We start from the raw sequence: 53,830 nt of genomic DNA on the forward strand, positions 1-53,830 counted from the left end.
TTGTTGTTTATTTTGTAAAATTACTAAAATATTTTTGCAGCAACGACTTATTTACTTATTTTGGGTTGGGGGAACCCTTGAGCTTGGACCCCAAGGCTTCCCCCCCACCTAACAGTGGGATATACAACAAACTGGTTCTTAAAACATAAACACAGAAACTCAGAAAACATGTTATATGTATTTTTTGTTTCCAAAACTGAAATCAAAACAGCATTTTTTGAATTCCTGGTTCAAACATGTTTTCACCTGGTTAGTAATATCATATTCTATTATTCCAAAAATTATATAATTTATGCACTAGAAAATTTATTTTTGTTTTTAAAATCATTATTTTGATGGTTTAAACAACATGTATTCTTTTTTTTAATCAAAACTGCTTTTGCTTTTCCAGACAATTAAGGTGAATTGACATTAGCTTGCTCCATGATGAGAAATGTGAACACACCAGCCTTTTGAAATAAAAAATCGGTTGATATAATGCCTTCAATTTTTCTTAAAAAAGAAAAGCATTGGATTTATTGCAAACGTTGGTGTGTTTGCATTTCATTGGGGGTCTCAGAATTTTCTGCGACCATGGTCACAGGTAATGCGAACTCCTTCAGAATCAGTGCCACTTCTGGAAGGAACACATAGCATCTTGTATTCCCTAACAGTGAAAACTTCCCGTGGAATCAGTTTTTTTTCAAGTATTCTTCCCATGCCCAAAGGTTGAAAGAAAAAAAGAAAGGCGCCCTCCAAGGGGCATTAAGTATAAAAAAAAAAAGAAAAGAAAAGAAAATGACAAACTTCCAACAATCAACTTAGCTAATCAGGGCAAGAAACAACCCCAAGAACAATGAAAACAAGTGGAAAAGCATTCCAGCCTTAGGAACCACGCTGGCTGATTTGTAAGTCGCATAACTCCCTTCAGGCGTATTGGTGGTCAGAATAACAACAATCCAATCACCTTCGGAACTAATGCCAGCTCCAGTATACTTGCTGTCATTGAGATAGGATGAGTACTGGGAACCAGTAAAGTTGGCGAGCACAAGACTAGGAACCAGGTCTGGAACACAAGCGGGCATGATGACTCCATCCCTGGTGTTGGATACGTTAAGGTGGCAGTGGTTCAGAAGGTCTGGGTAGTTGGCCAATTGCATCTCAGTTCCTGGAACAGTGTTGGCACCGGTACTGTTGGTACAGGGTTGATTCTTAAACTGGTCTGCCATTTCACCTGCAAGACAGTCTGCATTGTCATTCTCTGTTAAGGCTGACAGATTTAAGGTTGCCCTGTAGCTGTTGATATCTTGAAGAAGTCTCTTGTCCTCATCTGCAAGGGAACAGTGGATATAGAACACTTTAGCCTTAAGACTTTCAATTATCAATAGAAGGAAAAAGAAAGAAACCACAGTTAAAGGAACAAGAAAAGGTGTGTATTGAATTTAAATTCTCATGCAGCAAGAATTTTCCACAAGCGATGAATGGTGTTGCTGCTATACCATAATTATAATAAGCATCTTTCCCCTTCCATATTTGAAAAAAAGTTGAATATTTCTATGTCCATAAAAGCACAAAGATGCGGTATCAGCCAGCAGGATATTACACTGGTTTACCTTTTCGCAACAAACTTTCACAAGAACTAAGAAGGCAGTCACTTTACCACTTCATTTTCACTTGAAGGAACTAAATTGCCTAACCGAACTATTGCGCACACAGATACTGAATCCTTGATGCAGAGATATATTCCTCACATAAAGATATATTGAACTAAGGAATGTGGTTTAATAAGTTAGCCGGGATGAATGCATCGATTGAAGAAAAATGAACCATGACTGTCATCATTGTTGCTGTTGGACAAAGGAGAAAAGGAAACTCATAAAAAATGAGCAAAGAAAAATGCTTACAGGCCAGAAACAGTATTAGTTAAAAAAGGAATATTATAGCTATCATTTGCCAACGATTGCTGATTTCTCTAAATGTTAAGAAGAAAATCATTCAATGACCTAAAATGTTCTACTAGTTTTTGCATCATTTTTTATTGGATGGTAAATGACCAGAGTAATTGTTCATCCACTGATTGGTTCTTGGGGAAAACCAAGTTGCATTCTGAAACAGTAAGTCATTAATCTCTGCAGTTCTGCATTTTTTAATCTAATGTAGGTGTGGGTGTATCTTCAGTAAATCTTTCCAAAAGAAAAGGAAAAAGTAAAAGTGGAACAGAAAAGAACAGAAATTATGAATGCATCTTGAGAAAGCTTAGTATTTGCAAAGAATGATTTCATAGAAGCCGTTGACACTTCTATGGAGCTTGACATCATGAACAACTCAATTTCCAGGAGAGATAACTCATACTCCATGATACCCAGTTACCTGTATGTGGCTAAAATTACCTGCATCCACAGAATTGGATGTGAGTATAAGGGATGGGATATAGAACAGATACACCATTGACACATTTTCAGCATATCCTCATTTTATGTAGGAAGGTAAGGGAATAGTGGAAAAGGACATTCAGCCTGATAATCATTATCAATACTGAGTTGTTGATTAACACTATCAAAGATAATGGGACAATCTAATTTTAGGAAATGGATGCAATAATTATACCCACACCCATGGCCTAAATTTTTAAAAAATGTAAATCTGTTTCCCAATTCTTGATATCTGTATCCATGCCAATACACTGACATCACGTAGGGGTGTCAATGGACCAGCTTTGGGTTCGACTTGTCCAAATCAAAACCAATTTGAACGGGTTGGACGGTCCAATGAGACATATTGAATTGGACCAGTCCAGAATTAATGGTCCATCTGTAATAGATTTATATTAGATTGGGTCGGGTGAACCAATATCTGGTCCACTGACAGAATATGAGTAGGGGTGTCAATGGACCAGGTTCAGGTTGGATGCAATCTGAATTAAAACCAATTTGAACAGGTTGGACAGTACAACAAGACATTGAATTGGATCAGTCCTGTCCAAATTATTTATCAGATTGGATTGGACCTGGTCCATCTGTAGTAGATTCATGCTGGATGGGATTGGGTTAGACCAATACCTGGTCCATTGACAGCCCTAGCATCACGGCTTAGGCAGGACTGCAGGGATTCTTCGTGGAGCAAGAACCAAGGTTCACAGTATCAACACGTATCAGCCCGTATCTGCTGATACGTATTGTGTTGATGGCTTCCTAATATGCCCCTACAGGGGTTGTATCGGGTCAGACCATGATTAAGAGAGTAGCCAGGACTTGAGCCAACCCCTCTGAACCGGTTTTGAAAAAAAAAAATAAAATATGAAAAAAGCACCGATACAGGCCAATATGCCCGATACTTTGAACCTTGGCAAGAATAAAAAAGGCAACCAATGCACAAGGCTCCCACCAATGCGGGGTATGGGGATGGGCAGCTGTACGCAGCCTTACCCCAACACATATAGAGAGGCTGTTTCCAAGATTTGAACCCTGGGTCACCCAGGTTGCAATGGAGCAACCCAACCATTGAGCCAAGGCCCACACTTAAATTTTAATAAGGATTTGCACAACATGCATGTTGGTATGACATTGGTCATTGTTTCAGTTGCTCAGGAATCTGGATATAAGGTGACTAATAGCAATTTTCCATCTTAAGGAATACCAGAGCACTACAAACCAAGTCATTAATTTTTTATGCATCCATTTTGAAATCATGGACATGCAAGAAAGATGAACAATTCAAGGTATAGATCGTGGGAATCAGATTCATGACACTTTAAACAATTTGTTATAGACTTACAGACACGAAGGAACCTTCTCCTGTTCTATTTCATGGCAAAACTAGCGTAGTTGAGACAACTAATAAGGTGATGCGAAGCCTTAGATCCTTGAAGGACCCATTAGTTCCCATCTTTTGTTATCTCCTTCCCAACGACATCTAGATCTAAAATACAAGAATTTAGACCTAGACTAGAATCTAGTAATGATCATGCTATTGCAAATACGGATGTATTTCTCCTGTATCCTCTCAGAGCACTTGTCTCACGGACAAGAACCCAGTAAGAAAAAAGAAACAAATCTCAAAACCAGTTCTTTGAATCATTGAACTACCAGGGGGAGAGAGAGAATCAGTGTTACTGATTCTCCTCTATCCAGGTCCCTTTTCAGACACAATGCGTTAAGATCGTCACCTAATGGCGTTTTAGAAGAACCAGGCATCAGGATCTTCCTCCCAACCAAACCAATGTTACTCTATCAGAAAAAAACCCATAAATCGGCAAACTCAGACTTGCAATGCAACCCTATATGCTTGTAACTTGAAATGAAGACCCAAATCACGCAAGAATGAAAGAATGATGAACATATATAAATTGGTACAGAAATAAAACAAACAGGACAAACCGATCAAAGTAAAAGATCTGCAAGACTAAAATTAAGAAAAAGAAAGGAAGAGAGTCAATGCTTACCATCAGATTTGACAGGGTGAGAGAGCAATAGGATCACTTGAAGAAGCAGAAGGGTGACGAGGTGAGACCGAAGAGAAACCATTGTTATCGGCGATGATTCAACAGGGGTGGTGAGCTGAAGATATTGAGAATGACGGTCCGTACTTTTCCGAAAGATGTTATACTAAATTTCTAATCTAAGAAAGGAGGGAGCATCTGGGCATTAACTTATTTAAAGGTTTACACTGCACTTTTCTCTCTTTTTTTTTATTTTTTTGGATTTCTTTTCCTTTTCCTTATATAAAATATTAAATAATGCCGGAATTGCTTGATCCCAAAGCAGCTTCTAGTAAGCACGAACTTTCGTGTTCAGTACTTCAGTTAGTCCATGCTCACACCTCACAGAGGGTAGATGTGTATCCTCTACCGTCCACTGTTAAGTGGTCTCTATCCCTTCCGTTGATACCTTCTTTTCTTGCTTCTCCATCCCTTCCGTTGATACCTTCTTTTCTTGCTTTCATTGTCTCTTGTCCTGTTTTCTTGTTTTCAAAGCTTCGAGGTCCAGTCTGTTAGGTACTAAAGGGACGAAATTTTGAATCGAGGCAGGATTTTTGAAAGCAGAGGTGCAACCAGCTACTAGTCGTAGAAACAGTGCTAATAAGACGTAAAATTTGCGTTAGGGTTTCATTTGGGGGGCTGATCTCCATCTGCTATTTGGGGAGACCTCTTCTGTTAATCGACCGTGGATGACAAGGAATACCTTCTATTCTCCTTTCTTGGTATGACATCAGCTGTTTATCGATAAGGAAGACCGGGGATGATAAAAGTATGTGTTTGGTTTTGTGGGTATATTTATTTATATATTTTTTATTTTAAAAATTTATTTATATTTTTTCATTTTAAAGTTTTTTTGTTTTTGTTGTTTGATTGAGTTTTATTTTAAATGCATTTTTTATTTTTTATCTTAGATTAATACTCATTAAAGTGTGTTACATCAGTATTTGGTTTCAAGAAATATTGGTGAAAATAAGAATTTGACGTTTCCCCAAATTCTCTATATACAAAAATCAATGGGTTTCAATTTTATATTATTTATTTGATAAATAGTAAAACCAAATAATTATTTATTTGATAAATACCTATGTGGCATGACGTTTTTTTTTAAATAAATGCCCACATAACCAATCATAGCCATAAGTTTGTAATCTATTTTGTTTTTTCCCTCTTAAGCAAATTAGCACATTTTGGTTTTCTTGATAGATTCAATGATAGACTCAAGGGTGCAACATGTCAGCAGAATGAAATTTCGTTATCATCAAGGCCCGTTTTTTTTGAGAAATTGTTTAAAACTCATTATGACTCTTCATGATTTTCTTAAAATCACCATAATTTTTCAAAACGTTCAGGGAGTCCTATGTTACTGAGATAACATTAATTTGACTAACGGGCATTGTTAATTTACTATTTTACCCTTTCTTATGTTCGACTCATTTTACAATATCCCAAAATTACCCTGTCATTCTTCATCCCAAAACCCTAATAATTTGAACGAAAAAGAAACCATTGTCACTGCTTATTCCACCATTTGAGAAAGAGAAAACCATTGCCATTTGCCATTGTTTTTTCCACCATTTAAGAAAGAGAAAATCATGGTTGTTGATTCTTCCACCATCTGAAAATGTGAAAACCGTTGTGGCTGATTCTTCTATTGTTTGAGAACGTGAAAACCATTGCCATTGCTTCTTCCAACATCAGAGAATGAGATCAATAGTCACCATTTGAGACCTACGTTAGCGATTGTCTGATCAGTGGCAAAGTATACTAGTCACTTATTTGTTTCTTGTGAAAGAACACATTCAACACAAAAGCTTCTTAAAAAGTAGTAGGCTGCCCTTTACAGATTCTGCTTTACCATAAACAAAAAACTCTGCCCACTCCATTACCACAACTAATTCTGTTCATTTTCTACCCAAGAAGCCTTAGGCTCCTCTTAGGCTCCTCTCCTAATTTAGATTGCAAAGAGCAGTTGCTGCCGCTGTCTAAGACCAGACAACAACAATGACGACAGTGGATGCAAGGTTCAAAGTATCGGTACGTATTGGACCTTCCTGATACATCTCTACAAAGAGTGTATCGAGGTTTCGACCAGTTCAAGAGGTGGACGGACCTTAAACCGACCCCTCTGAACCATATTTAAAAAAAAAAAACTAAAAAATATAAAAAGAAAAACTATCGATACTGCCCTATACGCCTCTACTATCATACATATCAATATTTTGAACCTTAAATGCAAGAGGCAAAACTGTAACAAAATATTGTTTTCACTGTAACAAAATACTTGGTCTGTAGAGAGGCAAAATTGTTTGTGCATTCCATTAACTTGTGGGATAGAGCAATGATGACACTGGAAGAAACCTCCAGTGTATGCGAACTAAAAGAAAAAAAAAGGATCGAAGCTTAATACAAACTGAAAAAAAAATGAAAAAATAGAGTATGCGAATTGGAAGAAAAAAGGAACTAGGCTTAATACAAACTGAAAAGAAAATGAAACAGGTGGAGAAAGAATGAAAAAGGAACGAAGCTTAATACCTGGTTGGGGGTTGGGTTCACTGGATGTTGAGATCAAAAGGACTCGTTGAGAGCAAAAAGACTCAACGAGTTGAACTCTTACATATAAAGAAGTAGGACGCTGTAAGGGCATTTCAGTCAAAAATAAATGTATACTAAGGCTGATTCACCATTCAAAGGCAGTTTGGTCATTAAAATGCATTTGTGATGACGTGGGTAACTTGTGTTAAGGACCTCTAACGGTGCTCTAATGGATGGTGAGTTTTGGAAAATAAAAATCCACTAACATCGGGTTCCCTAGACATTTTGAAAAGTTATGATAAGTTTAAGAGAATTCATGAAAAGCCATGGTGAGTTTTAGACAATAACCCTTGTTTTTGTTTCTTTTTTTATTTCTCAAGTGTATATTTACTCATGTTTTTTTGTTTATAGGTAGTCAAGATAATAATCATTTTACTCATAAAAATCCATTATTAAAAGGGACATTTTTGTTCTATTCAAGTGTTAGCAATTTTTCTCCCAAGGGGAAAGATATTTATCCACTTGAGAGATGGGTATACTCAGGAAATAAACTTTTTCCTGGTCCCCATACAAATCTAAAAAAAGAACATGGTTTTTTTGGTCAATGGGAACCAAAATCCCATTTACTAACTTTTCCCTCTCAAAATCCAAAAAATGAACACCCCACAAGAAATAAAAAAATGAAATGGAAACCATCATTAGAGAATAGAGAGATTCGTTTGCAAAGTGCAAAATGGAACTTTTCTTTTTTGTTTTTTTTTTGAGCCTAACAAGGCATTATCATTAACTACTTAGTGAAATGTCATTATACATACAATTTTCTAAAAAAACTTTGGTATGCGAGACCAAATATACCAGGGGTGTTCAATTTTAGGGTGTCAACCCTATTTGAAAATCCGATTTTGAATTTGAGATTTGGCAAAATAGAGTCGAATTCAATTAAGACATTGATTCAATAAATATTCGAATTTGATCAATTATTTAATTTATATATATATAATATAAAATATTTAAATATTTTACATCATATATATAATAATTAAATTATAAAAATAAGTTACATAATTATATACTTTATATAAATAAAATATTTATTTTATATATTTATTAATTACCTAAAATATCTGATTGAATTCGAATCGAATTGAATCAAATATTCAAATATTTAATCAAATTCAAATTTGAATATTGATTTTCAATATCCATTGGATATTGAATTGAGTTCGATCTGTTTACACCTCGAGTGTTCATGGTTTGGATCAATACAGTTTAAAAAAGATTTCAAATCAAACTGGTAAAATATTCTCAGACCAAAATCAAACTGTTTTATTATAATTTGGTGGGATTTTTTATATGGTTTTGGACATTCTATTGAACTTAACTCAATTAGAAAGTGAAAACAACATATATAGTTGCATAAATAATAAACTAGCGGGGACTCGTGCGATGCACGAGATTTGTTAAGGAAAACTAAACAATAAAACACATAAGAGTATACAACTATTTATATTTATAACTTTTTAAAATAATGATTAATTATTTATATTTTATAATACTTTTAATTACTTTTAAAATACAAAAATAGCAATAATTTATTTAAGCTAAGCTTGTTCATTGAATTGATGAAACCAACCAACCTAACCAACCAACCCGAATTGCTGAATTTCTAATTTCATCTAAATTAATGTTTTAATCTCTAATAAATAAAAGTAATTTAATCAACAAAAATTATTAAAAATTTATAGAAAAAGTGCACAACAATTGAAAATATATTGATAATGAAAAAAAAATAAATAACTAATAAAATAAAATAATTACAACAATTATAAAAATACTAAAAAAACTAAAAAATATATTAAGTTAGTCAATAAATATTGTAATCTCAAAAGTACAATAAATACAATAAGTATAATAAATTAAATTTCAAAAGTTAAATAACAATAGTTTAATATCCAATAATTATTAAAAATTTTCTGTTAAGTAACAAAACAAATATAGGTTTATACATAATTATTGAAAACATATTTATAAAAAAAACTATAAATAATTGCTGAAAATACACTAAATATTAAGTTTAGTATATTAAATATATAATAAATATAGATTAAGATCTTAAAATCATTATTAACGAATATTATTTTTTTGAAAGTTATTTTTCTAGAATTATTAATTGATATAAGTGAAATTGGTTATTTAAAATATTATTTAATTATTTAAATAATATCCTTATTTAAATTTTATATTTTAATCATTAATTGAATTTAATAATATATAAAATTATAATTTATTCTATTATTACATAATTTCATTATTAAATTTGTAAACATTTTAAATTATTATTAATTATAATGTTATGTTATGATTTTTTATTTTAGATTTTTTAATTTATTACATAATTTCTTTATTTTAACTATTTAAAATATAGTTATGTTAAATATTTCGTTATTTAAAATATTTATTTATTGAAATATTTAAATAGTATATAAAATATTTAAAAATACTCATTATTTGATATTTAAGATATTTAGCTATTGAAATATTTAAATAATATTTTATTTTTTAATGTTAAATTTCTGTTACTTGAATAACATTTAATTTGAATAATCTGAAAAATCATAATTTATATTGTTTGTACATAAATAATATAATTTGAATAATCTAATATACTTATTATTTTTTAATAAATATTTTAAAGTTTATACTATTATTACATAATTTTATTATTAATTTGGTAAAAATATTAAATTATTATTAATTTGAATATCATGTTATGATTTTTTATTTTAATATTTTTTTTTATTTTATTGTATAATTTCGTTATTTTAACTGTTTAAATAATATATAAAATATTTAAAAATACTTATTATTTGAATTTAAGATATATGGTTATTGAAATATTTAAATAATTATACATTTTTCTATGTAATTATTTAGTTATTTTTTGTATTTTAATTATTTAAGATATTTAGTTATTGAAATATTGAAATAAGATTTTATTATTTAATGTTAAATTTCTGTTATTTGAATAACATTTAATTTGAATAATATGGAATATCATAATTTATATTGTTAGTGTATAATTTCGTAATGAAATTTGTAAAAATATAAAACTATTAGTAATATGAATATTATTAAATCTATTGTAATTATTTTTGTGTTTTTATTAGTTATTTTATAGTTTATACTATTGTTTCATAATTTCATTTTTAATTTTGTAAAAATATTAAGTTATTATTAATTTTTAATATTATGTTATGACTTTTTTTCCATTTTATTGCATAATTTTGTTATTTTAACTACTTAAAATATAGTTATGTTAAATATTTAAATAATATATAAAATATTTAAAAATATTCATTATTTGAATTTATAATATTTAGTTATTGAAATATTGAAATAATTAAATATTTTTCTGTGTAATTATTTAGCAATTTTAGTATTTTGTTATTTAAGATATTTAGTTTTTGAAATATTGAAATAATGTTTTATTTTTTTAATGTTAAATTTCTATTATTTGAATACATTTGATTTGTATAATCCAGAAAACCATAATTTATATTCTTAGTACATAATTTCATGATGAATTTTGTAGAAATATAGAACTGTTAATAATATGAATATTGTTAAATCTATTATAATTATTTTTTTATGTTTTTAGTAAATATTTTTAAAGTTATTATTTAATTTTTTAAAATATTTAAATAATTTTTAAAAATTTAATTTAAACTTTCTTTAGATAGAAATAGATAAAAAGTGGCAAAGAGGTTAAATAGGAATTGGAGATAATTTGGAGAGGAATTCTCTCCAAAATTAGAGATATGTTACAAGAGAAATAGGAATTCGAGATGATTTAGGAGAAAGTGGGGGAGGTAGTTTAGTATAAATTTTAGGAAAAGAAATTGTTGAAGAAAGAGAGCATCTCATTGGTTCTTTTAGTCACCACAAAATCATCTCATTGTAATTGGTATGCTATGTAAATATCATTTTGATTTGAATAGAAGAATGTTTTGAGAGTTTGTTTTATTATATATATTGTATATGTATATATTATAATAGATTAATATAATATATATATATATATATATATATATATATATATATATATATATATATCAATTTACAGTTTGATTTAGTTTCTAAAATTCAGAAAATCAAACCAAACTGTTTTAAATCTACATCAGTTTGGTTCAATTCGGTCTGGTGGTTTCGATGAACACCCCTTAATAGATAATGGCATGGTAGGCCACCAAGTGGGCTGCTGGTCTGGTGAGCCCCGCACTCTGCCACCACCTGTGAGATTGGCCAAGGCGAATTCATCTCATCTAACAGTGCTTTAATCAGTACTTGCTATGCATCCCCTTCCACTTGCAAATGGGACAACCCCAGTGAATGAGCAAATTTTAAACCTTCCAACAGTGCAAAAGCTTCTGTTTCCATGGCTGTCCTCCCCTCTTATTTTGATATCTCTGCCAAAGCTGACTAGCTAACTGAAGTTGCACATCGAAGTTAAGTTTCAGGAACTCTCCAACAGGTCTTCTCCATCTTCCTCTTTCCTAAGTTTCACCATCAACTCTCCAAGGAACTAGCTGGGCTTGTTGGGTTGTGATGTGGCTCTCCATTCCAATTCTTGAATTTGGGCATGGGCAACGTTGATAATTGAAGAAGCCTTAATTACAATTCTACAACAAATTCCACTAGATGCCACATCAGCAGAATAGTGAATAAATGCCTAACTGTTGGGGAAAGCATTAAAATGAAACTTTCCCCAATGATAGGCATGTACATAAATCAATGCCAAATTTTTATAACTATTTATGCGTACAAATCACCATAATGGGTTAAATGTTGATTTAACGATGACATGATAACACTTTGATAAACGACTATCACAAAACACACGTTTGATAAAGGTGAAAATGGTCGCAATCAGATATGTCATGCATGCATCCATCTGGACCCGAATACTGACCATTGAAGCAGCTCCCTGACCCATCTAATTATGAAACCCATTAATATAATCCCCAAATCAAACAGCCCTCGAGTTCTGAAACCAAAGCAGCTTAGATCTCCTTCCTTCCAAGTTCCATCTACCTCTACATCAATGAACTCAACCACTCCTCTTCCATGTGCTAAGTGCAAACACAACTTTGGTTTATCACATCCACCCCACCTGCATTATCTCCCCTGATTAAAGTAACAACAAAATATTAAAATTAATTGAAGGTAGTTTCATGAGGGGGAGATTTATAATTAGATAAAACAAATCAAGTTAAAACTTACAGGTAGGTGAAATGGCAATTCATAGTTGATTAGTATGCATGTTACGTATAGCCTTTCAAGCGTTTCCTTCTTAATGCTACTCAACCACTTTGGAAAAAATTGATTGAACGTTTTACCAAAGTTTTATTCCGTGTGTAAGTGGTGTGGTTATAGAAGCTTTGGCTTTATGATAAAGTTTGTCTAAATTAAATTAAAATAGGACTGCCCCATCTGGGTACTTTTCCATTTTTATATTGGAAGTTTGGAATCTACTCGACCCCATAACTGCATGATCAGTATTCTATTCAACAACAGTCTAGCGATGAAAAGGTCTTAGGGTCGGTTTGGTTTATACTCAGAGTCGGAATTGGAATGGTCTATTCTTATAGTCTGTTTGGTTCATATAAGAATCAAAATCAGAATTAGACTAATTGAAATGAGATTTCATTTTCAAGAGAGGGCAGGGAATGACCATTATCTCAAATGGGGGAATGCTATTCTACTAGGAATGGGATTATGGAATTCTGATTCTGCCCAACCCAATAGTTGGAATCTGACTGAATATTTCAGATCCCTATTCTTGTGAACCAAACAGGCCCTTAATTTCAAACAAATGATGAAAATGAGGAGAAATTTGATCTCACAAATTTCTCATTATTTGTAACAATGATAGGTGGAGGAATCTAGCACAATTCAAGGGGGTATATGTGTAATAGGTAGGGGTTTTGCAAATAAAATAAAAAAAAAGCAAACAAATAAAAATTTGTGAGATTAGGGTAAACCGTAATTTTCATTTTCTTAAATCAAAAGACAATACTTTATTAAATAATGCTTAGAATGAAGGATTGAAGTATTGGTATCGAATATCATATTGGACAACTTAGACATAGATACATATATGCTTTGGAAATATATATGAAAACATTTGGATATGTTAGAGAAATGCATACAAATCACATAAGTACATTAATAACACTAAATGTAAAGTTGAATTATCTATGCATTGAATAAGGTACCAATACATGAAAATGCACACTTTAATAGGTATGTGAAGAAAACATTATAATATTGAGGCTTTATAACATGTACACATCATACAACAATTATCACTATATTTCAATTTTATAATTATAATTTTTAATTTTTATTAAAATTTGGAAAATTTTATTTATTTTGTATTTTTATATAAATAATAAATATGCTTTCATTTTTAACATATAAATGTAAAATAAAACATAAATCATTTAAGATAGACAAAACAAATTATTATATAATTTTCAGTTTTTATTATATTTTGGAGAAAATTAAATATTAAATTATTTATTTCAGTTTTTATAATTATAGTTTTCAATTTTTATTAATTTTGTTGAAAAGACTTGTGGTTAGAGAGTGAGAGTGAGAATGTGAGAGCTAGTGTGAGCGTACTGTTGGAGGGCAAAGGATCACCCTTGTATAAATCCTACAGTCCGCGCACTCGACGTATTCATGAGTAACGGGCCTCAACCACCAATATTCGGGGGATATTCTAGAACGGGCCACGTTGACTAGCGTATTCGGAGGTAACCATTGCCAAGTGGGCGACATGTCTTCGTAAACTTCAGGGATGCTAAGTGACTTGAACAAATCAAGGAAGCTATGCCACATAAGTCGGTCTCTCCAAGGTCAAATAGTTATAGATCATCAGGTCATTGGTTGTCCGAGTCGAATTGGTAGCTTAGGGCTATTGCAGGCCACTTAGGTTAGATTTTCCGATCTATCTTCAAACGGGGCTCGTATTGCTCGGACGGCATGAGCTGATCTATCGTGAAACATTTCTCCAAGGTCCCGCCATGTATGACTCCCATGTGTTCTGAGACAGCTCTGAATTGCCATGTGGCGGTCAATAATTAAAGGGTCACTTTCCCCTCATCAGAATACATATCCTATGGCTATATACAAATAAGATACACCCCATATTGGAATCATTATATTGATACTTTAAGCTTTGCTTAAAATACACTAAAAAATATCCAGAAAAATAGACAACAAAAAACAAAGCAAAAATATTATTGGACTAAACGTTTAAAAAAAAAGCACTAATATACTTCTCTAAAAATCAAGATAAAATGGAGCCACATTAGTAATCTATACTAGGAATAACAACGGGGTAGGTTTGGAGCGGGGATTACATTCCCCATCCCTGACCCCGACCCCCAAATCACCCCTTCATCCCCGTCCCCGATCCCCGTCGAGGAAAGAAATTCCCTTCCATCCCCGACCCCAACGGGGATGAATTCCCTGTTGGAGATTCAAATCCCCGAATTTGTAGCCATTAACAAAGCAAAAATGCTGAAAACATAAACAAACGAGAGAAATAGAGATTGAGTCTGAGAGATTGAGGCTGAGAGAGAGAAAGAGAGAGAGAGAAGACCATTGTGAGTTGAGGCCGATGACGAGAGAGAGAATCCGATGGGCGACGGCGACGACGATCAAAGACGATAGATGAAGGTCGAAGGAAGATTGAAGAACTGAGTTTTAGTTATTTCTTCTTTGAATATCTTTGTCTTCTGTCGAGACTCGAGTGGTAGACTGGTAGTCAGCGACGATAGACGTCCGACCTCCGACGGGTGAGTGCCGACAACGACGGCGGTCGGCGAATCGATAATGAAGACAAAGGAAGAAGAAGACTAGGGTTCACGGACTCACGGTTCAGAGTTCTCTGTCTGTGTCTGTCGATTGTCGATTGTTTGTGTTTTTTAAGTTTTAATCATTAAAAATAAATGAATAATAATATAATATTATAGTATAATAGTATTATAATATAAATATTATATAAATAATACATAATATTGTATATTATATTAATTATCTAATTATATATTTATTAATGGGGGCCGGGGTGGGGCAGGGATTGCATTCCCCATCACCATCCTCGAACCCGATTGGGGATTCAGGAATAGCCCCATCCCCAACCCTGCTAAAGTATTCCCCATACCTAGACCCATCGGGTCGGGGAGCTCGGATACCTGTCGAGGATGGGGAAAATTGCCACCCCTAATCTATACTACTTCTGAAAGAGCGAATAACCTCACTTCTTGGAATTAGTAATTAAGCACATGCGTTGCACGTGAGAAAATTTTCTTCATATTAATTACTTGAATTTTAGATATGTCATAGTTAAGATAGAAATTGAAAATTAACAAAAGTAACAATATGGTTAAAAATAAACTTAAATGTTTGTAGCAAATAACAACTATTATTATTATTATTATTATTATTATTATTATTAAATTTGTAGTCCATTTCTATCATAAATAAAAATAACTTTTATTTTAACAATTATTTTTATTTAATATGATGAATATATAACATTAGAAATGTTCTCAAATGTTTTCAACAAAATTTTGTACATTTTCATTTTTGGTGTTCTATCTCCTTTTAAATATTTATTCAATTATGACATCATGAGTTTCTTTGAAAAGTTGGATCATTGACCCACCATCTAGATAAGAAAATAACTTTGCTTTTAGATTAGTTTTAAATTAGGGAAAATTATAGTCAGAGCCGGTTGTACATTTAAAATTAGGCTATAGGTTGGTCCAAAAACCAACAAAACTCTAACAATCGGCTCTACATTTCAAATTATAAAAACCCCACCTTGTCATCCGAGGCTTATGTGGTTGTTACCAACACGAGACTCTTAATCCATGTTGGATACAACAAAAAGCTTATACTGGAATTTCCCTTTAATGTTGGGTGATTGGAAAATGAAAAAAGGATTTTAGTTTCTCTCCCGCTCTCTCTCTCTCTCTCTCTCTCTCTCTCTCTCTCTCTCTCTCTCTTTCTCTCTCTCCCACTTTCTCATTGCCACTGTCGTCTCTCTCTGCTCAATGATTGTGTGATTTGAAAATAAATAAAAATGGTTTTTGGTTTCTGTATTTATGTTATCTCTATCAATTTCTCTCATTCTCTCTATACCTACCATTCTCCCTCAATCTCTCTCATTCTCTTTTTTGGTCGATCTCTCCTTCATTAATTTTTATATATCATTCTCATTCAGTCTTTCTCTTTATCGTTCTTTTTTTTTTTTATTTTCTTACACACTTATATGGTATTAATCAAATTGTATAAAAGAACATGAGACCAACTTGGTATGGTTCAAAAATCATTACACCAATTTGATAAAAATTTACAGAAACTCTTGGCTTTGAAATTTAAACCAACTTGTTAGAAATTTATAACTTGATTGTACAAGTGGTTAGTCCCTTTAGTTCTTTTATATAGTTTGATTAATAGTGTATAAGTTTGTAAGAAAAAAAAAAGAATGAGAGAGGGAGTGGGCGAAAGACTAAGGGGGAACACAAGAGATTGAGGGAGAATGAGATATTGACCAAGAGGGAGAGTGAGGGAGAAGAATGAGAGAGAGAGAGAGAGAGGTTTTGATTTGGCTACAGACCAAAGCTTAGAGAGTAGGAGAGCCAGAGGGAGCAAGAGATCGAAAGATGACTGTGAGAGTGAGAGAGAAGGGAGGGAGGTCGAGAGACAGAGGAGCGGGAGAGAAATTGAAAACCTATTTTCGATATAGGCTTTTTGCTGTGTCCAGCATGGATTGAGAGTCTCATATTGGCAACAACCACATAAGCCTCCGATGACATGGCGGGGAATTTTATAATTTGAAATGTAGAGTTGGTTGTTAGAGTTTTGTTGGTTTCTTGACCAACCTGCAACCTAATTTTAAATGTACGGCTTTGTCTATAATTTTCCCTTTAAATTATATATTTCATTTACATTATATAAAATAATTTTTACTTATCACACTTAATTTTTGTTTGTCTATGATATCATTTCACCCAAACCACTAACCTACCACCCTAAAAGAAAATTAGTTTGATATCTAGGTTGGCATTAAATTTTGAATTACATTTCTATCATTGATAAAATTATTTCTTATGTATAATACTTATTTTTGCTCAATATAATGAATGCATAATATTAGAGATGTACCCAATATTTTATTTTTTATAAATATATAACATTAGTTATGTGCCCAAATTTTTCTCTATCTTTTTTTATTTATATGATTCTTTGTATTTTCTATTTTTAAAAATTTTATTATTTGACTGTGACATCATTTCATTTCTAGGTAGATTTTAAATTTGGCATTCCATTTTCATCATTAATAAAAATAATTATTACATTTCATACTTATTTATTTTAATTTTATATTATTTAATTAAGGCATTATTTATTAATTCATTTGACCCCAAATGGTCGAATTGCTTGCCTACCACCAGGAGGGAAGAAAATGGTTTTGTTTTCAAATTACTTTTCAAAATATTTATTTTTATACTAATAAAACTAATATTGTGGATTTAATTACAAGAATTTAATGATGATAAAAACATATCTTAAATATAGGATTTAATGAGAGAGAATAGGAAAATATTTTTATTTCCAACTGGTTTTAAAATTTACATTCCATTTTCATCATTAATAAAAATATTTCTTATTTTTCATACTTATTATTGTTTAATATGTAAAAAATGTTCCCATTTTTTTTTTAATTTTAATTTTTTTTCATTTTATTATTTAATCGTGGCAACATGGATTAACCCATTTGATCCACAATGGTTAATTTCTTACTACCACCTAAATGAAAACACTATTTTTTTTAGGTAGATTTTAAAAGTATAAGTTTTTATGTTATTGGAATTATTAATTTATTAAGTACGGATTCGATTAATAGAACTTTTCATTCCTGAGGAGAACTGTTATTAGAGTACATCATACACTAGGTATCATATTAATCATGTTATATATTACATGTCTTATGATGTAAGTTGAACAAATCATTATAGATTTTACACCAATGATGGAACAAGTGCACATTTTAGGATAACATCAAATAGAAAGAAAAGCATTGGTTCCTCGAATAAGAAATGCTTACTCTGAAATAGTCTTTTAAAAAGCACACAGGTAGGGCACATTTAAAGTCATGTGCCTCACTTGAGCTTAGAGAATGCCCCTCTGGAGAGGTGGATGCCTGGTTGCCCTTATGCATCAGCCTAGACATGCGTGGAATGGTGACCAAAACTATATAATATAATACCCAACCCTCTCATATATATATATATATGAAGCATTTTGGTGTGATCCACAATTGTTTACTTTTAATTTCCATTTGGCTTTTATGTCTCATGCTTCTGTATTTTGATTTGAGCTAATACTCTTTTTTAAAGCGTTTAATTTCTTTTAAAATTTCAGTTCCATGTTTTTATGAGTTAAGTGTTATTAATTGAATCATCTCAATTACTGCAGGAACTACTTGCCTTGGAGGAATGGATTGGTAATGTCAATACTGGATTGATAGAGGAAATCATCACAAGGCAACTAAAAACAAGAACTCATACTGCATCATCAATCTATTTAAATTTTGGGCTCATAATGACTGGGAAGTTGGTCCTTTGGCTGAACTACTACACCTCATTCAGGGTATAAAGCCTAACCCCCAAATGGCAGATGAAAGAATTTGGTCATTGGAAACTACAGGTGTTGGACTTGGACTGTTGGATGGGGTCATTGGAATTATGGTCCTGTACAGGTGTTGGACTTGGACTGTTGGAAGTTGGAACAAGATGTTAACTTCGAATTCCAATAATTCCCCCATTATGAAATGAAAGAGTCAAGAGACTTGCTTACGATAGCCGATAGGTACCATTATCATATATAGCCCAAATTAGATATCAAACTTTCCCAAATTGGATATCAAGTTCGATTCAATGACCAATAATTAAAAAAAAAAAGTCGAATGATTTAAAGGCTGAGATCTTATGGTTGGGGAAAATCTAATGGATGTTCTGTTCCACAATACCCTTATACGGTGGAAATGTTTTATCCTGGATTAAAATTTAAAAGCCTAAATTTGCTAATAATGTTTTAGATTTAGAATAGAATATTCCTTGATTCGTATTCTACGTCAGGTTCAAGGAGTTTTACGTAATTATACACATTTAGCTCGAGCGGCGGACGCAATTGCACAAATTGGTGGACGGTATTAATTAGTGCGGATAACGGAAGAATTCCATGTAAGCTAAAGCTGTTACACATTTATTGATCTCTTCTCAGACCACAGTCTCCACTCTCCACTGCTCTCACTCTCACTCCACTCTTTAATCTTCATTAGTTTCCCTTTGTCTCTTTCATTTTCCATTTCGCTTTCTTTTTTAACGTGCATTTCCTTATTCTCCTCGGAGCTTTGAGGAAATGGCGTGCGCCACCGACGGCCGGATATCATTCTCGGCGGCAGGCCACTTATATGGCGGTGCTGGATTGGTGGGGAGGAATGGGAAGCTGGTGAAGTCCTGTAATGGAGAATTGATGGGGAAGAAGCTCAACTGGCCTCAACCTCATCAGGCTCCTAAAACTAAGCTGGTTAAGCATTACGTTTCCATGTCTCTCACCACTAATATCGGAATTGAGTCCAAGGTAATCTCCACTCTCTCTCTCTCTCTCACGGGCCTCGGCCCAGATGCCCACGCAACTCATCTTCTACACTTTGGCATTTGGGAAGTACAAAAACATTCCAATGGAATAAAGGTTTCATCGCTTTATTAATTATATTGTAGTCCGAGTACTTGATTGAATTTGCAGATGTCCATGCCTCCATGGGTAAAGGGCCTTACCACCCAAGCTGTCAGCCCATAGGAATTTGGAACCTTTTCTCTCAAAGGTTGATGGGGAATGCCGATAATCTACATCAATGATCAGGCCGTAGTCTTTGAGCTTCGATTTTGGCTGTAGCCTGTAGACCATAGACTATTATATCGGTAGCCCAGATGAAGATTCCAAACCAATGGTGCCTGTTTGCAATAACTGTATACGGACTAACTCCCTCTTGTATTTTAATCCAATCCAATGGTTTTAAAACGATCCGCTGTGCTGTTTGTGGAGCATGCTAAGGTGGCTACTCACACCAAATTAATGATCCATTTGATTTTGATTTGTGGGAATAAGGGTTTGGGATTGAAGTTAGAATGACCCATCACCCATGCCATTTGGTTGGGTGGAATTGGAATTTGATTCTCATTCGTAGTGGAATGACATTCTCCTGTTTGAGGGAATGGTCATTCCCTCCTCCTTTCATCTCTGTCGGTGCCTCCCTACTCCAACAATTGAACCCTACAAATTCCTACAAATCCCAGCAAGGTAGGTTCCTACAAATAATCCCATTTGGATTCCCAATTTCGATTCTTGTCTGAGACAAACAAGCGGGGAATAGGCCAGATTCCGGTTAGATTCCTAAGCAAATTTCAATTTGGGCTATTATTGGGCCCCTAATAATCTGATATATCTTTGCCTAATTAGATTCAGGGCCCAAAATCCTTTTACGGATCAGCAGTTAGGGCTCAAATTTTGTCCATGCAGATGGAGTACAAACCCAGTTAGATTAGACATTAGAGGTCTGGTCTGCTAAACTTGTAACCTGGTTGTTTTTGGAAAATTTATTGGGCTTAAATAACTAGTTGATGAAATTGTCCTTTTTTATTCACCTTTATATATTGTTTTGTTTGTATGTAAGGAAAACTTGGCCAAAGATTCTACATCTCTACTTTAAATGGTTAAGTACCCTGTACCTAGTCGGGGTCGGGGTCGGGGACCCGGGACCAATTATTTGGTAGATATGGTCGGTCGGAAAGTCCGTATGTCAATGTTTGTCCGTACGGTGACTGATATGTGATATCATCTGTAAACTGAAAACCCAGAAGGCCAGAATAATGTGATTCTGTTCCAGAAGGGGCCCAGCCCATTGGGCGTTTGGCCGCGTCCCTTTATAGCCCAATATACGTGGAAGAAATCGAAAGGATGTGCAGTGCTGCTTACCGAAGCAACTTGACCGTGTTAATGACCAAAACATCCCTGCACTTGTGACCGGATCACCGGACCATCGGTGTACTTAGATGGAGCGCACCTGCATCCACATTGCAAGCGTTTGGGCCCTACAAGCCGTTGATATGGATCAGAGCTCAAAATGAATTGATCGTCAATAATTTTTTTGATAATTAATTTATTTGTTTTTTTATTTCTTTTTAGGTGCTAAACAAATAAATTAATTATTTGTTTTTTTTTTATAATTTATTTATTTGTTGCTGTGTAGCTAAGGGACTTAGAAATGGAGAAGCGGGACCCTCGGACAGTTGTGGCCGTTATACTGGGTGGAGGAGCTGGCACCCGTCTCTTTCCTCTCACCAAACAAAGAGCCAAACCCGCTGTAAGTCCAACTCTCTGCTTCCTTCTCTCTCTCTGTATGTTATATGTTGCAAACTGCAAATCACTGGTTAATTGTGTGACAGGTGGAAACTAACCCGATTCCACAATTTAACTCTACAAAGTGCACTTAGTATCTTGTATTCCAACCCCTATAATATTTTTTTGTCGTTGGATTTCATTTTCATATCAAGATGTTTAATGGGTTTCGGCTTCAGATACCAAAATCATTGTGGTTTATTTGTTTAGATTACATGTATTTGGTGTGCATGGGCGAAATTTCCACATTATTAGAGTAATTTTCCTGTTCTGTTGACTATGAATTGTTGATGTCTAATACTTCCAAACTCAGGTACCCATTGGAGGTGCATACAGGCTGATCGATGTGCCAATGAGCAACTGTATAAACAGTGGGATCAACAAAATATACATTCTCACCCAATTCAACTCTGCATCGCTTAACAGGCATCTCGCACGTACTTACAACTTTGGGAATGGAGTAAACTTCGGAGATGGGTTTGTTGAGGTATATCTTGGAGAGTTGACCATAATGGTTTTGGCATTCTTTATTATTCAAGCTGGATACTGTCTTCTGAAACCATTGAGTTTGGCTAAGAAGCTTACTGAAATGAGCATTACTTAATAGCTTTGCTTTTGTTGCAGATGCTAGCAGCGACCCAGACTCCAGGAGAGGCAGGTAAAAGGTGGTTTCAGGGAACTGCAGATGCTGTTCGGCAGTTCCACTGGCTCTTTGAGGTACCTTAGATCATTCTAACTGTCCGTGTTAGTTGCACTAGTTGAGCTTGATTATCGTGCTAGAGCACATATATATAATCTAACAACAATTTGATGTGCCTTGTAATGAATTTTTAGTAGATTGGAAACTCAAAGATTATTTGATGTATTATTAGTAAAGTTATTGTATGATATCTTCATGTTTGAGACTCCCAATATTATTGATTGTAATGTATCTTTTCACATAAAGTTATAAACTATTAAATTGTGCATTTCTTATGCGTTTATACCTTATTCATAGTTATTTCAACCTTAAATTTAGTGTTATTGATGTATTTGTGGGATTTGCAAGAGCTTCCCTAATTTATCCAAGCGTATCCAAAGTGTATCTGTATCCAAGCTTATAAGGTGCAAATTTTGCATCTGGTTTGGGTTTTGCCTGAAAACAAATGGAACCAAATGGTTTATTAGGAGTTGGTGAGGTCTATCAGTGTAACTGTAGACCTCTAGAGGCAGGCAGCCAGGCTCCCCATCATAAGATGGGTCCCTTCCTTCTTCCATACCCTTTGCATGGATCAATTGGGCTCAAGCTGAGAAGCAGTCTTATTCTGCTCCATGATTCAAGGTGCCTTGTGTTTGGGACAGTGTACATAGCAACCTATCAACCATGTCATCAAGGTAGGAAACCCTCATCAACAATGGGTAGAGGAAAATACAGCACACACTCATGCACTTACTTTCTCTTTGTTTCTGCATATAGTACTCAATGGGAGACTGTATAGTGCTCCTTCTGAATATAGATGCCTTTATTCCTTTATACCTGATGGTGGAAATGTCACTGCCACAAATTTTCATACAACATGAAAACAGATCTTCTCAGACCCTGTATTTGAAAGACTTTATCTAGTCTTTACAATTTTTATTTGTTTAGAGAACGTATTTTTCACTAATATATAAGGTTGATGTGATGTTTAAGTTATTCAATGTTCAGTAACCTTGACATATTTTACCTGAATCTAGATTAGTTATAAGCTACATTTTAGATTGCTTGTATTGGTATCAAATGTAAAGGCAGAAATACTTAATGCCACTCTCCAGGATGCCAGAAGTAAGGATATTGAAGATGTGCTCGTTCTTTCTGGAGATCATCTATACCGAATGGATTATATGGACTTTGTGCAGGTCAGACTGCATGCTGACACCTTTTATTTTACCATTGTTCATTGAAATTTACATAACACATTAAGCTTTTTCCTCTCCATTTCCAGAGCCGTCGGCAGAGTGGTGCTGATATTACTATTTCTTGTCTCCCTATGGATGACAGGTAGTTTATAATTGTGATCTTCATCTCTCTGGTTCTCGAAAGTATAGATGGATTCTCATTTCCTACATCACCTAAAAAATTGCAATCTGATGTTATTGATCTTAGTTCCACCTGGTGAACTGCACGCCTTAAATGGTTTCCTTTACTTTTCTTAAGATCATTATTGAGTTCTGAGAAGATTTCCTCTACATGGAGAGGTCCTACATGTGTGATTGTTTATATGCTCCTTTTGTCTGGAGTATATAAGCTACTTTAATTCATGGATCTACACTTGCAGCAATTTTAACAGAAACATAAGATATCTGCTCATCCTGTGCAAATAAGTACCTTAGAATTCTTCCCAGAAAAACTTCTCAGAGGACACAAAACTATCTCCACTGGGTGTCTATCACTGGATCATTACCTGACCTCATTGAGGCAGTTTGGGTTCTACATGTACCTATAAAGATAATTAATTATGGGACTCTCCATTTTAGGTCTTAAAATGTTTGGTGGTATTTGCATTTGCAATTTCCTTGCTTCAGCAGAATAGGTTTCTATTTCAATTCGTTTCTTAAAGGTTCAATTATTATGGTTACAAATTACCTTGGAGTCCTTTCTCTACTTCCATTGTAGTCGTGCCTCAGATTTTGGTTTAATGAAAATAGACAACAAGGGAAGAGTCCTTTCATTCAGTGAAAAGCCTAAGGGAGAAGATTTGCAGGCAATGGTAATTCTCAATTTCATAGTATCCATTATAACTCAATATGTTTAAAGTAATTCTGATCAAATGCATTTCACCAATCCCTTCTAGGCAGTAGATACAACAGTTTTGGGGCTTTCACGAGAAGAAGCAGAAAAGAAACCATACATTGCTTCCATGGGAGTTTATGTCTTCAAGAAGGAGATACTCTTAAATCTCTTGAGGTATTTGATCATACAATTCATCTATGAATCTGCAACTTTATCTAGAAGATAAATATAATATCACTTTGAAGGTTGCGGCTCCATTTCCAGAACTGCTTAGAAAATAAAAGGAAACAGAAATCATTGTAAGTCATAAGTGCAACTACAAGGGGGAGTTGGGAGAAAATCTATTTTTGACTTAGATGAGTATTAATTTCTCAGCAATGCTTTTGGGGTAGCCTTGTCTAGCTTGCAGAGGAGTGCTTCCAATTGCTTGCCTACTGCTATTGGAATGCAGATGTTAGCAAGAAAATTAATATCTTGCAATGGATTCAGAATATCAATGCTCAGGCATACCAAGAAAACCTATATATCTTACCATGCTCTTGTTTCAATGAATTTTGTGTGCCAATTCTTGAACTGTTGCTTTTCTCAAACAATTATCAGAAGCATGAACTTGTCTCATCTTTTCTTATAATTTTCTATATCCTCCCCCACCCCCACCCAAATGAATTATTTTTCTTATTTGGTCAAAGAAAATATATTAAGCACAGCTAATTAGTAATAAAACGTCACACTTAAATATTCAAGTTTTATTAGACAAAATATGTTTAAATACATCAATGTTAAAAGCAACATCAAAGAGAATCATTAAAGCACAATATATCAATGTTATATCAGATGGCGTTTTCCTACTGCAAATGATTTTGGATCTGAAATAATCCCAGCCTCAGCAAGAGAGTTCTTCATCAAGGTCTGTGCCAAATCTTTTATATCTGTTGTAAAAAGCCTTAGGGGTAAGTTTATGGTTTTCTTCTGTTAATATGAATAAGCATTATTACAGATTGTAATTCATATATATGATCTATGAGAACTTCTCAATTTCTAAATCAATTTTGAGCAATTCCAGAATTCCTTAATGATCAACCCATCTATAAGATGTCCAATGCAGGCATACCTATTTAATGATTATTGGGAGGATATTGGAACAATTAGATCCTTTTTTGGAGCAAACCTTGCCCTTACTGCACATGTAAGTATTATGCATTTATAGCAGTTCCTTGAATTTCTTCTCAGCATAACGGGTTCCAGTAAACTTTTTATCTATTGTTGTTATCATTTAGAAATATAGCAATCCCAAGTAATCCATGGCAATTACTGTCCCAGTATTAGTCTTTTGTTACAGCTTCCATGTAAAGGAATATTAGGTTTTTGAGGAGTCAGAGCAAATTTGATATGGCATTGAACTCTTTCCGGATCCATATTTCCAATAAATTTACCTGGAACATGTATGGTCTATTTTCCACCTGGGAAACTTTTATCTAGATATATCAAGGACACGTATGTTTTGAAGATAGGAAATAAAATTTATAAAGTAGTACATCAATTTCAGTTGCTGTGCTTTCTTGAAGATGGGAATCTAAAAGATATATATCATTGCATCACATAAAAGGTAGTATCCCTATCAACTTTATATGACTTATTTGGTTCTACCAAGTATGTCTCATAGTTTTACCCATGGTTCACAATATAGATGGACATTTCGCCATGTAGAGATGGAGAAATTTCGAAGATATTTTGTTAAGATATTTGGAAAATCTAAAAAATTAGGAAATATTTCTTGAAACATGGAATTAGTTAATAAACCTTCAAGGAATCATTAGAATAAATATAGTTGCACATTTAAGGCTCAAAAAACCATAGCAAAAAATTGTATAAGTCATAAGAGAAAATTGAGACTTTGATAGGTATCTTTCTCTTTGCCTCCCTTTTAATCTTTTAGCCATCTTCTCTTTATAAAATATGTCAATTACTTTCCATTTTGACTTTTTTTTTCTTTTTTGTTACTATATGTTTTGATTGGTTTGAGAACACTCTTTTGTAGTTATATGCATTTTACTTTTTCTTTTGAATTTTAGTGACTTAGTGAATAATATCAAAATAGTAAGCTAATTATCCAATCACCAACTCCCCATGGTTCTTCTAGGAAAATATTTTTAAAAAATTATAATGATTTTAATGATATATCGAAAAGTTTTTAATAAGATTCTAAAATTTTAAACCTTGAATATAAAGTCTATCAATGAAATCTGAAATATCACCAATTTATTCTTAAAAAATTATAATGATTTTAATGAAACATAGAAAATATTTTTAATAATATTCTAAAATTTTAAACCTTAAATATAAATTCTATCAATGAAACCTGAAATATCACCAATATTGCTGATATATCGGCAAAATATTGGAGATTTTTGGAAAAAAAAGATTCCTGGAAAATTTTTTATTGCCATCTAGCAAAAATGGAGATATTTCGGGGATATTTTTCCAATATTGTTGATATTGTGAATCATGATTTTACCTATTCGATCTGAACTGTATGCCATCTGATCTGTCATTGTAGCAGAGACCAACATTTTACCATCGGGATCTTCATTATAATGTGATGAATTTAAATTAGATGTTGACTTGCATCTGCTATAGAAGCGACTTGAATATCAACTAGTATCTTCTTTTCTTACAGTTACATTACTGATATTGGATTAGATTTGGATTACTAATTGATGTTATTGTGGTTTGGTAAACCGGTATCTCTCAAGATAAAACAGGCAATTACATGCATAATAGTTACTATTTATGATTCAGACTATTATAATTTATATTTTCTCTCTTTTCAGCCACCAAACTTTAGTTTTTATGATGCAACAAAGCCAATTTATACATCAAGAAGAAACCTGCCACCATCAAAAATTGATAACAGCAAGGTAAGTTATCTTATCTCAATTTTTTCTTTAATCCTCCAAGGCACTTCAAGAGTGTAAATAGGCCTTGTTTCCAACGATATGAAATAAAGTTCATATCGATGCCATGCATATTAAATTCTCTTGTTATGGTAATCCAGGGAACCAATAGGAAGTGAGCTGTGTTCTCATCTGCAAAAATACATGTTCTTTATTTTAATCAATTACAAAAGAGGTTGATATGACCCTGGAATTTTTAGTATGTTTAACCATCCACAAAACAATAATAATGTAATGAGCATAATTTCTAAATTAATAAAGAGAATATAAAGTACTAATTGCTAAGGAGCCATCACTTGGTGCAATGGTAAGATCTCAGGCTAAAAGTGAGAACACGTGTTTGAGTGTAAGAGTGGCCACTTTGAGTCTCAGTTGGAGGTCACATCCAGTCCACCCCTCTCAAGACCCTGGAAAGCCAGGGATAGCACTAAGTGACACATTTAGTATAAGATACAAAGTACTAGACTACTGCTTGGTCTAATGGTAAAATCTCAGGCTGAAAAGCTTGAGACCATAGGTTCGAGTATGAGAGTGGCCACTTTGTGAAAAAGAAATATCAAAATTAGGTGTGTATACAGTCCAATTCTCCCAAGACCCCAGATAGTTGGGAACAATATTGGGTAATGGCATTATTTTTAATTACTATACCATAACTAAGATTACAAACACTATAGTGTGGTCAAATACACCATTCACTTGATTGCTCCTGGAAGAACTGCTTGGCCAAATATACGACAATCCTTACTGCCTTAATCATATAATTATTTATAAGGTCAGAGTTACAAAGAAAATGATCCTATGATCCTAAAATAAGAGATGGTTAAGAGATGCCCAGAATATCAAATTTTGGTGGGTTATCATTTTCTTAAATTTATATAATATTCTAAAATTCCTACAAGAATGACTTAAAAAACTACAAGAATAAAGCTTTTATCAAATTCTTTATGTTTAAAATAAAATATTGAAAGGTCAATTTTTGTCAACTATGCTTTAATCTCCATTTATACTTTTGAACAAAACATCAAATTTTATGTTGATTTCACATTACTTACTACAGCCACTTGTTTCTTCCTTGGGTGATTATTTTTAATCTTGTGCAGATTATTGATTCAATTGTATCACACGGAAGTTTCTTGGATAACTGCTTCATTGAGCACAGTGTTGTTGGTATACGGTCAAGAATAAGCAGCAATGTGCAGTTAAAGGCGAGTATGCTAAAATCTATGAGCAATTTTGCACAGTGACTAGTTGATAAAATTAAAAACATATATTAACTTTTGTTTAACAATTCATGGTATAAACTCAACTAAGCCTTGTCCCAATTAATGGGGTTGGCTACATGAATCTTTTACTATTCCACTCTGTTCAGTGCCATATCCATTTTTAGATTATGGGTCAATAAATCATCTCACTATTTCAGTCCATGTCCTTTTTGGTCTGCCCCAAGCTCTTCTAATCCTTCTGGTTTTCATCATTTCATCACCTATTGGAGCTACTCCTAGGTTCCTTTGAACAAGTTGATTTCTGATGGAGCAGAAAAACTTACTCTTACTCATCCATTTCATCACCTACTGGAGCAGATAATTTATTCTTACTCATCCATCTCCACATTTGTGTTCTGCTTCACTCAATTTTTTTTTTGATATGCTGTTTCTTGGCTGCCCAATACTCAGCTCCATACAACATTTATAGCCTTTATAAATATTTTATAAAACTTTCCTTTAGCCTAATTGTGCCTCTTCTGGATTTTCTACCTTACAGTCCTCATTGTGTCATCTTCCCTCAAATCCTTGTTAAATTAAAGAAGAATTGCTTTTTTAGTCTCATTTCCTTATTTAATCAACTTGCAGACCATATTGAAAGAACAAACATATATACAGACTTTTTATATTTTCTATACAAAAAATTATGTATTTTACCATCTTTCAGACAGGAGAGTCTGTTACAGTGTCCTGTAACAAGGGTATGTCTATGTGTACTCATAGAAAGTTCTTGTATGCGTAACAGTGTCGTATATCCTAACAAAGACAACATACATGCAGGATACAGTAATGCTTGGTGCTGATTATTATGAAACTGATGCTGAAATAGCATCACTTTTGGCTGAGGGAAGGGTTCCAATTGGCATAGGAGAAAATACAAAAATCAGGTAATAGCTAAGCAAACCATTTCCTTCTAAATCTCCTTGGACTTGCATGTAATTTATCGGGGTTGTTTGACATTATTTTGTGCAGAGAGTGTATCATTGACAAGAATGCAAGAATCGGAAAGAATGTTGTCATCTCTAACTCAGAGGTATGACCTGTTTAATCATGCATATGTATCTACTTATAAATCGTGGAGGATAGAACCGGAAAGGATATTTTTGTTTCTAGATCAGACAGAGAGCCAACATAATCATAGATATTTCTTATAGCAAGTGCAAAGGATGCAACAAAACCTATGAAATGTATACTTGCATATTTCATGACCTTACCCTAGCTACAAAGTTACCAAGTTGCAAGGCACTTAAAAGAACAGATTGGAGGAAGAATGCGGAAACTGATATTCACATGGACTATGGTGAAGAGAACATTGTGAAGGCAGGAAGGATGGGAAGATGATATCCATTGATCCACCCTGACTATGATATTAAGATATGTTAGTTGTTTCAGCCTCTAGTTTATTGTTTTGTGCAAGAACTGGGAAGCCCAGTGCACGAGGCTCCTGCCAATGTGGGGTCTGGGATTGTTTTGTGCAAAAACCCATGGCCCAAAAGAATCTTCAGGCAATTCCAACAATCAGAGATCTCTCAATCTTCCTGTACTGTCAAAGAAGTGATTGCCAAATGAAAATTTTGAAATGGAAGGTCAAGAGATCATAGATAGGTGCATCTGGCCCAAGACCTAGAATTCTTGGGAGGACCTGTTATATGGTGTCACAGCTACTCTATATGTATTATTTGACAAAGTTAGGAAGTCTCACTTTCCTCTGTCCTCTTTCTTTTTTTTTTTTTTTAAACAATAACTGAGTTTCATTCAATAAGGTACAAAGATGGGGATAGATAAACATTCTTAACTCTCCCCATACAAATATACACAATTACAATACAGCCCAAAACATATGATTCCTTCCCACCCCTTGTTTTAGCCAACATATCTGCAAAGCAATTAGCATCTCTTTTTGTCCAAATCATATTGACCCTTGTGTCAGCCACTTGAACTTCCATTTTTCATTAATATAATCCCACCATCCCATCTCCTCTTCTTGTGTCAGCCACTTGAACTTCCTTTTTTTCATTAATATAATCCCACCATTCCTCCCATCTCCTCCTCTAGTGTCAGCCACTTTCCTCTGTCCTCTTGTACTGTGTTCTGCAGTCTGCACACACTCATGCATATGGTTTTCCTGTAGAAAGAAAAGAATTATACTCAGAATTTGGTTAAAACTTAAACTTTGTATCTTAGAACTTTTAGTTAGATGTCCTTTATCCCTTTATCTTCTCCTTGCTGTGCTTGCAGGGAATACAAGAGGCAGACAGATCTTCAGATGGATTCTACATACGCTCTGGAGTTACTGTCATATCAAAGAATTCAACAATCAAAGATGGATTTGTAATATGATAATTTTCCCTTTGTCCATTTTTGTTCAATTAAAATGAGGGTTAGCAAACTATTTTTGGAATAAGAGCCATTATTTAACCTCAAGTTCTAAATTGCATTGAGTTTTTAGCATCCCAAAGCATTGTGTATATTGTGGCTATCACCTTATATTAGCACTTGGATCTCTCTCTCTCTCTCTCTTGCAAAAGGTAGAGGAAGAAGCTACTAATGGTCCTCCCATCCATCATAAGTGAAAAAGGGATATGTCCTTGAACAGGACATAAGGAAGATGTTAAATAGGACAAAGTTGATATTTACTAATGGTTCTCCTTTCCATCATTAGTGAAAAAGAGACGTCTTTGAACAGGACATAAGGAAGACGTTAAATAAGACAAAGTTAATATTTACTGATCTGATATGTAATCTGTCGTTTACTATCCATAAACTCTGTTTCTCGCAAAGAAGGTAATCTTAGAGTTCTGAAGTAGCAGAAGGGGCAGGAAAGAAGGCAAACAAGTGAGTCGAGGGACTGAATGTATGGCCAATGTAACAGCTAACCGGTTCAGTTTCTTCTTAGATCAGCATCCAATAAGGACCAGAAACTTGTCCTGAAAATAATCCAGCATTCCAGCTAAGGGATTTATGTCGGTAGCATGTTATCTAAAACATACGGACCTGGAAAATTGAGACAGTTAATTGCTAGTGTAGCCATGAGATACATAGCTTCCAACTGAAATTTGTGCCTACTAGATGGGGCTAGCCAACTACCATAAAATGGCTTTGAAACATCCGATAGCATTCTATTGACCGTTATTATTGTTTGAAATTGAATTACCACTTCATGTGTTCAAGTTGCTCGTTTTCCATTGCCTGCAGTTCGTAATTTCTTCTTCAGAAGTTTATGACACGTTGTATCCTTATTTGAGTTCCGCTACTTCTGCTTCCATGAAGACTTGAGTCATTTGCGTTGTCGATTCTTATTTTAAGTTTTGACCAATCTCTATTTCTTTACTGGTTTTTGGTCGATACGTACTTATGGCTACGTTTGGAAACACTGAATTAGAAAGTTATTGTTGCTTTTTGAAAATAGTTATAGGTGGAAGAATGTAAGGTTTTACATCGATAAAATCAATGTAGTTTTTACGTCAATTATTGACGTATTAGAGTTGATGAAATTTTACATCGATTATCAACGTAAAACTACACCATCCAAATGCACGCAAAACTGAATTGCAATTTAATTTTATGTCGATAATAATTACATCCTTTCCAAACGCATACAAAACCAAACCGATATAAAATTTACATCGGTTCTTGATTTAGATCGCATCCAAATACAGCCATATATGACTGGAAAAAAAGTGGAAAGATGAAAAGCACTACCAACTTTCATGAATCCAATTACCTATTGCGCTATGACAAGACTATGGTGTGTTTCGTCGTTTATGGGCGAACAATAAAGCTTCTTCAAACTCAAATCATGCATTTATACCAAAAGAAGTAAAAAAAAAAAAAAAAATTCAAATCATGACTCGGTTAATTGTTCGGTCTTGGAATTGGACCACTACTTCAATCGTGTCGTTTGTTGTTTGAGTTCAGTAAGCCAAATCCTGCCTTCTGCTGTGATCAAATTCTGATCGGTCATGCCTTCATTCTAGTAACCTTCATTTATTATATACTTAACGCCATGTCTCATGATCACTCTTGTTGGATTGTGGTGTGAAAATGTAAAAGATGGAAACAAGCATAAAAGGATTTTGTGGGAGTAAGCAAGGAGAATGATATGAGAAACGATTAGCTGAATTTGATAGCTGTTTGACGGGCTATGGTGTGGAGCAAAATAATTGGACTCAAAGCCCGTAAAGCAGCTATCAAGTTCGCTAATCAGCTGTCGGATGATAAAATGCAATTACAGAAAGCTAACACTAGAAGGAAGATTTAATGCTTTCACCATGTCCACCCCATGTGTAGTCAAATTGGTCTCACTCTCACCAATTACCATCACCAAGTCCTGAGTTCAAATCGACTGTTGACTGCTCTTGCGCAAAGGCACCTGGCAATATTTACCCTTATAAACTAACATCACACCAAATCCTGATGTCAAGAGGATGAATGATTGAGTGCTCTCGTGCAAACTGCAAATTACTTTTATACGTAAGAAGCTTTTTTCTCTTTCAGTGACACGTGATAAAATGCTCTTCACTAGCTTCTTGATAAGTCTTGTGCTTTGCTATATTTTGAGAAATCACTGAAATAGAACCTAAACAAATCACACGCAAATTAGGAAGCAGTAGAACTATTTTGGTTATATAAATTAAAGATAAAAGGAAAAAAGAATGCTACATATGATTGCTTGACATTGATAACTTCCATTACCTGAACAAAAATGAGCTTGGACACCACGGCTATGGATGATTGCTTGACATTGATAACTTCCATTACCTGAACAAAAATGAGCTTGGACACCACGGCTATGGATTTCCTCCTGCATCAGTCAGTGGGTTCCATGTGGTTGTGGGCATGTAGGCTTTACCTCTTTTCTTGTTTTTAGGGGTGCAATTAATCGATACATGTGCATGAAAAGAATAACTATGTAAATTAAGATGGGCTTCTGTTTTTAGACAGACAACTCTTCACACTGAAACATTAGCTCATTTTCAAATCTTTGCAATACAAACCGCTCCTCTGGTGTAATCATGTTAGTGACGCTGCATGTCTCATTGGAGAATGGCTTCCTACCGGTCCTTCCAGCACGATGAAGATAATCTATTGCAGACCTTGGCAAATCAAAGTTGTATATATGGGTTGTCTCTGGCAGGTCAACTCCTCTGGCTGCTATGTCTGTTGCAACTAGAACATAAGCCCCACAACTCCCACCTTGCCTCACCTCCTGCATTACAGTGACATTGACATAAAAAAGACAGCACAACTTTCTGCCTTGGGAAACAAGAAATTTGATTAAGGGACTGGTATAATGTGTACCCATGACAATGAAAGAATTAGCAAGATAGCCAGAACTGAATCTCATTTTTAGAAATAAAAATTCAACTTCTAAACTATTATAGTTTAAAAGAATCAGGGCCATGTTGGTATTAATACTAGGTTTACTTGCCAATAGAACTGAATGCTTACTGATAGAGTAGATGCTCTTAAATTGAAATTCATGTCTTCCTCTAGGAGAAGGATCTCTGAACATTCACCATAGGAAGTTTTCAGGAATTCGACTACACGGATCGTTGATGGAACATTTCCAGCCTTCTTTGACTTCTCTGACTACATAGAAATTTGCAGTGCATAGTAAGTGCTGTTCTATGAGAGATAGCATGCTCTCATTCAATATAGTGCACAAAATATTATTACATGTAAACAGTTCCTTCAATACTCATTGGCACTAGAGCATGTCAAATTTTGAAATTTGATAACCTCCACATTTCTGCCTTTTTCACTACCAAAAAAAAAGGAAGCAAGATTTTTATGACATTAAATAGGTTGTTGTCAATGGAGAGCCTTCCCCAGAAGCTGTTCTTTCCCTCCACATTTCTGCATGACCATTATCCAAGGAACATGGAAATAAACAGGAATTTAGGGACATATTTGAAAATGATATCTTCTACATGGTTAGTGAGGGTAAGCTGTCTGATACATGGTTTATATTTGCCCTGCCACACTTCACGGGCAATATATTTACCACTTTAACAGGGAAATGAGTATGAGTAAAGTTTTGCCTTCTATAATTGTGAATTATAACTCAAGTTTAAGTTTTGTTTCATATCCATTTTGAAGAATGATTTTTATCCAATTAAGCATCACACAAGAGGGCACCATTCTGTCATTAATTGTAATCTATTTTACATCAACACCTTACCTTTTATTGGCGTAAGTCCCATCTGACACAGTTGAGTAATTAAGTTTCCCCCTTCCAGTGAGGTTTCTTTATTGAAACGTGACACTGAAGGAAGATACAGAACCTTCCGTTGTACTTATAGATAGTCCACCAACAGCACAAACATAATTATGCTCCTTGCCATTCCAAGTCTACAACCTAGTAGGATCTATATGCCCAACCAAGTTTCATGAGATGATTTATCCGTCTGTCCATGTCTTATATTGCACAACCAACCCAAAGAAAAAAAGATGAAAGGAAAAAGAGAATGATAAATAAAGATGTGTAAAGATCAGAAAGTTGCAGAAACAAATGATCATGGGTCAAGAGTTCACTAAAACTCGCACATGTTCCCCCCCAAGTATCTTCCTATCAAATATAATAATCTGGACTGAACTGTTGGGCATTTTATGTGGAAAACTAGAAATCAGAATTTTGAATTCACTTCTCAACGACCACTGGAAACATTCTTATTTTGATGAACAATTGATAGAGTTTAGAATGAGGCACAAACCTGTTCAGCAACAAAAATTATGCCACATTGAGGTGCATCTGTCTGTAATAAGCATAGCAAAGTTTGCAACTTTTCATTTCTGTGACAAATCTGTCATAGCAAAATACCCAACATGAAGAACCACAATAAATGTTATTTAGGTAAAAGAATTAAACAAATGAGTTCTAGAAGGAAATTTTCATGAGAAAATTTTGATGAATGCAGATTGGGCAATCCAACACCTTCAGGTATTGGGGGAGTTTTTGAAGATGGCATCGAAATATATTAGCCATGTACTCAGGGCCAATAGGCATGGAAAATTCAATAAGGGCAGAACTTATAGCAGCATTGCAAGGTCTTAGATTGGATCCTTGAACTACAACTTGGGTGGAAGGTGACTCAATGGTGGTGGTGTGTTGTTTAAAGAAAGGTTTAAAGTATTGATACACCCGATACACACGTATTGGGTGTTTCAGTACTACAGAACATCATTCTTTTATTTATTTTTCTCAAAATTGGTCAGGGGGTCAGTCTTAGGCCTGCCTACCCCCTAAAAATACCCAAAATCCCAAACCTTTTATATTTCGAGTATCAGTGGCTTGCTAATACAATATGATATGCCCAATTCTTTAAAGGACAAGGATATTGGTAATATACTTTAAACCTTGGGTTAAAGAAACAATGACAAGGGTATTGGCACTATAGCAAGATTCTGGAGATTAGATGTCTAAAAGGGAGACAAATGCAACCTTTCCTTAAGCCAAAAGATCAGTAAACTGCTTGAATTACACACTTGCCAGGCAAGGAGTTGATAAGGAACAGCTTTTTGGAGCTCTTTATATGTAGTATGACTGTAAAATGCAATATGACGTGGAGGTTACAGCCAACCTACTTGTCAAAGGGATGCTGAAACAACCTATATTTAGACATGAGTTACATATGTAATAACAAAGGAAAAAAAATAGAGCATAAAACTCAGAGGTTACCTGATGCTAGATGACAACAAAAAGTATACTGGAAAAAGGAAAAAAAAAAATGTAAATCCTCCACAAATCTAGTAGGCTATTCACAGCAAGGCCATTCTGTCACTGCTCATAGATAACCATCAAGTAGAACCAAAAACTGTGTGTATCAAATTTCCATGACCATCTAACTTAAGGCAGACACAGACCATAATTGGAATTGCGAGGGGGTGTTTAATTCCACATGTTTTTTGATTCTGCAATCCGGGTTCGTTTTCCTAGAGGAATTCTGAAACTAGCAGATTTTAAACCTCCAATTCTGTGCTTTTGGTGGATCTAAAATTCTTAAGGTGACTACTAATTTGAACTCTGATTCCAATTCTACTCCAGTTATCCAATCAAAGCCTCTCTTGGATCCTCAAAGTGAAATAAAAACAGGAATGAAATCCAAATGCAGGAATTAGTTCTAGTGAGAAAGCTCTAAATACATGGAAAATATAAAGGCATTTTTCAGGAATAATCCTGTTTTATAAAACCAGTGCTAAGCTAGAACGGGCGGTTGTGATCATCTGACTAGGTGATTTTTGGAATTTTCTCCCTACATGGGATCCCATTGCATGTTTGTCTTTTTGTCTTCCCTGTGAGCACGTGCTCCATGTTTATCAGTATACTGATCATCCTTAAGCAGATTGCTTCAAGGGCAAAAAAAAGGGAAAAAAGGGAGAAAACTATCATATTTAATTTCAATTATAAGATTACATTTAATTTCATGAGAAGTATCATAGATGTGGATCTTTCTCACCACAAATCTGTGATGCAAGCATGAAGGCATTGGTTCAACTGGATTTACATGGACATGAACCACACTGCTCTGTCAAATAGAAATGAAAATACAAGATATGTAACCATTTTCACATTATTAATTGCACTAAAGATATTGCCAAAATAGCGACTTCATCAACAAACCTTTGTCCATTTCTGCTGTATGCAATCATACAGAAAGCGCTTGTGCTGGGGGATGGATGCACTGGCAAAAACAGTCTGGCGGTTATTGATGGATGAGTATGACGTCAACAGTTTCTTAAGAGATCGCACATGTCTTGATGAATTGAACATGCAATCGACCTAATCAAAAATGGAAAGTTTCATGTGTCAAAATCTTAATGGAGAAGCCCACACCTACCTATCTTAAGTGCATACCCAGCCACTTCTTTTTTTTTTTTCCTTTTGATAAGGCACTAACAAGAGAACAAAAATAAGTATAAAATACATTCTCACTTAGAAAGAAGGAAACAAACAAGACAATATATACACTCAAATAAGTTAGCCTTATTAATAAACAAAAGCATCAATTCATGACCAAACATTTAAATAATAGCATGACATCCTCAAAAGCACTAAAATAATTCATTTCAATGTATTTCTTGATAAAATGCCTCAGCCTTTTATCCACATTGGGTGGGGGAAGCCGATTGATAACATATCCTAACATATCCACATGGTATCTTTAAGTGAACACAGAGTTTTGGGAATTAAGAAGCACAAGTATACCACATTAACCCCAAAGCAAAGCAAGTAAATCAGTTGAAAATGTATACTGTTCTAACAAGAGAATTACATGTGAAAAAGATGATGGCAAAGTAAATCAATTACCTCATCAATTACCAGAACCCTCATTGTTTCAAGTGTGAAAATCTTCTTCTCAATCATTTGACACAAACTGGCCATGGTTGCAACGACTATTGTAGGAGGCTCTGCCTGAAAGAATCATTAAAACATGCAGAATCAGCAGAGCTAAGTCCTTTTTGTCCAACACTTTTTGTTACAAAAGAGCATGACTAGCCACAAGAAGAAACAGTAAAGAAAGCAAAAAGTAAAAGAAAGTTAATTGTAAGGACAAAAGAGCAAGCTGTTGTTGATAGAAGAACCTTATGACCTTTTAAACTATCTATTCCATTGGTAGTTTTAAATTGAGAACAACAAAAATCTTGCATGCTACACTTTTCCTTGAATAACAAAAGAATGGGCCTAGGGGCAAGTAGATAAATCCAATGGGCATTCACAATATAGGTCTGTTAGTACTGAGCAACTGAAAACAGTTCTCTATAACAGCTATCCTCAATGCATACTCATGATGGATTTCCATCAGAATATATTTATAATCTGTAAATATTTTCTCAGTTTTGGCAACACTATCTTGAAAGGCATAATAAGTACTCCACCAAGGCCCTCTAGGAACTAAACATATTACCTTTAAAACATTCACAAAAGTTGTTAAAAAAGATATATTATTTTCTGATAAATTATGCATACATCCAATTTTTTTATTAGTAACTTAAACTTCTTTATTAATTTATATGAAAAAAGTAAGTTATATACAAGGAGTATGCCAAACATCTCAAAGTATTAGGCTAGCCTTGCTACCTAAGTTGAATTCCTTTCCCTTTTGAATCTATGCCATCACCATTTCCCCTAGTAATGATTCCCCAATAAAGGTGCATTCTGTTGACTCCTAATATAGCCAAACCATCTTCCATACTGTTGCATGATCCCTGAACCCAGGTGAATGTAGCTCGCAAGTCTCTGGCTAGATGTCTGACTCTCTCATAACATGTCTGTATTGCCATGGCCCCATGCAGCAGTTGGAGTAAAGCCAATACTTCTGCTCTTGGAGTAAAGCCAAGAGCTGGTTGTAGTTGTCGTCTTTCCCTATTCTAAGACCTTGGAGTAAAGCCCCATGCAGCTAATGGCTAGATATCTGACCTCTTACCAACAACTGGTTGTAGTTGTCGTCTTTCCCTATTCTAAGACCTTGGAGTAAAGCCCCATGCAGCTAATGGCTAGATGTCTGACCTCTTACCAACAACTGGTTGTAGTTGTCGTCTTTCCCTATTCTAAGAGCTTGGAGTAAAGCCAATACTTCTGCTCTTATTGAGTTCCCATACCCTATTAGACTTGAAAATAATGTTGCAACTGTACCATGAAAGTATCTAAAAACACCTGCAGCCATCAAAGTTTAACTAGAGGTGGTTTGCTGGAGAGGACCATAATGGAGGCATCAAGCTGTTGGCAGCAAGTAGAGATGGATGATGAAGCCATATAATCCAAAATGTGCTTACTCCAAAAGCCAACAAGATGCAGCTTCAATAACTCTTTGTAGATCTACATGATGATTACTAATCTTTTTGAATCAATAACGTGAAATTTCTTATGAAACCGTGTTATGATGTCATCACTTTTGTACATGGAATATGATTAACATCTGATCAAACAAATAACATTTATAACGTACTTAAGTGAGGCACAAGAGTGGAATTATCCAGAAATTGCTTCTATTATAAAATTTTCATACAAGATGTCCAGAGAAGTTCCAAAGTATCTAACTACTGGGTGTTGAACCTCATCATATAAAGTCCTTAATATGCCAGAATACAGGTGTTTGCCAATAGCAAGCCTTCTTTCTTATATTGGTAGGATAACAAGAATGAAATAAGTTCAAATAGATTTGTGGCACCTTTAGCCAATTCTTATGTCTTCTCAACATCCCTCCATCTAAAAGAGCCATGACTGTACAATTCTTCTGCTCTGGTCCAGTTTCCACAGGCTTTGCAGCCAACATCCGAGCAACTTTTGTAACCTTTTTAAAGTGCCAAAGATAATGATTAGCATAATATTAGATGCACACTGCAGTCTTAACAACATTAAGTAATTTATTTCGAATGATAGAGAATTAAATACAATATTGTAAACGGTATAAACATCATTCTTACTTGCATGCCAAGTTCTCTAGTTGGCACCACTATCAGTGCTTGCACAGTAGATCTTTTAACATTTATAACTGAAAAAATTAGTAGGAGGTACGCCAGTGTTTTCCCAGAACCTGTCTAGAGGACCAAATAAATTGAGCTTTAGCTTTCTTGCCACTGGATTAGGGGCCTTAACTATTGTTACATATGCAAAAAATACATATAACTAAAAGATACCATAGGTTCTGAGGTCAGAGAGTGGATCAACAAAATAGCTGTTATCCTCATCTTCCCCAAAAGTTAAGAAGATTAAAGGTTCTAAAAATGGGAGTCAAAAAAAAAAAGAAGATGGATTAAGAAGTTCCTCCTATTTCCACAAAAAAAAAAAGATGGATTAAGAAGTTCCTCATATTTCCACACACACACACAAAAAAAAAAAAAGAAAAAGATGGATTAAGAAGTGTTTTGTTAAGGAACATCACGGTCATGATTAGGCTGTGTATTTTTTTATTAACAGTGAATTTGTGAACATAGGAAATGAGAAGTGTCTCCCACTAAAAGGCATAAATTTAGATTTAACAGATCTTCTATAAACCATGAAAATATAGTGAATGAAGTTGTTCGCAAATATCACGTAGCATTCAGTTCAAACGCATTAAGCAACCTGAGCATGAAGAACGCAATCTTGTCCAGATAGTAGAATAGGTAAAGATTGCCGCTGCACATTTGTTGGTATAACAAATCCAATCTCTTCCGCTCTGCAGAAAATAAGAGATATCTTATCAATATTCGTTTAATAGCCAACATCTCTATGCATTTCCAGCACAAGTAACAAGAATTATCATCAAATATCAAGCAACATTTGTGACCACGAATAGACATGTGGCAAATAAATGCAGATGCAACTGCATTTCACTTGTAGTTTCTAATACATAAGCGAAGTCAAACTTGTCTACTCGGTCGAATTCACAATAAAGATTGAATTATCCCAATGAATTCTGTAATTAGCAAGAAAATTCGAAAAGAAAAGGCACTAAAAGTTATTGTTTTAGAAACATTCACCTGCGCAGTATATGCTCTGGAACACGACCTTCACAGATTTCTCGCAGCGTCGAAGTTCTGTCCGCAATCTCAGCTGTACAGTTAATGGCGGTTGTAAATCTAAAGCTAGGGTTCTGTGATCGAGAAAGCAGACGGGGATGACTGGTTTTCCGATATGAAATCCATGTAAGAGAAGGAAGCCGAGTAGCAGAGAAGGAGAAGCAAGCCATGGAAGAGCGGAAAAAGGAGCAGAGTAAGATTAAAATGCTCGCTAAATACTTCTTTTGGCATCAGATAATATGAACCGGGTCCAAAAATGGGTCCCAATTAATCGGATGGTCGTGATTAACTGATTATCCCGCTATAAGCATATCCGGTGGGACTCACAGCACAAAAATGGTCCCAGTGGCATCGCCGGCTAAATTGCGCATGGAGGGTGATGGGGTGTTATCAGGCGCACAGTACATATATGGCGAAAGGGTATAGTGTGATCGTCAACCGTCGGGCGTCGGACCCATTTTGACATTTTCTTTTCAGCGGTTACTTTGTTTCTCACTTCTTCTGCCATAGCTTTGGTCTCCTGTTATGATGTTCCGCACTCTTCCTCTGCTTCTCTTTCTCAGCACGATAAAGTAATTGTAATAAAATTCATTTATTTGACTCTCTTTGCTCCCGATTCCAATTCCCTGCTCTTTCACTCTTTTCAAATATCTATTCGTATTTAATAGTACAGATGAGGTCTGGTAATGGAAGATTTCAGTTTGCAGTGGAGAAACAGATCACGGTGACAGCAGCATCTTCAGGATCTGTCTTAAATGGAAGATTCGTATTTATTCCATTTTTATTATCAATAAAAATAATTATTTTTTTTTTATATAATGTGGTTATACCGTTATAGTATTAAAAATGTCTCTTTTAAGTTTTTTATATACTTTTTCTGTTTTTATAATTATTAGTATTTCTGTTTATTGCTAATTTTTTATTATTTAATTATAACATCATTGGTTAGCCTAAACTATTGAATGCTTGAATCATTTCTTGAATGAAAATCTTAATTTTATTTTTTATTCTATTATTATCATTAATAAAAATAATTCTTATTTATCATATTTATTTTCTTTAATATAATGGCTATATAATATTAGAGATTTGCCAAATTTTTAATTATTTCTTGTATTTCATTACATCATTAAAAGAATTAATTATTGTTTATCACATTTATCTTTTTTTTAACTATAACTTTTTTGTATTTTTCTATTTCTTTTAAAAAATATTATTTTACTATGACATCATGGGTTTATTTATTGATCTGAACGGTTGAACCATTGGTCCACCAATCAAAGAGGAAAATGGTTTCATTTATGGGCCAATTTTAAACATTGCATTCTATTTCCATCATTAACAAAAATACTTTTTATTTATCATACTTGTTTTTGATAACAAATATATAATATTAAAGATGTGACTAAAATTTTCTAATTTTTTTATTTATGTATTTTTATCCATTTTTAAATTTTTAGTATTTAATTATGGTATCATAGGTTCACCTATTTGACTCAAATGGTATAATTACTTATCTTCCACCAAGAAAAGCCGATTTTGTTTTTATTTGATTTTAAAATATAGGTTTTATATTATTAATATCAATATTCATTGGTTTAATTAGTGAAATTTAATAATGATATACCGAAATACTTAAATTTAAGATTTAATGAGAGTTAATGTCTTAAATGTGGTACTTAATGAGGGAATGAAATGTACTAAAAGAGTAAAAGTAATATTCAAATTAAAATTATCCTCACAATAAAGAGTGATCAAATTCAAGAAGAGATATTTTATAGTAATATAGATTTGGTGACATACCCATCACACTTATAACCTCCCATCTCCAAAGTTGGTGGTAGCAGGAATCAAAACCTTATCTCTATTGTGACAAACCAGCTAACATACTAATTAAGAGGTGGCTCAGTTGGTTATACAAGGTTTTTCACTTTACATATTGTATTTGCACCACCTAAGGTCTTTGGTTCTAGGTGGGTCTTTTTGTTTCCCCATTTATGTACTAGAGTTTGATAGAATTACAGTAATTGGTTATAATGATGGCAATTTTGTTTCCGACTACAAGAATGAACGATTTCTATGATACTGGAAGAATTTAACCAATCAGAACACCCCAAATGAAATTTTGTGAGAGTTTGGCTTCAGTCTAGGCACGATTTCTATACACGCACCGTTCGCACAAAAGGAAAATGCGCCACGCATCTTTAGCTTTGTGTGACTTGATTGAAGTGTGCCATCTAAAGGGAACGGCGTCTCCTTCCCTGTCTTCTCTTGAAAATGTCAACTCATTTTCAATGTGGTTTCCTAATTCGTAAATGTGAAGACATGACATTTCGACACTCCCTGCTCTGCTCTAGCTCGTAGGGCTGTACTCCTCTCTCCTCCTCAACCTCAACCTCTAAGTATAATCCTTGAGAAAGGAAAACAAACCAGAAAGGAGAAGAAGCAGAGCCATTCATAACATATAAACCAAGCGAGATGGACACAGTAGTTGAATCTCTATTGCCGGGAAATTACTCTATTGATTGGAAAAGGCTGATCAACGGTCTCGTGCGAGGCTGTGAACTCACAACCCAAATTCAAACTATCCTCTGCAATTGCCTCAGACATGAGGATGAATCCTTGTCCACCGAAGGTCTCCTCCCCAAAATCTTACGATCCTTCACTGAGGCTATTCCTGCACTCAAGTCCGCTGACTTTGGAGAGGTCTGCTAGAACCCGTTGAGTACGCAGTGAGTTCGCCCAGTTGTGGTGACCCATGGACGGAAGATTTGGTGAGAGCAAGAAGTCTCCAACACTCAAGGATCGTAGAGGAGGTTATAAGAGATGGATGATCACTTGCTAAAAAATAATGAAACAAACTCTCGCTACTGTCACTGGTCCTGATCATATTTCGGCCTGGGTTCACTACTTGTTGCGCGTCGCCTCCTAATGGAGGGATAAAAGTCAATCAAAGTGTTGTTGTCGATCTATCGCCGTTGTGCTTTGTCTTAAATAGGGGAGTGTTCATGATCTTGGCAGTGACGAAATAGAGAACGAAAGAAGAGGAAAAGGGAGGGGAAGATGAGAGAGAGAGAGAGAGGTGGAGGTCTGAACCGCTGGTTCACCACCACTGTCAAGGGAGGGAAGAGGAGAGTACTTGAAAAAAATGGGTTATATATATATATATATTCTTATGAAAGATCTCACTTGTTGTTCTTTGCAAGGTTCAAAATATCGATACATCGGTAGGGGCGTATCAGGCGTTTCGATACTCATTTTTTTACCTTTTTTATTTTTTTTTTCAAAACTGGTTCAGGGGAGCCGGTCTAGGACCTCTCCATCCCCTGAACCGGTTAGGCCCCTGGTACACCCACTGTAGGGGCGTATCGGAAAGGTCCCGGAACGATACGTATCAGCCGATACGTAACGATACTTTGAACCTTGGTTCTTTGTTAGGGAGGTTAGAGCGTTCCTCTTATGGGGCGTTTATTTTTTGACAAATTTCTTAAGCTATCCCTACAGTTTAGCTAATTGACAAACTATACCCTTACTATTTAACTTTTGTTTTATGCTACCCCAAGGTTTAAAATTTCGATACGATACGCTCGATGCGGGGCGTATTGTATCGTATCTTTGGAAAACCGATACAGGATACACATGGAAATCGAACATTTCATCCTTTTTCATGCGTATCAAACCTGTATTGGGGCGTATCGGGGGCGTATCGAAGAAAAACATACGACCATAAACTAAAAAAAAAAATAAAGGGGGAAAACAAGCTTCTTTTCCCTGAAATAAGCCTTCTTTCACCCCCAAATGACTCTAAAACTCCAAACTTCATTCCTAGAGTGCTAGATTTGCAAAAGTTTGCAAGAAACAAGTGTGAATCGTTAATTTTTTTTTAAAAGATTTTTTCAAATTTTGAAAAAATATGGCAAAAATAGGTAAATTTTTTCAATCTTTTATAATATCTTGTGATTTCTTTTTTTCTTGAATGTTTAAATTTATTTTGATCTACATTTCTTACATTCAAAATCACAATTTTTTTTTGTGTTATCAATAGATTTATGGAAATTCCATGAAGATATTTGGGGAAAATATAAATTAACAAAAAAATTGAAAATATAATTTTTTATCTACCTATAAATATTTAATATGTTTTAGATCTATGGATTTATCTATCATATCCATAGAGCAATTGAAATTTCTTCTTTAATATATTTTTTGATTTTTTATATTTTAGAATTAAAAAAATAAATAATAATTAATTATATTTTATCATTTGATCACAACAACTGAATATATTATAATTCTTTGGATGATCTATCATATCCATAGACCAATTGGAATTTCTTCTTTAATAATTATTTTTTATTTTTATATTTTAGAATTAAAAATTAATTAATTTTATCATTTGATCACAATGATTGAATATATTATAATTCTATGGATGATCTATCATATTCACAAAGCAATTGGAATTTTCTTCTTTAATAACTATTTTTTGAATATATTATATAATGTTTATTTATTTTTGTAATTTTTGGAAATAAATAATAAATAGTTATTAATTATATTTTCACATAGAAGTTGTGTGAATGCATGTTTTATGGTTGGATAGGAAAGTTGGGTTTTTCTCATCCCATAAAACATTAAAACTTAAGAATTATAATTTATAAATTATAGTTAAGCATAGGATTTTTAATGAAATTATAATTAGCTATAATATATTTTTAATAAAACCATTAAAATATATTAATTTAATGTATATACACCTCATTGAGGTCTTATATTTTGTGTTGTTGATGTATTTTTATGATTTATTAAAATATTTATAGTGTTTCTAAGTGTATCTATGCGTATCTTAGTTTTTCTCCGATACACATATGTATCGAATGTGTATTCCAATACGTCTCTTAAAATTGCTTTTCCGATATACTTGGCATTTCTGATACTTTGAATCTTGCTATCCCTATAGTTTCCGAGAATTACCATTGTTGTTATATCATAACGGAATATGTGAAATGTCTGTTTTTCCCTTGAGTCAAAAACCCATGCTACCCTTAACTCTTTCACTCTCTCCCTACGGAGACACCATTTTTTGCAGCGGTAGGCCTAGACAAGCCCACCAAGATCGTTATCGAGAAATATATCAGATCAAGTAGTTAGAAATATATCCTCTCCCAAGGGTGGGTGCGATTGTCAGGCAACTCTGTTCTGTGTTTGCCGTCCATGGAGTAGATCCAGATTCAATGATGACTGAAGCACCTCTCTTTTGGCAGGACAACCTCAACGATTCTGATGGTTCCCTTGTGACACTAGGGAAGAGAATGAGAGGGAGAGGGCGAAGAAACGAGAGTTCAACGAGACGTGTCTTAACTTGAATGTTAGCTTTTGGTGAACCTGAAAACCCCACTCCCTTTGACCATTGGCATCTCTCTGATGTTGGAGAAAATAGGGTTTCTCCCAAGAATACTCAGATGTGGAGCCTGAGATCATCCAATGAGGTCAGGGGGTTTTCAAGAGATTGTCATAGCTGGAGAGGCTTGGTTCAAAGATGAACATATTGGCGTTGAAGTAGAGGGTCCAACTCCACTGTGATGAATAGAGGTGTAAAGTGGGTCGTGTCGGCATGGCCCGTGGGTGGTCGTGGGCCATTACAGGCCATGCTTTTCTTCCCAGTGAAAATTTTGGGGGTCGGCTCGGCACAGCCCATGGCTTGGGTTGTGCCGTGTTGTGCCATGGGCCGGGCTGGCCCGTGGGCCGATCCTTGGGTCAGGTTGGGCCGCCGTATATCGGGCCAAAGCTATTTATTTTAAAAATTTAACAAAAAACTTAAAATTTTAATTTTATAAAATTGCTTATATAAATATATATAAAATTGCTTATATATGTAATAATTAAATAAATTAGTATAATAAAATTTAAAAAATATTTATTTTATTAATATATTATATACTACATATTATTATATAATTATAATATATATAAAATATAAATATGGGCCGTGCTGGCCCATGGACCTAAAATCCCAAGCCCAGCATGGCCTGCATGGTTGTGCCAGGCCTGGCATGGCCCGTAGACCGTCATGCCAAGCTGGTCCAAATTCATTCCAGGTCGTGCCGGGCCGAAGGCGGCACGACCCGATTTACACCTCTAGTGATGAACGCAGGGGTGAACGAAGGAGACGTATTCTACATCCATGATTGGGCCCATGGAGTTCTTTGGGTTCACCACATCGGCCCAAAAAAACTGACCCCAGATCCTGATGGGGACTAGCTCCATCCTCCACACCATGGCTCACCGTTCGCCGCTATGAGAGGAAGAAGGAGAGGAAGGTCCCCACCTCGATTTGAAGTTGCAATGATGGGGCTGCGAACTGGTTCAAGAGCTGAGAAAAACATTGGAAGCTCCAAAACGATGCCCGTTCCATTGATCCTTATGGTATTTATATACATACGGTGGAGGAGTTCCTTGCTCCCCATGACTTTCTAAAACAAAGTTCCTAGTCCAAAAAGGAAAGAGACTTCCTATACAGATCAGAGACTTCCTATACAGATTGGTACAGGTACAGATGACTTTCAAACCGGGACTCTCGCGAGTCTTCGTATCTTCGTCCAATACTCCCCCTTAAGGTGGTGCATGAGGATTGCGAATGCCCAACTTGGGAAGGAAGGAATCAAATTGTTGTTGTCCGAGGGCCTTGGTGAAAATATCGGCAAATTGTTCACCGGTACAGACATAGGCAGGTGCAATAGTGCTGGCTTGGAGCTCATTGTGAATGATATGACAATCAACTTCAATATGTTTGGTCCGCTCATGGAAAACAGGGTTCGCGGCAATGTGCAGAGCAACCTGATTATCACAAAACAGGCGTATAGGTTGAGGATGAGAGATACCCAAAGATAATAGCAGACCTTTTAGCCACTTCAACTCATAATTGGTAGTAGCCATTGACCGGTATTCAGCCTCGGCAGAGGAACGAGAGACAGTATGTTGTTTCTTGGTTTTTCAGGAGATGGGGGAATGTCCGAACATGATAAAATACCCAGTAAGAGAGCAATGAGTGAGAGAGCAACTCGTCCAATCGGAATCACAGTAGGCATATAATTGCAGATCACTATCAGAGCGCAAAAATATTCCATGACCAGGACGTCCTTTTAGATAACGAACCACACGCAAGGCCGCATCCCAATGATCAACTCGAGGACTCTACATAAATTGTGCTAGGACATGGACGCAATAACTGAGCTCCGGCTGTGTAATGGTTAAATAAATCAAACGGCCCACAGGACGTCGATACCGTTCCGAGTCATCCAGGAGCTTGCCGTCGGCAAGGGAAAGTTTATGATTCTGAATAATAGGAAGGTGAGCAGGTTTGGATCCCAATAAGCCAACTTCTGTAATAATATCAAGTGTATATTTTCTTTGGCAAAGAAATATCCCCGATGATCCGCGAGTCACTTCGATGCCCAAAAAATATTTAAGAACACCCAAGTCCTTCATGCGAAAACACCGGCTCATATATTGTTTAAATTTGCGTATGAACTCCGGGTTATTCCCACCAACGATTAAGTCATCAACATAAACCAGGACGTGCAAGACAACCCCATCCTTGCGATATGTAAATAAGAAATAATCGAAATAGGATTGTTCAAACCCAAAAGTTTTCAAGGCAGCACCTAACTTAGAGAACCAGTTCCGGGGGGCTTGCTGCAGACCATACAAAGATTTCCGGAGTTTGCATACCTTTCCAGTCCTAGAGGCCGAAAAACCTGTGGGAGGTTTCATATAGACCTCCTCATGGAGATCACTGTGCAGAAAAGCATTGTGGACATCCATCTGATGCAATTCCCAATGTTGGGCCACAACAACTGCTAGGAAGGTTTGAACTGTGATCATTTTAGCCACAGGGGCAAAGGTCTCGTTGTAATCAAGACCTTCAACTTGAGTGTTGCCCAGGACTACCAACCGTGCTTTAAATCTTTCAATGGATTCATCAGAGTTGTACTTGATTTTGTAGACCCATTTACACCTGCTTGCCTTTTTTCTAGGTGGGAGGTCTTCCAAGGTCCATGTCCCATTGTCTTCCAAAGCCTGTATCTCTTGGCGCATAGCCTCGCACCACCGAGCATCAGTCATTGCCTCAGAGAAATGAGTAGGTTCTCAGCTTGCAGTAACAGTTGCCAAGAAATGTCTGTGTTTCACAGAAAAATTATCATACGTCACATAATTAGTTATGGGATAAGGAGTACCTGAGGACTGAGATGATGCGGGAGAAACAGCGGAGGGGTCTAAACGACGAGCAGAGTGTGTGACAAAGTCTTGTAAATAGTTGGGGGGCCGCTTTTCTCGATGTCCACAGCCTAATAACTCTATGGTGGGCTGACAAGCAACTGGAGTTTCATTATTTCTACAAGCTACATGACTCCTTGTCTCATCAAGAGGACTTGCCTCCTCATCATTACCCGTGTTCTGATGTCCTTTTTCATTGACCGTGTCGCTCCCCCTGACTTTTATATGAGGTGACTTAGATACCATGTCAGGAAGAGTGGCCCAAGGCAACCCAACATTTTCTTTGGCTACGGGAGGACTGGTTACTGAGGGTTGATGTTCCGGAGTGGTAAAGGGAAACTCAGCCTCACTAAACACCACGTCTCGTGAGACGAAGTAATCACCAGACTCAAGATCATATAATTTCCATCCCTTTTTCCCAAAAGGATACCCAACAAAGATACATTTCCTACTCCTAGCGGCAAATTTGTCACGGTCCCGAGTATGCGAAAAACACAAGCAACCAAAAACTCTGAGATGTTTATAAGAAGGACTTTGTTCAAACAACATCTCGTAAGGTGTTTTATCACCAAGAAGGGTCGAAGGTGTCTGGTTAATCAAGTACCTTGCGGTCAAAACACACTCTCCCCAGAAGCTGATCGGAAGATGTGCTTGAAACCTCAGTGCTCTCGCCACATTCAAAATATGACAATGTTTTCTCTCTACACGACCATTTTGTTGTGGTGTTCCAACACAGGAAGATTGAAACAAAATTCCCTACTCATCAAAATATGATTTCAAGGATTTAAAACTCTGTGCCATTATCACTCCTTACCACCTTAACTTTCTTATTAAATTGTCGTTCGACCATTGCACAGAAATTCTTGAGTGTTCGACCAACTTCACTCTTTTCAGCTAGCAAATAAATCCAAATTGCTCGAGAATAATCGTCAACAATTGTCAAAAAGTATGCAGCACCACAAGATGCAGGTACTCTATAAGCCCCTCATAGGTCACAATGAATTAATGCAAAACAATCAATCGCCTTATTACCGCTTTGAAAAAAGACATCTCTAGTTTGCTTCACCTTCAAACAAACATCACAGGTTTTATTCCTACTATTACCAATACTAAAAAGTAAGCTCATCGTCTGATAAGAAGGGTGTCCCAATCTTTGATGCCACAAATCGCATGATCCAATTCCATATGTCTTGCAGGCACGAATCGGCGCCACACCCTTGAAGACATAGACCCCATCAAGCTGTTCACCCGCACCAATCAGAGTCCTCGAGATGCGGTCCTATATCACACACAACTTATTAGTAAACGTAATAATATAATCTGTGTCACGAAGTAACCGACCTACTGACAACAAATTACAATTGAGTTTTGGGACATATAATACGTGCAACAATTTAAAATTATTTCCAAGTTCAACGGTGCCTTCTTTCATGGCCTCGGTGTGCGCACCGTTGGGTAACCTAACAGGGCAAGGTGCAACATCATAGGTGTCGACGAGCACATTTAAATTCCCTGTCATGTGATGTGACACCCCATAGTCAACAATCCATTCAGTGGAGTAAGTCTTACTAGAGAGTTTTTCATTAGTCCTGGTTTTGTAAGCATCAAGCATGCTTACAAGAGTCTGCCATTGCTCGTCATTAAGCCTATTTATTCTGGTCCTGTCTCCGTCAGTTACGACTGCATTAGCAGCCACCTCATGCCCTGCTGATGACTGAGCAGCATGAGTTTTTGCTGAACCTCGGTCACATCCGCCAGAGGGTCTACCCCCTTTTCCTCGATCTACTCCATGCCCGGTCGACGTATCGCGGGGTCTGTCTCCGTTAGTTACGACTGCATTAGCAGCCACCTCATGCCCTGCTGATGACTGAGCAGCATGAGTTTTTGCTGAACCTCGGTCACATCCGCCAGAGGGTCCACCCCCTTTTCCTCGATTTGCTCCATGCCCGGTCGACGTATCGCGGGGTCTGTCTCCCCACCATTCAGACTTACTTGAGCTCTCAGCATTCCTTTCGTTATTGGCAGCCATGGTGACCGATCAGCAAGACTTGTCAGCAATAATATCGAGAAGAAACAGTAAGAAACACGACAATCTTTGATTATCCTCTGAATCTTCAACTCGCAGGAATGAACATGGAGCTTCGGAACCCATCACCTTTGTCCGTACAAAATGAAGCTGAAAGAGGAGACTGAATAGAGTAGCAGTAATGGGGTTCTTTCTTCCAAACTCCTCTCCGAAGAAGTCTCTTCACTACTTGCAGCATCACTCTAGTCACGGCAAACACTGAACAATGGTACGACAATTCAATTCGCCGGTTGTTGTTCCATAAAGGTAAAATCCCTTAGGCTACGTTGTTCCGATGACCTACTCTATGCCGCCTCGGGTTCCGTTAAGTCGCTTTTTCAGAAAGGAAGGTCTTCACTACTCACCAGGACTCTAAGATCCGAGTCTGGCATCTAACCCCGACCAAACGACATCAACTCGTGGTGACGAACATCTACCGAAGAACTACGTCTGTGTCAGACACCACAAGAAATGGGTATGGATTGAACACGTTGACGCTGTCTCTGGCCTCGCCGTCAGCAGTGGTTTAATCTACTCTATTTTCTGGGGCAAGTGCTTGAAAGTATGGCGGGTGTCGGATCTCCGTTGCTTGGAGTCTGTGAAATCCAAGGCAGATCTCCGCTGCAACCAGCCGGAGAGGAGCAGGTATTCGTTCTCTCTTTCTCTCTTCTCCTCCTCCTTTTTCTTCTTCTTCTTCCCCTGCTTCCCTACTCCTCTGTGGATCGTCTTCTCCTCATCATCTCCTGTTGGTTCCGTTCGAACAGTTTTTTTTTTTTTTTTTTTTTCTGTTTCTGCATAAAACCACCGCAGAGTCGCAGACCAGATAGCAGACAACAAGCTGACTACAAGGAAATCAACAGGAGGGAAGGCTCTACGAAAGCAGCTGGCAACTAAGGCGGCTCGGAAGTTGGCACCGGCGACCGGAGGAGTGAAGAAGCCTCACAGGTTCAGGTCTGGAACCGTTGCTCTTCGTGAGATCAGGAAGTACCAGAAGAGCACGGAGCTCTTGATCTGAAAGTTACCCTTTCAGCGTCTCGTCCGTGAGATCGCTCAGGACTTCAAAACAGATCTACGTTTCCAGAGCAGTGCCGTCGCTGCTCTTCAAGAAGCCGTCGAGGCCTACTTGGTGGGTCTCTTCGAACACACCAGGCTCATACCATGAGAAAAACATTGGAAGCTCCAAAACGATGTCCGTTCCATTGATCCTTATGGTATTTATATACATACGGCAGAGGAGTTCCTTGCTCCCCATGACTTTCTAAAACAAAGTTCCTAGTCCAAAAAGGAAAGAGACTTCCTATACAGATCAAAGACTTCCTATATAGATTGGTACAGGTACAGATGACTTTCAAACCGGGACTCTCGCGAGTCTTCTTATCTTCGTCCAATAAGAGCATTGAGCACCCCTCGCGTGCGGGTCGGAGCAACGACAGCAGCTATGTTTGGAGCTTGTCCTAACTTGCCCAAGCATGGAAGCAACTACGTGTGTTGATACGTTGAGACTAGTGGAACCCCTTCTGCAAGCCCCAGATTTGAACATGAATCTTCACTTGCTTCAACGAGTCCTAGTGTGAGGCACTTCAGCTTAAGCTTGCCATCTAATTAGGACGATGAGGAGGAGACCCTGTTACAAGCAAGAATTGCAGCCCTATTCAACGGCACCAGCATAGGTGTCCGACACCAATGCCACCGCTAGCGTAGGGGAGCCGATGGAGTAGCCAAAATCCCTCACAACGGCCTTGAGAGAAAGGGGATGAGGGTAATATTGGATTTAAAAGAAAATTAAATGTCATGCGGTGTCACATGTGTATGAATTTTGACGGAATACTAATGGATGCTAACTAGGGGTAGAGCTAGTCAATTATGAAACGTAGGGGTAGCACAAGATGATAGTTAAACAGTAAAGGTATAATTGTCAACTAGCTAAATAATAAGGGTAGTTTAAGAAATTTGTCCTTTATTTTTTTAGATTTTGAGAGGGAGAAATTGGAAAATCCCATTGACCAAAATATCCATGTTATTTTTTTCAGATTTATGTTGGGTTTATGGAAAATTTATTTTTTTTTGGAGTAAGTGATACCTCTCTCTCAGGTGGATAAGTAACTTTCCTACTTGGGGAAAAGTTACCAACACTTAGATGGGACAAAATTATCCCTTTTAATAATAGACTTTTATGGCTAAAACAGTCATTATCTTACTTAGGAAATAAAAGAATATAGATAAATGTACTTATTGGAATAAGTGTTTCTTAGAAAATACTTACCCTAATTTCTCAAAAAACGAAAAAAACAAATAAAGAGGGAAATTGATCAATAAAATTTTAGTTCTCATTGACCAAGATACCTATATTGTTTAAGAAAATGATATCCATCACCCCTTTTAATAATGTTTTTTTATGATTAAAACGACCATTGTCTTATTAATCTTATCTAATAAATAAATGAAGGAAACTTATTGAAAATAGGAAATAGGAAATGCACAAATAAT

General features: G+C 35.5%; 4 protein-coding genes across 8 annotated transcripts; 1 reads left to right on the forward strand and 3 right to left on the reverse strand.

Moving 5' to 3' along the window:
• Positions 1–617: 617 nt before the first annotated feature.
• On the reverse strand, positions 618–5,212 carry LOC104596456 (putative GPI-anchored protein At3g06035). The gene is made up of 2 exons (XM_010257628.3): positions 4,421–5,212; positions 618–1,309 (listed from the first exon to the last, which is right to left on the reverse strand). Exons 1-2 carry the CDS (start codon positions 4,500–4,502, stop codon positions 801–803), a joined length of 591 nt encoding a protein of 196 aa, XP_010255930.1. The 5' UTR covers positions 4,503–5,212; the 3' UTR covers positions 618–800.
• Positions 5,213–19,314: 14,102 nt separating this feature from the next.
• On the forward strand, positions 19,315–30,951 carry APL1 (ADP glucose pyrophosphorylase large subunit 1). The gene is made up of 15 exons (XM_010257627.3): positions 19,315–19,711; positions 21,381–21,494; positions 21,843–22,016; positions 22,154–22,246; positions 23,324–23,407; positions 23,494–23,549; positions 24,165–24,258; positions 24,343–24,455; positions 25,116–25,188; positions 25,387–25,467; positions 27,113–27,199; positions 28,336–28,440; positions 29,278–29,384; positions 29,470–29,530; positions 30,736–30,951. The coding sequence occupies exons 1-15, from the start codon at positions 19,490–19,492 to the stop codon at positions 30,835–30,837; spliced, it is 1,566 nt and encodes a 521-aa protein (XP_010255929.1). The 5' UTR covers positions 19,315–19,489; the 3' UTR covers positions 30,838–30,951.
• Positions 30,952–32,262: 1,311 nt separating this feature from the next.
• LOC104596454 (P-loop containing nucleoside triphosphate hydrolases superfamily protein) lies at positions 32,263–41,537 on the reverse strand. 5 transcript variants are annotated; one of them, XR_016080645.1, is made up of 11 exons: positions 40,963–41,006; positions 40,565–40,658; positions 39,925–40,034; positions 39,669–39,791; positions 37,808–37,912; positions 37,121–37,279; positions 36,957–37,025; positions 35,214–35,303; positions 33,949–34,089; positions 33,193–33,706; positions 32,263–33,076 (listed from the first exon to the last, which is right to left on the reverse strand). XR_016080645.1 is itself a non-coding variant. In XM_010257625.3 (10 exons), exons 1-10 carry the CDS (start codon positions 41,169–41,171, stop codon positions 33,434–33,436), a joined length of 1,377 nt encoding a protein of 458 aa, XP_010255927.1. In that variant the 5' UTR covers positions 41,172–41,537; the 3' UTR covers positions 33,109–33,433. The 5 variants fall into 5 exon arrangements, 1 of the variants encoding a protein (XP_010255927.1); XR_016080643.1 differs by having other exon boundaries at positions 32,265–33,076; positions 33,259–33,706; positions 39,925–40,038; positions 40,963–41,537; XR_016080642.1 differs by having other exon boundaries at positions 32,267–33,076; positions 39,925–40,038; positions 40,963–41,537.
• Positions 41,538–49,149: 7,612 nt separating this feature from the next.
• LOC104596654 (uncharacterized) lies at positions 49,150–51,307 on the reverse strand. Its single transcript, XM_088899701.1, has 3 exons — positions 50,663–51,307; positions 50,345–50,557; positions 49,150–50,034 (listed from the first exon to the last, which is right to left on the reverse strand). Exons 1-3 carry the CDS (start codon positions 51,305–51,307, stop codon positions 49,150–49,152), a joined length of 1,743 nt encoding a protein of 580 aa, XP_088755827.1.
• Positions 51,308–53,830: the final 2,523 nt, after the last annotated feature.

Source organism: Nelumbo nucifera, chromosome 1, assembly GCF_055504915.1.
Source record: "Nelumbo nucifera cultivar China Antique chromosome 1, China Antique-T2T, whole genome shotgun sequence".
Lineage (NCBI taxonomy): Eukaryota > Viridiplantae > Streptophyta > Magnoliopsida > Proteales > Nelumbonaceae > Nelumbo > Nelumbo nucifera.

Excerpts from the sequence above, each read along its gene's own strand:
- LOC104596456 (XM_010257628.3), bottom strand. The coding sequence starts at position 4,502 with ATGGTTTCTCTTCGGTCTCACCTCGTCACCCTTCTGCTTCTTCAAGTG. Across the intron at positions 1,310-4,420 it reads TCACCCTGTCAAATCTGATG|ATGAGGACAAGAGACTTCTT; the intron begins GTAAGCATTGAC and ends GTTCCCTTGCAG.
- APL1 (XM_010257627.3), top strand. The coding sequence starts at position 19,490 with ATGGCGTGCGCCACCGACGGCCGGATATCATTCTCGGCGGCAGGCCAC. Across the intron at positions 22,017-22,153 it reads TCGGAGATGGGTTTGTTGAG|ATGCTAGCAGCGACCCAGAC; the intron begins GTATATCTTGGA and ends CTTTTGTTGCAG. Across the intron at positions 29,385-29,469 it reads GGAGAAAATACAAAAATCAG|AGAGTGTATCATTGACAAGA; the intron begins GTAATAGCTAAG and ends TATTTTGTGCAG.
- LOC104596454 (XM_010257625.3), bottom strand. The coding sequence starts at position 41,171 with ATGGCTTGCTTCTCCTTCTCTGCTACTCGGCTTCCTTCTCTTACATGG. Across the intron at positions 37,913-39,668 it reads GACATAAGAATTGGCTAAAG|GCAGAGCCTCCTACAATAGT; the intron begins GTGCCACAAATC and ends TGATTCTTTCAG. Across the intron at positions 35,304-36,956 it reads GCTTGCATCACAGATTTGTG|ATTTGTCACAGAAATGAAAA; the intron begins GTGAGAAAGATC and ends TTGCTATGACAG.
- LOC104596654 (XM_088899701.1), bottom strand. The coding sequence starts at position 51,307 with ATGGCTGCCAATAACGAAAGGAATGCTGAGAGCTCAAGTAAGTCTGAA. Across the intron at positions 50,558-50,662 it reads ATAATTTTAAATTGTTGCAC|GACCGCATCTCGAGGACTCT; the intron begins GTATTATATGTC and ends TGTGTGATATAG. Across the intron at positions 50,035-50,344 it reads CCTGTGATGTTTGTTTGAAG|GGAATTTTGTTTCAATCTTC; the intron begins GTGAAGCAAACT and ends TTTGATGAGTAG.